Below are 70,965 nucleotides of genomic sequence, written 5' to 3'. Positions count from 1 at the left end.
CGGCAGCGGTGGCGGCAGCAGGACCCCTCCTCCCTCCCTGCATCCCGGGTCCCACTTCCCTCCCTCCCAGGCTCCTCACACACTCCAGGAGCCCCTCTCACCGCCACAGCCTGGGCTCGGCTCCAGGGGACGGTGCTCTGGCTCTCCAGCGGCAGGGCTCTGGCCAGGGCCGGCTCCTGGCTTTTTGCCGACCCAAGCAAAAAAAAGTAAAAAAAAAAATAAAAAGGGGGCCGGAGTGCCGCCCCTTGCAAAATGCCGCCCCAAGCACATGCTTGGAGCGCTGGTGCCTAAAGCTGGCCCTGACCACAGGTCCTGAACCCACTCGGACCTGCTGGGAAAGCACAGTTTACCCACAGTGTGCTGTAGCCCAGGGCCCAGCCTGAGGGTGGGAGGATCATGGGATTCCACCCATGAATGGGAAGACTACAAGGCCCGACATCTGGCACTCAGAGACTAGAGAGGGGGCAGAGATGCCAGGAGCCCCATAACTCTCAGGGGTATCTACAGGCTAGAAGTGCTGGAGCCCTCAGCCAGTCAGGAAATATACCCTATCGGACCTGTTACCACAGAGCAACGCGGCTCTGAATTCCTGCCTTCACAATCGAGCCAGAGAATAAAAGCTTTGAAAATGCATTTGCTGATTAAATTTCCGGGAGCAAATAAACAGGAGGTGATTTGGGAACTATCACTCTAGGGGGACTTCTCTCACTCAACTCCTCACAGGATCGGGCCCAGAGCACACGCCACCTCTAGAAATGCTCCCCCCCCAAAAAAACCTGACTCAGAGCATTGAGTTTTAACCCTCTGAGCTCGCTTTGAATGTCAGATTTCTGTGTTGCTTGCACAGCTCATTGCAGAGCATGGGAAGATGTCGGAGATAGGTTCCTAAGCTGCCTACTGCTGCCTGACCTCCTTCCCCGTCAGTGAGTCACCCCGACAGCCCCTCTGAGTCCTCTGCTGCTGTACAGAACATCTGCAAATGGAAACAGCTTGCAGCCTTTAAACATCACTTTGCATTTTAAAGCTAGTGAGACCTGCCAACGTACCCAATTCCTGCTAGCAGGGGAGCCGCTGACACCAGAGTTCTTCACCCTAAAGGACAAGGTTTCATCAGAGAGGTTGCAGGGCAGCAGGCAGTATCTGTTCAGACAGGGAGGCAACTGTCTTTATGAAGCATGTTTGCACATTTCCTTGGGGGCCACTGGGCCATCAGGGAACCTCAGCTGTTTGGGTTAGTGTGCACCAGCTTTAACCCCACATGGCCAATGGCAAACTGCAGGAGGCCAAATCACAGGGGATGTGTGGTGAACCTACCCAACCGGACTGCAGCGCCAGCCCAGCTGCAGGTTCCATTCCTGGAATCTGGGCTTGTCATCACTGTTTGTATGGTTCCGATTAGTCACATGGCTACGTCCTGGGCAGCCAAGTGGTAACATCGATGCTGTCACAGCTGTGATCTTGCTGAAATAAAATAAAATAAAATAAAATGGAAAAATTGATAATAATATAGGACCAGATTTCTCCCTGGCAGCCCCCTGTCTTGCATTACAAACCCAGGCCAGGGGAAGGGGATTCCACAAGGCTCCCTACACGGAAATTTTCCTCAGATCATTGCAGTAGGGAAGGTATCGTCCCTTCTCCCTGAGGAATGAAAAGGGGGACCTGGATCCCCAAAGTTACACACAGAGCTCAGTGATCCACTGGTAGCTAGTCCCCCAGCCCCAATCTCTGTGCCTCCCCAACTGCTCTAAGACCCTCTCCAGCTCCCTGCTAGCACAGGTTCATCAGAGATGTGGTACCAGGGCCTGTCACAGTAGCCACTGCCCATAGGAGCGTTGCTCAGGGTGGAGGGGGCTACACAGAGATGGGAGGGCTAGAGGGTTAGAGTAGCAGATGGACACAATACCCCAGCCATAGACTGGTCGGGTGGTTTCGACATTTCCATACCCAGAGTGCAGCCATAGACTCCGTCAGTGTGTGACATTTCCATACCCAGAGTGCAATACCCCAGCCATAGACTGGTTGGGTGGTTTCGACATTTCCATACCCAGAGTGCAACCTTCATTTACGTTATGAGGCAGAGGCAGATGAGAAGCCTCAACTTTCTCTTCGGGGTCCTGGCAGCTGAGCTTTCAGAGAAAAATGATCCATTTTCTATGAAAACTCACCCAAAAAAGGATGCAAAGGAAACATTTTAGTTTGGGTGAAAATGTTGTGTATTTTCCAGCCCAGCTCCAGCTCAAACCATGAGCCTCTGTCCCTCATGTTACAGGACCACGCCACTAAGTGGAAGTAGCCCTCCATCAGCCTCCCACACTGAGTAGCCCCTTAGGGAGACTATAATTCCCAAAGAGAAAACAGGAGACCCCCAGATGCTCGCATTAAGCCTCCCACTCCCATGAAATGCTGTTGTCTATTGCTGTAACTCTGTAGGGGCCCCCTCAGGTTTCAGGAGGCTGTTTCCTCCCCCACAGCGCTACCTCATCCCTTGTGGGTGGCTGGCATCTCCACTCACCTCCCCCGAACATTCATCTGCTCTCCATTTCCCCACTTTTTTGACAGAAGTGGGCATTTGTCCTGTTTGTTGTTGCCAACTGATCAAGTCAGCAAGAGCAAACAGGACAAATGCCTCCTTTTGAAAAAAAAAAAGTCTGAGACAGGACTTAAATAAGGAACTGTCCTGGCCAAAAAGTTACGTATTGAAAATATACGTATTGTCACCCTACCATGGATGGTGGCTACACGAGCTCTATAACAGAGGGAGCCCCTGGAAAAGGCTTGTCTGCATCAAACCACCCATCAGAGGAAAAGTTAAGAACATAAGAATGACCGTATGGATTCAAACCAATGGTCCATCTAGCCCGTATCCTGTCTTCTGACAGTGGCTAGTGAAGATGCTTCAGAGGCAATCAACAGAACAGCGCAATTATTGAATGTTTCATCCTCCATCATCTGCTCCCATCCTCAGACAGTCAGTGGTTTACAGACACCCAGAGCATGGGGTTTCATCCCTCACTATCCTGGCTAATAGCCACTGATGAACTTCTCCTCCATGATCTTACCTGGACCCAGTTATACGTTTGGCCTTCACAACATCTCCTAGCAATGAGTTCCACAGGCTGACTGCGCGTTGTGTGAAGAAATACTTCCTTTTGTTTCTTTTAAACCTGCTGCTCATTAACTTCACGGGTGACCCCTGTGAAGGGGTAAATAGTTCTCCCTGATTCATTCCTCTACATCACTCATGATTTTATAGACCTCTATCATATCCCCTCTGAGTCGTCTCTTTTCCAGGCTGAAAATTCCCAGTCTTTTTCTCTCCTCCAATGGAAGCTGTTCCATACCCATAAAGATTTTTGTCACCCTTGTCTGTACATTTTCCAAGTCTAATATATCTTTTTCTGAGATGGGGTGACCAGAACTACACAAAGTATTCAAGGTGTGGGCATACCACAGATTTAGAGATTCATATATTTCTGTCATATTATTTATCCTTTTCCTAATGGGTTTGAAAAGGGGCGGCAGGTGGAGACACCCTTCGGGGAGGCTAGCCCCCCGGCCTCACTTCTTCTGCATGAGGCACACCCCACCCTGCAGCCAGAATGCTGAGCCCCCCCCCACATCCTGGAGATGCCCAGAGCCTCCACCGCCCCCGTGGATGGAGCCCACCCACCCCCCACATACACACACAGCCGCACCACCTCTCTTGAGACCTGAAGCCAACCTGGGGAAAAGTTTGTCTTTTCCCAAAGAACCTGAGCTTGTTATATGTACCATGCAGGTTCCAGGGCAGCTGAAGAGGCGGTTGTGACACTGCCCCCATATTCATCCCAGTAGTATCATTGTGATATGATTATGACATAGTTATAATGTATCTTATACAAAATGTGTCCTGTGACGTGTCTATGGAAAAGTTATGGTTTTCAGAATATGATGATCCTATTTGTGTGCAGGTATCATTTTTATATCTGAATTTATGAACATCTGTATTTCAAATGTAGCTTGACGACCACTAAGTAGAATGCTTCCATTGAAGACAGCTAGTCGTGAAGGGCCGGTTCAGGGTAATGGGCCATTAGAGGAAACAATAGGCCTTAGGAGAAGTTTATCCCCCACCAGGTGAGCCTTCCTGAGAATGTTCCAGACAGCCTATGGGTAACGGCTGCTATGACTCAGTAGGGCATGCCAGGGCATGTGTGCTAAATGAAGGTGAGGGGGTAGCTCCCTTTCGGACTGTGAAATGCACCCGCTATATTCTCAGATTCATGGGCAACCACAGATGCGTCCGAGCGTGGTGTAGGAGCAGTTTTAATGCAGTAAGGACCACATCAACAATTCCATCCTGTCGTGTTTATCAGCAAAAAACTTTCTGAGAGTCAAAGCCACTGGTCAGTCTCAGAAAAAGAATGTTACGCCATTGTGTATGCTCTGAAAAAGCTACAATCATACATTTGGTGACGGCGTTTCAACCTGTAGACTGGTGTTGGGCCTGGAGAGGGTTCAGAGCTTCTGGTAAAGAGGAGGAGCAGGGGTGAGGCTTGGGAGAAGGGATGGGGCAGAGGGGGAAGAAGAGGAGCAGGGGCTGGGTCAATGCGGGGACGTTCCTCCTGCATATCTTCTGCTTTTGCCTTTGGAAAAGGTGGTCTCCCTACACTGAATGGGCTGGGCTGGGACAGGAGATCGCCGTGACGCTATGGGGGAGCTGAGGCCAGTTTCCACCACTTTGAGTTGCTGGGGAAGCAGAAATGGAGCAGACAGAAAGGGAGTCTGGGCCTGAGTCTCTTTCCAGGACTCCTGTGTGTCAGACCCTCACTCACACACGCAGCTCTGCCCTGCCTCAGTAGGTGTGCTGTGTGCCGAGCCATCAATGGGGGAGGGGGGGCTGCCTGAATGGCTTCTCCTGGGACCCTGCGTTAATCATGTTTCTGACAGGACACAGTCAAAATTACCTGGCTGAGGGCCTAGGGGAAGGGTGGGTGTTCGTGCCCCTTGAATAGCCCCATCCACAGCTGGTGCAGTGTTCATGGATCATGCAGCACCCAGAGCGCTCAGGAAGGGTCAGGACTGTGACTGCAGAACAGCTCTGCAGCTTTTTTCATGGCCCGTGGATGTTTAACCAGAGACAGCCCAGTGGCAGGTCAGGTGTAATGGGAACAACATTCACATCCCTTCTCTTTATTGACTGTATTGCCAGATTTTCTGAGGTCAAAGCAGCCACCGATATGGCTATTTAAGGGCCAAGAACTGACTGGTGCCCTGGATCTCCATGAACACGGTCACTATGTGAATGCTGCTGCCTCCCATGGTCTCCTTCTCCAAGTGCCCTGTCCTCACTCACCAGCTGGTGAGGACAGCTCCTATTCCATTGCTCCAAGCCCTAGATCCTGTCAGAAGCTTTCTCTATTGAATGGAGATTAATAGCTCATGTGGTCTTGGATGTAAGGGTCCAGGATGGAATAGGTGGAGCATTTTTTCATCTCCCGTGTCACAGGCACTGGAGCTGGTCGATGGACTGACCCTTCACTTGATGAACAACCTGATTATCCTTGCACGAAGGTGTTTGCTTTTCATGCTGTACACAATTGGGTTCATCAGGGGTGGGACCAGCAGATTGATATAGCCCAGGACAAACTGAAGCAAGTGAGAAGAGCCCTTCCCAAATCTGTGTATCACAGACAAGCTGATCTCTGGTATGTAGAAGAGCAGGACGATGCAGAGGTGGGAAATACAGGTTTTCAGGGCTCTGAGACTCTCCACCTTTGATGCGACACTCAACACTGTTTTGAAGATCATCACATAAGAGAAGAAGATAAGCAGCGAATCCAACCCCAACGTTAAGAGTGAAGCAGACAAGCCATAGATGCTGTTGACTGTGATATCCGAACAAGCCAACTTCATGACCTCCTGGTGCAGGCAGTAGGAATGGGAGAGGACATTGGCTTGACAGTATTGGTACCGTTTCAGGAGAAGGGGGAGTGGAACTATCATGGCCACCCCCCTTAGCACACACACCAGTCCCATCTTGGCTATTCTCGGCAGGGTTAAGATGGAAGCATATCTCAGTGGGTTACAGATTGCGACGAAGCGGTCAAAGGCCATCAACAAGAGCACAGAGGATTCAATTAATTGAAGCAAGTGGATGAAGAACAACTGGGCAAAACAGGCATTGAGGCTGATCTCCCTAGAGTTGAACAAGAATATGCCCAGTATCGTCGGTATGGTGGCTATCGATATGCCAAGGTCTGTGATGGCCAACATGGAAAGGAAAATGTACATGGGCTCATGCAGGCTTGGATCTATTTTTGTAATGAACAGAATGACTGAATTTCCTGCTATCAAAATAATATAAATTAAGCAGAAGAGGATAGAAATCCAGAGATAGGCGTCTTCCTGCCCAGGTATGCCGGTGAGAAGGAACACTGCAGAGTTGAAGTTGGTGTCATTGACAGTTGACATAATGTACTAGGGAGGTCTGAGAAGTTTTGATCTTTCCTTCCTAAAAGGAAAAAGAACATGAGACTAGATGATATTTAGCTAGACATCATTCTGCTCTGAGCTGAAATCTAGAGACTCTCAGGAGTTCAAGGTAGATCAGGAAAAACATAGTCATGGATTTACACCCCCGATAAGAAGATGGGCACTGCCAGACTGGATCAGACCTGTAGTCCATTTAGCTCAGTATCCAGTGGCCAATTCCAGATGCTTCAGAGGAAGGTTCAAGAAGCCCTGCAATAGGCAGCTATGAGATAACTTGCTCCCAGGGAATGTTTCCTCCTGACACCCAGCAGTTAGACATATTTTGTGGTGTAAATCAGGAGGGCTTAGAACCCTTACAAGACTCTTTTAAAAATCCTCATTATTGTAATTGGATTTTCAGGTTAACCATATAAACATCCCGCCCCTCTTTGAATCTTGCTAAGTTTTTGGCCCCATTGATATCTTGTGCCTGGGAGTTCCACAGCCTATTGTGCATTGTGTGATTTTACAGTTCTGACCTTCCCACAGACATCCTTTTCTGGCCCGCCACTTTGGAATATGGCTCATTTTATCATGACATGTATAAACACATGGCAATTGCATGGTTAAAAACGGTACTTGTATTTATATGTCCTGCATTGAAGCTATTTACAAATATGTTTCATTGCCTCATTATATGTATTTTTTTTATTTTCTCCACTCCGGAGGATCCCAGATATGCCAGTGCCTTTTTGCACTACATGGGATAAATTCTTAGGCGTAGGTTCTGGATTCAATAACATTGACTTCAACTGCGTCACTCCAGATATACATGTGTAAATTCGATCAGAACAGGGCTATATTAACTTTCCCTTAAAAATGCTCCCAGTGATACACTCTGACCCCAGAGAACCTGAATCTTGACTGAATCCAGAGAGTTCAATCACCCAACAAGTTTCTCTTCATCGTCACAGGACTTGCATCCTGTCCCCATGCAAGGGTCTGTAGATATTTGCAAAGTTACAAACTAACACAGACAGTTACTTCAGCTGGGCAGGGAAAGGGTTATCCTCACACATGGGTGAATACTGCAAACACTAGGTTTTCACTAGTATCCATTTAAGCGTGAAGTTACTTCAGGTATGTGTGTGTAACCGGTGATGGGCGAAAATTACATACAACCACTATTGCATTCCCCTTTCCTGGATCTCAGCTCTACTGTTTCCTTAAACACAGACCAGCAGTTCTGATCTCTCAGGAGTTTTTGGAAAGTCTCACACAGGTATTGCACTGGGATTTTGTTCATGTCCCTGAATGTAAGTGTTAGAAAGAACTTCTGATCATTTCCCAGTAGACGGTATCATACAACTGTTCACTGAACAAAGAGTTAATAGCACAAATCCATTGCAAACAGTATGTAGAGTACTTCTGACATAGTTTCTAAAACAAAAGCCGTTCCACGGGGATCATTTCTGGGTCTGGTTCTGTTGAATATCTTCATCAATGATTTAGATAATGGCATAGAAAGTGCACTTATAAAGTTTGCAGATGATACCAACCTGGGAGGGGTTGCAAGTGCTTTGGAGGATAGTATTATAATTCAAAACGATCTGAACAAACTGGAGAAATGGTCTGAGGTAAATAGATGAAATTCATTAAAGACAAATGCAAAGTACTCCATTTAGGAAGGAACAATCAGTTGCACACATACAAAATGGGAAATGACTGCCTAGGAATGAGTACTGCGGAAAGGGATCTAAGGGTCATAGTGGACCACAAGCTAAATATGAGTCAACAGTGTAACACTGTTGCAAAAACAGCAACAATCATTCTCAGATGCATTAGGAGGAGTGTTGAATGCATGACACAAGAAGTAATTCTTCCATTCTACTCTGAGCTGATTCGGTCTCAACTGGAATATAGTGTCCAGTTCTGGCCGCTACATTTCAGAAAAGAATTGGCAAATTGGAGAAAGTCCAGAGAAGAGCAACAAAATGATTAGAGGTCTAGAAAACATGACCTATGAGGGATGCTTGAAAAGAACCGGGTTTGTTTAGTCTGGAAAAGAGAAGACTGAGAGGGGACATGATAACAGTTTTCAAGTACCTAATAGGTTGTTACAAGGAGGAGGGAGAAAAATTATTCTCCTTAATATCTGATGATTGGACAAGAAGCAATGGGCTTAAATTGAAACAAGGGAGGTTTAAGTTGGACATTAGGAGAAACTTCCTAACTGTAAGGGTGGTTAAGCACTGGAATAAATTGCCTAGGGAGGTTGTGGAATCTCCATCATTGGGGATTTTTAAGAGCAGGTTAGATAAACACCTGTCAGGGATGGTCTAGATGGTGCTTGGTCCTGCCATGAGTGCAGGGGACTGGACTTCATGGCCTCTCGGGGTCACTTCCGGTTCTATGTTTCTATGATTCTATGATTAAGTAGTAAAGTTACCACTGCTCCTTCCTGTACAGAGATTCCAACAAATTTGCTGCTGGCTTTCAATATACATGCTATGTCATCAGAGTTTGATTTCTAATGTTTGCATTACAATGAAACGTTTTGGCCTAACCTTTACACGTCTGTACTTTAGTACACACATGTGAACCCATTATTTCCCCTCTTGTCTACTTTCAGAGATAATTTCTCATTTTAGAGCTGGACTTAAACTGTAGCCTCTGTCATCTGGATATCTTCAGAACCTGAAAAGATCCCAGCGTTTCAGCCCTCATTCAATCACTTGTCAGCAAACAAAAGTCTAGTATCCTCTCTGCCTGGGGTAATAGCTGACTGGTTCTCCTCAGGTTCTGGTATTGTGACAGACAGAACTGAGCTGGCATAATGAATGTGTATGTTAAACCCAGTTCTTGGGATGTTTGCTGTAGAACTATATTGGGTTAACTATTGGGGTGTTTATGTTACGGCTATATTAGGTTAAACCAGTTTGGCTTCTCTTAGTTTAATAGCAGGCTGTTAGAAAACAAGCAGGAAGGGAAGCAACAGCTCCAGAAAAGCCATCGTTCAGTAAGTACTTCATGGCAGTTGAGATACAACACCAGAGCTACTAGCTGGGAATAGCCTATTTTCGAGCTCCAGCCACATTACACAGCTTGTATCAGCGCTAGGAATCTCTTCAGAGGTGGGCAACTGTTGCTGAGAAGCTCTTCAGACTGACAGCGACCGACAGGAGTAGGGAAGTCTGCCTGTGTCCCCGTCAGAGTGGGAGGGCTTGGGGTAAGAGACATGGACAGACTGTTGTTTGAAAACAATTTAATTCTCCCATGTTACACTTTATTCCTTGTGTTCAGACTAAACAGTATTTTGGTTCAAGGCGGCTGGCTGGTCACTCGTCTCACTGCTAGTCAAACGCTCACAAAGGGAAGAACCACAGGCAGGGCCGGCTCTAGGCTTTTTGCCGCCCCAAGCAAAAAAAATTTTGGCTGCCCCCCACCCTAGCCCTGGGCTCTCCCCCCCCAACCGTACCCTCCCCCACCCGCACCCACTGCCGCCCCAGCCCTGGGCTCCCCCACCCCCAAACGTGACCTCCTCATTCACCACAGCAATCCCCATTTACACTTGCAGTGGGGATCAAACCATTTCTCCTATTTTTATTTCACTTTAGGATAAATCTTGCCCCCCCAATCCCCTGCAACCCCATCTTTAGTGCTACAAATGCACATGGAAGGCATAGGGACTAACCCTCAAACCTTGTACCCGGAAAGGGATGGGGATCTAGTAAATAGCGTTCAGGCAGAGGAGCGGGTGTGGGGGGTTTTGGGGGCTCTACACTGGCAGAAAAGCGGGGTGTGATGTACTCATGGAGGAGGGTGGAGGAGGAGACGGAGTATCAGGAGGATTGCGGGAGAAGAGGTGCAGGGGAAGGGGGAGGTGTGGGAGGAGAAGGATGGGGGAGGGTACGGGGGAGAGGTGCGGGTGAAGGGAGAGTACAAGGGGAAGGGGGTGTGGCGAAGGAGTGATGGGGGGAGGTACAAGTGAAGAGGCTGCGAGCAGGATGGGGGGTGCAAGGGCTGAGAGGGACAGGCGCTGACAGCTGCTTCCACAGCCCCATGCAGGCAGAGCTGAGAGGATGGACATTGACCCCCAGGTGCCCGAGCCGTGGGGGTCTCCCGGCAGGGCAGTATCCCCTGCTGCCCTGCTCGGAGCCGGGCTCTGCCTCTCCCCGCCCCTGGCGCTGTGGGGGCCCGGGGCAAGCAGTGCGGGGCTCAGTCAGGGGATGTGCGTGGTGGGCTGCGTCCGGGGGCAGGAGGGGGCAGCTCCCTGGCAGCTCAGGCTGCCCAGTCACTCGCCCCATCAGCACGCGAGCCAGGATCTGCGCTCCCTGCCCAGCCCGGCAGCGCCCTGCCCAGCCCGTTCGGGCAGGGAAACGCCACGCCACCTTGGGGAGACTCAGAGCAGCAGTGGTGGCGGCAGCGGTGGCGGCAGCAGGACCCCTCCTCCCTCCCTGCATCCCGGGTCCCACTTCCCTCCCTCCCAGGCTCCTCACACACTCCAGGAGCCCCTCTCACCGCCACAGCCTGGGCTCGGCTCCAGGGGACGGTGCTCTGGCTCTCCAGCGGCAGGGCTCTGGCCAGGGCCGGCTCCTGGCTTTTTGCCGACCCAAGCAAAAAAAAGTAAAAAAAAAATAAAAAGGGGGCCGGAGTGCCGCCCCTTGCAAAATGCCGCCCCAAGCACATGCTTGGAGCGCTGGTGCCTAAAGCTGGCCCTGACCACAGGTCCTGAACCCACTCGGACCTGCTGGGAAAGCACAGTTTACCCACAGTGTGCTGTAGCCCAGGGCCCAGCCTGAGGGTGGGAGGATCATGGGATTCCACCCATGAATGGGAAGACTACAAGGCCCGACATCTGGCACTCAGAGACTAGAGAGGGGGCAGAGATGCCAGGAGCCCCATAACTCTCAGGGGTATCTACAGGCTAGAAGTGCTGGAGCCCTCAGCCAGTCAGGAAATATACCCTATCGGACCTGTTACCACAGAGCAACGCGGCTCTGAATTCCTGCCTTCACAATCGAGCCAGAGAATAAAAGCTTTGAAAATGCATTTGCTGATTAAATTTCCGGGAGCAAATAAACAGGAGGTGATTTGGGAACTATCACTCTAGGGGGACTTCTCTCACTCAACTCCTCACAGGATCGGGCCCAGAGCACACGCCACCTCTAGAAATGCTCCCCCCCCCAAAAAACCTGACTCAGAACATTGAGTTTTAACCCTCTGAGCTCGCTTTGAATGTCAGATTTCTGTGTTGCTTGCACAGCTCATTGCAGAGCATGGGAAGATGTCGGAGATAGGTTCCTAAGCTGCCTACTGCTGCCTGACCTCCTTCCCCGTCAGTGAGTCACCCCGACAGCCCCTCTGAGTCCTCTGCTGCTGTACAGAACATCTGCAAATGGAAACAGCTTGCAGCCTTTAAACATCACTTTGCATTTTAAAGCTAGTGAGACCTGCCAACGTACCCAATTCCTGCTAGCAGGGGAGCCGCTGACACCAGAGTTCTTCACCCTAAAGGACAAGGTTTCATCAGAGAGGTTGCAGGGCAGCAGGCAGTATCTGTTCAGACAGGGAGGCAACTGTCTTTATGAAGCATGTTTGCACATTTCCTTGGGGGCCACTGGGCCATCAGGGAACCTCAGCTGTTTGGGTTAGTGTGCACCAGCTTTAACCCCACATGGCCAATGGCAAACTGCAGGAGGCCAAATCACAGGGGATGTGTGGTGAACCTACCCAACCGGACTGCAGCGCCAGCCCAGCTGCAGGTTCCATTCCTGGAATCTGGGCTTGTCATCACTGTTTGTATGGTTCCGATTAGTCACATGGCTACGTCCTGGGCAGCCAAGTGGTAACATCGATGCTGTCACAGCTGTGATCTTGCTGAAATAAAATAAAATAAAATAAAATGGAAAAATTGATAATAATATAGGACCAGATTTCTCCCTGGCAGCCCCCTGTCTTGCATTACAAACCCAGGCCAGGGGAAGGGGATTCCACAAGGCTCCCTACACGGAAATTTTCCTCAGATCATTGCAGTAGGGAAGGTATCGTCCCTTCTCCCTGAGGAATGAAAAGGGGGACCTGGATCCCCAAAGTTACACACAGAGCTCAGTGATCCACTGGTAGCTAGTCCCCCAGCCCCAATCTCTGTGCCTCCCCAACTGCTCTAAGACCCTCTCCAGCTCCCTGCTAGCACAGGTTCATCAGAGATGTGGTACCAGGGCCTGTCACAGTAGCCACTGCCCATAGGAGCGTTGCTCAGGGTGGAGGGGGCTACACAGAGATGGGAGGGCTAGAGGGTTAGAGTAGCAGATGGACACAATACCCCAGCCATAGACTGGTCGGGTGGTTTCGACATTTCCATACCCAGAGTGCAGCCATAGACTCCGTCAGTGTGTGACATTTCCATACCCAGAGTGCAATACCCCAGCCATAGACTGGTTGGGTGGTTTCGACATTTCCATACCCAGAGTGCAACCTTCATTTACGTTATGAGGCAGAGGCAGATGAGAAGCCTCAACTTTCTCTTCGGGGTCCTGGCAGCTGAGCTTTCAGAGAAAAATGATCCATTTTCTATGAAAACTCACCCAAAAAAGGATGCAAAGGAAACATTTTAGTTTGGGTGAAAATGTTGTGTATTTTCCAGCCCAGCTCCAGCTCAAACCATGAGCCTCTGTCCCTCATGTTACAGGACCACGCCACTAAGTGGAAGTAGCCCTCCATCAGCCTCCCACACTGAGTAGCCCCTTAGGGAGACTATAATTCCCAAAGAGAAAACAGGAGACCCCCAGATGCTCGCATTAAGCCTCCCACTCCCATGAAATGCTGTTGTCTATTGCTGTAACTCTGTAGGGGCCCCCTCAGGTTTCAGGAGGCTGTTTCCTCCCCCACAGCGCTACCTCATCCCTTGTGGGTGGCTGGCATCTCCACTCACCTCCCCCGAACATTCATCTGCTCTCCATTTCCCCACTTTTTTGACAGAAGTGGGCATTTGTCCTGTTTGTTGTTGCCAACTGATCAAGTCAGCAAGAGCAAACAGGACAAATGCCTCCTTTTGAAAAAAAAAAAGTCTGAGACAGGACTTAAATAAGGAACTGTCCTGGCCAAAAAGTTACGTATTGAAAATATACGTATTGTCACCCTACCATGGATGGTGGCTACACGAGCTCTATAACAGAGGGAGCCCCTGGAAAAGGCTTGTCTGCATCAAACCACCCATCAGAGGAAAAGTTAAGAACATAAGAATGACCGTATGGATTCAAACCAATGGTCCATCTAGCCCGTATCCTGTCTTCTGACAGTGGCTAGTGAAGATGCTTCAGAGGCAATCAACAGAACAGCGCAATTATTGAATGTTTCATCCTCCATCATCTGCTCCCATCCTCAGACAGTCAGTGGTTTACAGACACCCAGAGCATGGGGTTTCATCCCTCACTATCCTGGCTAATAGCCACTGATGAACTTCTCCTCCATGATCTTACCTGGACCCAGTTATACGTTTGGCCTTCACAACATCTCCTAGCAATGAGTTCCACAGGCTGACTGCGCGTTGTGTGAAGAAATACTTCCTTTTGTTTCTTTTAAACCTGCTGCTCATTAACTTCACGGGTGACCCCTGTGAAGGGGTAAATAGTTCTCCCTGATTCATTCCTCTACATCACTCATGATTTTATAGACCTCTATCATATCCCCTCTGAGTCGTCTCTTTTCCAGGCTGAAAATTCCCAGTCTTTTTCTCTCCTCCAATGGAAGCTGTTCCATACCCATAAAGATTTTTGTCACCCTTGTCTGTACATTTTCCAAGTCTAATATATCTTTTTCTGAGATGGGGTGACCAGAACTACACAAAGTATTCAAGGTGTGGGCATACCACAGATTTAGAGATTCATATATTTCTGTCATATTATTTATCCTTTTCCTAATGGGTTTGAAAAGGGGCGGCAGGTGGAGACACCCTTCGGGGAGGCTAGCCCCCCGGCCTCACTTCTTCTGCATGAGGCACACCCCACCCTGCAGCCAGAATGCTGAGCCCCCCCCCACATCCTGGAGATGCCCAGAGCCTCCACCGCCCCCGTGGATGGAGCCCACCCACCCCCCACATACACACACAGCCGCACCACCTCTCTTGAGACCTGAAGCCAACCTGGGGAAAAGTTTGTCTTTTCCCAAAGAACCTGAGCTTGTTATATGTACCATGCAGGTTCCAGGGCAGCTGAAGAGGCGGTTGTGACACTGCCCCCATATTCATCCCAGTAGTATCATTGTGATATGATTATGACATAGTTATAATGTATCTTATACAAAATGTGTCCTGTGACGTGTCTATGGAAAAGTTATGGTTTTCAGAATATGATGATCCTATTTGTGTGCAGGTATCATTTTTATATCTGAATTTATGAACATCTGTATTTCAAATGTAGCTTGACGACCACTAAGTAGAATGCTTCCATTGAAGACAGCTAGTCGTGAAGGGCCGGTTCAGGGTAATGGGCCATTAGAGGAAACAATAGGCCTTAGGAGAAGTTTATCCCCCACCAGGTGAGCCTTCCTGAGAATGTTCCAGACAGCCTATGGGTAACGGCTGCTATGACTCAGTAGGGCATGCCAGGGCATGTGTGCTAAATGAAGGTGAGGGGGTAGCTCCCTTTCGGACTGTGAAATGCACCCGCTATATTCTCAGATTCATGGGCAACCACAGATGCGTCCGAGCGTGGTGTAGGAGCAGTTTTAATGCAGTAAGGACCACATCAACAATTCCATCCTGTCGTGTTTATCAGCAAAAAACTTTCTGAGAGTCAAAGCCACTGGTCAGTCTCAGAAAAAGAATGTTACGCCATTGTGTATGCTCTGAAAAAGCTACAATCATACATTTGGTGACGGCGTTTCAACCTGTAGACTGGTGTTGGGCCTGGAGAGGGTTCAGAGCTTCTGGTAAAGAGGAGGAGCAGGGGTGAGGCTTGGGAGAAGGGATGGGGCAGAGGGGGAAGAAGAGGAGCAGGGGCTGGGTCAATGCGGGGACGTTCCTCCTGCATATCTTCTGCTTTTGCCTTTGGAAAAGGTGGTCTCCCTACACTGAATGGGCTGGGCTGGGACAGGAGATCGCCGTGACGCTATGGGGGAGCTGAGGCCAGTTTCCACCACTTTGAGTTGCTGGGGAAGCAGAAATGGAGCAGCCAGGGAGGGAGTCTGGGCCTGAGTCTCTTTCCAGGACTCCTGTGTGTCAGACCCTCACTCACACACGCAGCTCTGCCCTGCCTCAGTAGGTGTACTGTGTGCCGAGCCATCAATGGGGGAGGGGGGGCTGCCTGAATGGCTTCTCCTGGGACCCTGCGTTAATCATGTTTCTGACAGGACACAGTCAAAATTACCTGGCTGAGGGCCTAGGGGAAGGGTGGGTGTTCGTGCCCCTTGAATAGCCCCATCCACAGCTGGTGCAGTGTTCATGGATCATGCAGCACCCAGAGCGCTCAGGAAGGGTCAGGACTGTGACTGCAGAACAGCTCTGCAGCTGTTTTCATGGCCCGTGGATGCTTAACCAGAGACAGCCCACTGGCAGGTCAGGTGTAATGGGAACAACATTCACATCCCTTCTCTTTATTGACTGTATTGCCAGATTTTCTGAGGTCAAAGCAGCCACCGATATGGCTATTTAAGGGCCAAGAACTGACTGGTGCCCTGGATCTCCATGAACACGGTCACTATGTGAATGCTGCTGCCTCCCATGGTCTCCTTCTCCAAGTGCCCTGTCCTCACTCACCAGCTGGTGAGGACAGCTCCTATTCCATTGCTCCAAGCCCTAGATCCTGTCAGAAGCTTTCTCTATTGAATGGAGATTAATAGCTCATGTGGTCTTGGATGTAAGGGTCCAGGATGGAATAGGTGGAGCATTTTTTCATCTCCCGTGTCACAGGCACTGGAGCTGGTCGATGGACTGACCCTTCACTTGATGAACAACCTGATTATCCTTGCACGAAGGTGTTTGCTTTTCATGCTGTACACAATTGGGTTCATCAGGGGTGGGACCAGCAGATTGATATAGCCCAGGACAAACTGAAGCAAGTGAGAAGAGCCCTTCCCAAATCTGTGTATCACAGACAAGCTGATCTCTGGTATGTAGAAGAGCAGGACGATGCAGAGGTGGGAAATACAGGTTTTCAGGGCTCTGAGACTCTCCACCTTTGATGCGACACTCAACACTGTTTTGAAGATCATCACATAAGAGAAGAAGATAAGCAGCGAATCCAACCCCAACGTTAAGAGTGAAGCAGACAAGCCATAGATGCTGTTGACTGTGATATCCGAACAAGCCAACTTCATGACCTCCTGGTGCAGGCAGTAGGAATGGGAGAGGACATTGGCTTGACAGTATTGGTACCGTTTCAGGAGAAGGGGGAGTGGAACTATCATGGCCACCCCCCTTAGCACACACACCAGTCCCATCTTGGCTATTCTCGGCAGGGTTAAGATGGAAGCATATCTCAGTGGGTTACAGATTGCGACGAAGCGGTCAAAGGCCATCAACAAGAGCACAGAGGATTCAATTAATTGAAGCAAGTGGATGAAGAACAACTGGGCAAAACAGGCATTGAGGCTGATCTCCCTAGAGTTGAACAAGAATATGCCCAGTATCGTCGGTATGGTGGCTATCGATATGCCAAGGTCTGTGATGGCCAACATGGAAAGGAAAATGTACATGGGCTCATGCAGGCTTGGATCTATTTTTGTAATGAACAGAATGACTGAATTTCCTGCTATCAAAATAACATAAATTAAGCAGAAGAGGATAGAAATCCAGAGATAGGCGTCTTCCTGCCCAGGTATGCCGGTGAGAAGGAACACTGCAGAGTTGAAGTTGGTGTCATTGACAGTTGACATAATGTACTAGGGAGGTCTGAGAAGTTTTGATCTTTCCTTCCTAAAAGGAAAAAGAACATGAGACTAGATGATATTTAGCTAGACATCATTCTGCTCTGAGCTGAAATCTAGAGACTCTCAGGAGTTCAAGGTAGATCAGGAAAAACATAGTCATGGATTTACACCCCCGATAAGAAGATGGGCACTGCCAGACTGGATCAGACCTGTAGTCCATTTAGCTCAGTATCCAGTGGCCAATTCCAGATGCTTCAGAGGAAGGTTCAAGAAGCCCTGCAATAGGCAGCTATGAGATAACTTGCTCCCAGGGAATGTTTCCTCCTGACACCCAGCAGTTAGACATATTTTGTGGTGTAAATCAGGAGGGCTTAGAACCCTTACAAGACTCTTTTAAAAATCCTCATTATTGTAATTGGATTTTCAGGTTAACCATATAAACATCCCGCCCCTCTTTGAATCTTGCTAAGTTTTTGGCCCCATTGATATCTTGTGCCTGGGAGTTCCACAGCCTATTGTGCATTGTGTGATTTTACAGTTCTGACCTTCCCACAGACATCCTTTTCTGGCCCGCCACTTTGGAATATGGCTCATTTTATCATGACATGTATAAACACATGGCAATTGCATGGTTAAAAACGGTACTTGTATTTATATGTCCTGCATTGAAGCTATTTACAAATATGTTTCATTGCCTCATTATATGTATTTTTTTTATTTTCTCCACTCCGGAGGATCCCAGATATGCCAGTGCCTTTTTGCACTACATGGGATAAATTCTTAGGCGTAGGTTCTGGATTCAATAACATTGACTTCAACTGCGTCACTCCAGATATACATGTGTAAATTCGATCAGAACGGGGCTATATTAACTTTCCCTTAAAAATGCTCCCAGTGATACACTCTGACCCCAAGAATCCCTTCAACAGAACCTGAATCTTGACTGAATCCAGAGAGTTCAATCACCCAACAAGTTTCTCTTCATCGTCACAGGACCTGCATCCTGTCCCCATGCAAGGGTCTGTAGATATCTGCAAAGTTACAAACTAACACAGACAGTTACTTCAGCTGGGCAGGGAAAGGGTTATCTTCACACATGGGTGAATACTGCAAACACTAGGTTTTCACTAGTATCCATTTGAGTGTGAAGTTACTTCAGGTATGTGTGTGTAACAGGTGATGGGCGAAAATTACATACAACCACTATTGCATTCCCCTTTCCTGGATCTCAGCTCTACTGTTTCCTTAAACACAGACCAGCAGTTCTGATCTCTCAGGAGATTTTGGAAAGTCTCACAGAGGTATTGCACTGGGATTTTGTTCATGTCCCTGAATGTAAGTGTTAGAAAGAACTTCTGATCATTTCCCAGTAGACAGTATCATACAACTGTTCACTGAACAAAGAGTTAATAGCACAAATCCGTTGCAAACAGTATGTAGAGTACTTCTGACATAGTTTCTAAAACAAAAGCCGTTCCACGGGGATCATTTCTGGGTCTGGTTCTGTTGAATATCTTCATCAATGATTTAGATAATGGCATAGAAAGTGCACTTATAAAGTTTGCAGATGATACCAACCTGGGAGGGGTTGCAAGTGCTTTGGAGGATAGTATTATAATTCAAAACGATCTGAACAAACTGGAGAAATGGTCTAAGGTAAATAGATGAAATTCATTAAAGACAAATGCAAAGTACTCCATTTAGGAAGGAACAATCAGTTGCACACATACAAAATGGGAAATGACTGCCTAGGAATGAGTACTGCGGAAAGGGATCTAAGGGTCATAGTGGACCACAAGCTAAATATGAGTCAACAGTGTAACACTGTTGCAAAAACAGCAACAATCATTCTCAGATGCATTAGGAGGAGTGTTGAATGCATGACACAAGAAGTAATTCTTCCATTCTACTCTGAGCTGATTCGGTCTCAACTGGAATATAGTGTCCAGTTCTGGCCACTACATTTCAGAAAAGAATTGGCAAATTGGAGAAAGTCCAGAGAAGAGCAACAAAATGATTAGAGGTCTAGAAAACATGACCTATGAGGGATGCTTGAAAAGAACCGGGTTTGTTTAGTCTGGAAAAGAGAAGACTGAGAGGGGACATGATAACAGTTTTCAAGTACCTAAAAGGTTGTTACAAGGAGGAGGGAGAAAAATTATTCTCCTTAATATCTGATGATTGGACAAGAAGCAATGGGCTTAAATTGAAACAAGGGAGGTTTAAGTTGGACATTAGGAGAAACTTCCTAACTGTCAGGGTTGTTTAGCACTGGAATAAATTGCCTAGGGAGGTTGTGGAATCTCCATCATTGGGGATTTTTAAGAGCAGGTTAGATAAACACCTGTCAGGGATGGTCTAGATGGTGCTTGGTCCTGCCATGAGTGCAGGGGACTGGACTTCATGGCCTCTCGGGGTCACTTCCGGTTCTATGTTTCTATGAGTCTATGATTAAGTAGTAAAGTTACCACTGCTCCTTCCTGTACAGAGATTCCAACAAATTTGCTGCTGGCTTTCAATATACATGCTATGTCATCAGAGTTTGATTTCTAATGTTTGCATTACAATGAAACGTTTTGGCCTAACCTTTACACGTCTGTACTTTAGTACACACATGTGAACCCATAATTTCCCCTCTTGTCTACTTTCAGAGATAATTTCTCATTTTAGAGCTGGACTTAAACTGTAGCCTCTGTCATCTGGATATCTTCAGAACCTGAAAAGATCCCAGCGTTTCAGCCCTCATTCAATCACTTGTCAGCAAACAAAAGTCTAGTATCCTCTCTGCCTGGGGTAATAGCTGACTGGTTCTCCTCAGGTTCTGGTATTGTGACAGACAGAGCTGAGCTGGCATAATGAATGTGTATGTTAAACCCAGTTCTTGGGATGTTTGCTGTAGAACTATATTGGGTTAACTATTGGGGTGTTTATGTTACGGCTATATTAGGTAAAACCAGTTTGGCTTCTCTTAGTTTAATAGCAGGCTGTTAGAAAACAAGCAGGAAGGGAAGCAACAGCTCCAGAAAAGCCATCGTTCAGTAAGTACTTCATGGCAGTTGAGAGACAACACCAGAGCTACTAGCTGGGAATAGCCTATTTTCGAGCTCCAGCCACATTACACAGCTTGTATCAGCGCTAGGAATCTCTTCAGAGGTGGGCAACTGTTGCTGAGAAGCTCTTCAGACTGACAGGGACCGACAGGAGTAGGGAAGTCTGCCTGTGTCCCCGTCAGAGTCGGAGGGCTTGGGGTAAGAGACATGGACAGACTGTTGTTTGAAAACGCTTTAATTCTCCCATGTTACACTTTATTCCTTGTGTTCAGACTAAACAGTATTTTGGTTCAAGGCGGCTGGCTGGTCACTCGTCTCACTGCTAGTCACATGCTCACAAAGGGAAGAACCACAGGCAGGGCCGGCTCTAGGCTTTCTGCCGCCCCAAGCAAAAAAAATTTTGGCTGCCCCCCACCCTAGCCCTGGGCTCTCCCCCCCCAACCGTACCCTCCCCCACCCACACCCCCTGATGCCCCAGCCCTGGGCTCTCTCTTCCCCCCCCACCCACACCCCCTGCCGCCCCAGCCCTGGGCTCCCCCCCCCAAACGTGACCTCCTCGTTCACCACAGCAATCCCCATTTACACTTGCAGTGGGGATCAAACCATTTCTCCTATTTTTATTTCACTTTAGTATAAATCTTGCCCCCCCCCATCCCCTGCAACCCCATCTTTAGTGCTACAAATGCACATGGAAGGCATAGGGACTAACCCTCAAACCTTGTACCCGGAAAGGGATGGGGATCTAGTAAAGAGCGTTCAGGCAGAGGAGCGGGTGTGGGGGTGTTTGGGGGCTCTACACTGGCAGAGAAGCGGGGTGTGATGTACTCGCGGAGCAGGGTGGAGGAGGAGAGGGGGTATCAGGAGGATTGCGGGAGAAGAGGTGCAGGGGAAGGGGGAGGTGTGGGAGGAGACGGATGGGGGAGGGTATGGCGGGGAGAGGTGCGGGTGAAGGGAGAGTACAAGGGGAAGGGGGTGTGGCGAAGGAGTGATGGGGGGAGGTACAAGTGAAGAGGCTGCGAGCAGGATGGGGGGTGCAAGGGCTGAGAGGGACTGGCGCTGACAGCTGCTTCCACAGCCCCATGCAGGCAGAGCTGAGAGGATGGACACTGACCCCCAGGTGCCCGAGCCGTGGGGGTCTCCTGGCGGGGCAGTATCCCCCGCTGCCCTGCTCGGAGCCGGGCTCTGCCTCTCCCAGCCCCTGGCGCTGTGGGGGCCCGGGGCAAGCAGCGCGGGGCTCAGTCAGGGGAGGAGCGTGGCGGGCTGCGTCCGGGGGCAGGAGGGGGCAGCTCCCTGGCAGCTCGGGCTGCCCAGTCACTCGCCCCATCAGCACGTGAGCCAGGATCTGCGCTCCCTGCCCAGCCCGGCAGCGCCCTGCCCAGCCCGCTCGGGCAGGGAAACGCCGCGCCACCCATGGTAGACTCAGAGCAGCAGCAGTGGCGGCAGCAGGACCCCTCCTCCCTCCCTGCATCCCGGGTCCCACTTCCCTCCCTCCCCGGCTCCTCACACACTCCAGGAGCCCCTCTCACCGCCACAGCCTGGGCTCGGCTCCAGGGGACGGTGCTCTGGCTCTCCAGCGGCAGGGCTCTGGCCAGGGCCGGCTCCTGGCTTTTTGCCGACCCAAGCAAAAAAAAGTAAAAAAAAAATAAAAAGGGGGCCGGAGTGCCGCCCCTTGAAAGGTGCCGCCCCAAGCACATGCTTGGAGCACTGGTGCCTAAAGCCGGCCCTGACCACAGGTGCTGAACCCACTCGGACCTGCTGGGCAAGCACAGTTTACCCACAGTGTGCTGTAGCCCAGGGCCCAGCCTGAGCGTGGGAGGATCGTGGGATTGCACCCATGAATGGGAAGACTACAAGGCCTGACATCTGGCACTCAGAGACTAGAGAGGGGGCAGAGATGCCAGGAGCCCCATAACTCTCAGGGGTATCTACAGGCTAGAAGTGCTGGAGCCCTCAGCCAGTCAGGAAATATGCCCTATCGGACCTGTTACCACAGAGCAACGCAGCTCTGAATTCCTGCCTTCACAATCGAGCCAGAGAATAAAAGCTTTGAAAATGCATCTGCTGATTAAATTTCCGGGAGCAAATAAACAGGAGGTGATTTGGGAACTATCACTCTAGGGGGACTTCTCTCACTCAACTCCTCACAGGATCGGGCCCAGAGCACACGCCACCTCTAGAAATGCTCCCCCACAAAAACCTGACTCAGAGCATTGAGTTTTAACCCTCCGAGCTCGCTTTGAATGTCAGATTTCTGTGTTGCTTGCACAGCTCACTGCAGAGCCTGGGAAGATGTCGGGGAGAGGTTCCTAAGCTGCCTACTGCTGCCTGACCTCCTTCCCCGTCACTGAGTCACCCCGACAGCCCCTCTGAGTCCTCTGCTGCTGTACAGAACATCTGCAAATGGAAACAGCTTGCAGCCTTTAAACATCACTTTGCATTTTAAAGCTAGTGAGACCTGCCAACGTACCCAATTCCTGCTAGCAGGGGAGCCGCTGACACCAGAGGTCTTCACCCTAAAGGACAAGGTTTCATCAGAGAGGTTGCAGGGCAGCAGGCAGTATCTGTTCAGATCTGGAGGCAACTGTCTTTATGAAGCATGTTTGCACATTTCCTTGGGGGCCACTGGGCCATCAGGGAACCTCAGCTGCTTGGGTTAGTGTGCACCAGCTTTAACCCCACATGGCCAATGGCAAACTGCAGGAGGCCAAATCACAGGGGATGTGTGGTGAACCTACCCAACCGGACGGCAGCGCCAGCCCAGCTGCAGGTTCCATTCCTGGAATCTGGGCTTGTCATCACTGTTTGTATGGTTCCGATTAGTTACATGGCTACGTCCTGGGCAGCCAAGTGGTAACATCGATGCTGTCACAGCTGTGATCTTGCTGAAATAAAATAAAATAAAATAAAATAAAATGGAAAAATTGATAATAATAAAAGACCAGATTTCTCCCTGGCAGCCCCCTGTCTTGCATTACAAACCCAGGCCAGGGGAAGGAGATTCCACAAGGGTCCCTACACGGAAATTTTCCTCAGATCATTGCAGTAGGGAAGGTATCGTCCCTTCTCCCTGAGGAATGAAAAGGGGGACCTGGATCCCCAAAGTTAGACACAGATCTCAGTGATCCACTGGTAGCTAGTCCCCCAGCCCCAATCTCTGTGCCTCCACAACTGCTCTAAGACCCTCTCCAGCTCCCTGCTAGCACAGGTTCATCAGAGATGTGGTACCAGGGCCTGTCACAGTAGCCACTGCCCATAGGGGCATTGCTCAGGGTGGAGGGGGCTACACAGAGATGGGAGGGCTAGAGGGTTAGAGTAGCAGATGGGCACAATACCCCAGCCATAGACTGGTCGGGTGGTTTCGACATTTCCATACCCAGAGTGCAGCCATAGACTCCGTCAGTGTGTGACATTTCCATACCCAGAGTGCAACCTTCATTTACGTTATGAGGCAGAGGCAGATGAAAAGCCTCAACTTTCTCTTTGGGATCCTGGGAGCTGAGCTTTCAGAGAAAAATGATCCATTTTCTATGAAAACTCACCCAAAAAATTTTAGTTTGGGTGAAAATGTTGTGTATTTTCCAGCCCAGCTCCAGCTCAAACCATGAGCCTCTGTCCCTCATGCTTCAGGACCACGCCACTAAGTGGAAGTAGGCCTCCATCAGCCTCCCACACTGAGTAGCCCCTTAGGGAGACTATAATTCCCAAAGAGAAAACAGGAGACCCCCAGATGCTCCCATTAAGCCTCCCACTCCCATGAAATGCTGTTGCCTATTGCTGTAACTCTGTAGGGGCCCCCTCAGGTTTCAGGAGGCTGTTTCCTCCCCCACAGCTCTACCTCATCCCTTGTGGGTGGCTGGCATCTCCACTCACCTCCCCCGAACATTCCTCTGCTCTCCATTTCCCCACTTTTTTGACAGAAGTGGGCATTTGTCCTGTTTGCTGTTGCCAACTGATCAAGTCAGCAAGAGCAAACAGGACAAATGCCTCCTTTTGAAAAAAAAGAAGTCTGAGACAGGACTTAAAAAAGGAACTGTCCTGGCCAAAAAGTTACGTATTGAAAATATACGTATTGTCACCCTACCATGGATGGTGGCTACACGAGCTCTATAACAGAGGGAGCCCCTGGAAAAGGCTTGTCTGAATCAAACCACCCATCAGAGGAAAAGTTAAGAACATAAGAATGACCGTATGGATTCAAACCAATGGTCCATCTAGCCCGTATCCTGTCTTCTGACAGTGGCTAGTGAAGATGCTTCAGAGGCAATCAACAGAACAGCGCAATTATTGAATGTTTCATCCTCCATCATCTGCTCCTATCCTCAGACAGTCAGTGGTTTACAGACACCCAGAGCATGGGGTTTCATCCCTCACTATCCTGGCTAATAGCCACTGATGAACTTCTCCTCGATGATCTTACCTGGACCCAGTTATACCTTTGGCCTTCACAACATCACCTAGCAATGAGCTCCACAGGCTGACTGCGCGTTGTGTGAAGAAATACTTCCCTTTGTTTCTTTTAAACCTGCTGCTCATTAACTTCACGGGTGACCCCTGTGAAGGGGTAAATAGTTCTTCCTGATTCATTCCTCTACATCACTCATGATTTTATAGACCTCTATCATATCCCCTCTGAGTTGTCTCTTTTCCAGGCTGAAAATTCCCAGTCTTTTTCTCTTCTCCAATGGAAGCTGTTCCATACCCCTAAAGATTTTTGTCACCCTTGTCTGTACATTTTCCAAGTCTAATATATCTTTTTCTGAGATGGGGTGACCAGAACTACACAAAGTATTCAAGGTGTGGGCATACCACAGATTTAGAAATTCATATATTTCTGTCATATTATTTATCCTTTTCCTAATGGGTTTGAAAAGGGGCGGCAGGTGGAGACACCCTTCGGGGAGGCTAGCCCCCCGGCCTCACTCCTTCTGCATGAGGCAAACCCCACCCTGCAGCCAGAAAGCTGATCCCCCCCCCACATCCTGGAGATGCCCAGAGCCTCCACAGCCCCCATGGATGGAGCCCCCCACACAGACACATACAGCCGCACCACCTCTCTTGAGACCTGAAGCCAACCTGGGGAAAAGTTTGTCTTTTCCCAAAGAACCTGAGCTTGTTATATGCACCATGCAGGTTCCAGGGCAGCTGAGGAGGCGGTTGTGACACTTCCCCCATATTCATCCCAGTAGTATCATTGTGATATGATTATGACATAGTTATAACGTATCTTGTACAAAATGTGTCCTGTGACGTGTCTATGGAAAAGTTATGGTTTTCAGAATATGATGATCCTATTTGTGTGCATGTATCATTTTTATATCTGAACTTATGAACATCTGTATTTCAAATGTAGCTTGACGACCACTAAGTAGAATGCTTCCATTGAAGACAGCTAGTTGTGAAGGGCCGGTTCAGGGTAATGGGCCATTAGAGGAAACAATAGGCCTTAGGAGAAGTTTATCCCCCACCAGGTGAGCCTTCCTGAGAATGTTCCAGACAGCCTATGGGTAATGGGTGCTATGACTCAGTAGGGCATGCCAGGGCATGTGTGCTGAATGAAGGTGTGGAGGTAGCTCCCTTTCGGACTGCGAAATGCACCCGCTATATTCTCAGATTCATGGGCAACCACAGATGCATCCGAGCGTGGTGTAGGAGCAGTTTTAATGCAGTAAGGACCACATCAACAATTCCATCCTGTCGTGTTTATCAGCAAAAAACTTTCTGAGAGTCAAAGCCACTGGTCAGTCTCAGAAAAAGAATGTTACGCCATTGTGTATGCTCTGAAAAAGCTACGCCCATACATTTGGTGACGGCGTTTCCACCTGTAGACTGACCATGCTGCACTGAAGTGGCTTCACACAGTCAAAGAGACTAACAAAAAACATCTTCCGTGCAGTTTAGCTCTTCAATACTTTGATTTTGAGATACAACATATTTCAGGAGCCTCTAACAAAGTGGCTGATGCACTCTCCTGGGAAGGTTTCCCAGAATCAGCCTGGTAAAAATGTCGCTGCATTCTAAGTCATTGTAGTCCTTCAAATGTAAAAAGTTCTGTTTAGTTCTTCATGTAATTATTAGTAAAATTAGCATTGCATGTAACTTATTAACTCTGTTTCCTAAACCTCCAGGAAGAAATCCCAGCCAGTGTGGACCCGACCTGAACCAGGATAGCCAGCACCATCTGTGATTTGGGGGGGCGTGTGATAAATAAAGTGGGGAGTGGGGGTAGCTCCCTTTTATGAACATCCATCCAGCCAGTTAGCTGTAAAATCCCTCTTGGTGTCTGTTCTCTGCTTCCTTTACCTGTAAAGGGTTAACAAGCCCACAGGTAAAAGAAAAGGGAGTGGGCACCTGACCAAAAATGCCAATGGGAAGGCTAAAACTTTTTAAAATTGGGAAAGAAACTTTCCCTTTGTCTGTTGTTCTCCGGAGAAGGAGACATGAAGCAGCAATGCTATAAGCAGGAATGCTGTGTAAGGCTTGAACCAGGTTTAAAAATTCATCTTCCATACCTAGAAGAAATCATTGGACAGGGCATGTTTAAATAGATGCAATTAGGTTTATTTCTTTGTTTAGGCTTGTGGATCTCCTCTATGCTAACCCCAGATGCTTTTGTTTGCTTGTAACCTTTACGCTGAACTCCCAAGAAAGCTATTTTGGGTGCTTAATTTTTGGAATTGGTCTTTTAAAATCTAGCAAAAGCCCAAGTTTCAGATGTATTTTCTTTCTTTTTGTTTTTAATAAAATTTACCTTTTTTAAGAACAGGATTCAATTTTTGGTATCCTAAGAGGTTTGTGCATATGCTGTTTGATTAGCTGGTGGCAACAACTAATTTCCTTTGTTTTCTTTCTCAGTGTGTGTGTGTGTGTGTGTGTGTGTGTGTGTGTGTGTGTGTGTGTGTGTGTGTGTGTGTGTGTGTGTGTGTGTAAGGAGTTGAGGGTACCCCACAGGGAGTAATTCCCAAGTGCACCTTCCTGGGTCCAAGGGGTTTTTTGCATTTGGGTGATGGCAGCATTTACCAAGCCAAGGTCAGAGAAAAGCTGTAACCTTGGGAGCGTAATACCAGCCTGGAGTGGCAAGTATTAATTTTTAGAATCCTTGCGGGCCCCCACCTTCTGCACTCGGAGTGACAGAGTGGGGATTCAGCCTTGAAAGTATGTGACCAGACCACATGACACTGAAATCTATTGTGGGTACTTGTAATTTTCTACTATATAACATGGGGAATAACACCATCTCTTGGCCTCACTCCCCACACAAGGGAACTCCTGAAAACACCCGAGGAACAAAGACTGAACAGGGGGAAGTGCTAGTTCCAGGCTAAAGGGATGTCTAGCCTGTTTATGAAAACTTGGTGGTCTGCTTGTATCATCAGTCAGCGTGAACAATTCCTAATTCAAGTCCTATCTATCTAGTATGTTAGTCTTCATTTGCAAACTTCTTTATTTGCTAGGTAATCTACTTTGATCTGTTTGATAACGCATAACCATTTAAACTCTATCTTTTGGTGGTTAATAAACTTGTTTTATGTTTGATCAAACCCAGTGTGTTTTGAGTGAAGTGTCTGGGGAAATCTCAGCTCTGTGTACAAAGGCTGTTGAATATCATTTCCACATCAATGGGAAAGCGGCCTATATTAATGAGTTTGCATTGTACAGCTCCCTTTACAGTGCAAGATGGTATAATTCTGAGTTTGTACTCCAGGAAGTGTGTAAAGCTGAGGAGTTGGGAAATTGGCCGTTGTTTCCTATTTGCCATTGAGTGGCTTAGCTAAAGCATTCAGGTAGCTCAGTTCGGTTTGTGGCACCAAACCAGTTAAAAGACAGGAAATAAAGGGTAGGAATAAATGGTCAGTTTTCAGAATGGAAAGAGTTAACTAGTGGTGTCCCACAGGGATCTGTATGGGGCCTAGTGCTGTTCCACATTGTGACAGGTTGGATCACAGAAGCCCCCTTGGGAGCTGCCAACTGATGTGCCAAGACTACTTCTGCCCCTGCTTTCCCTGCCAGCTCGGGACTCCAGCACCCTGTCTTGCTGAGCCAGACACACCCGTCTGCTCCAACACAGACCCAGGGTCTGAACCACGTGCCCCAAAGCTGCAGACTTAACTGAAAGCAGCTAACAGAAGTGTTCCTGTCTTTAACACTCAGATGCCCAACTCCCAATGGGGTCTAAAACCCAAATAAATCCGTTTGACCCTGTATAAGGCTTATAAAGGGTAAACTCATAAATTGTTCACTCTCTATAACACTGATAGAGAGATATGTACAGCTGTTTGCACCCCCCCCCCCCAGGTATTAATACATACTCTGGGGTAATTAATAAGTAAAAAGTGATTTTATTAAATAGAGAAAGTAGGATTTACATGGTTCCAAATAGTAACAGTCAGAACAAAGTGAATTACCAAGCAAAATAAAATAGAACACGCAAGTCTATGTCTAAGAAAACTGAATACAGATAAAACCTCACCAGTTCCAGTAAGCTTCCTTTTACAGACTAGTCTCCTGCTAGTCTGGGTCCAGCAATCACTCACACCCCTGTAGTTACTGTCCTTTGTTCCAGTTTCTGTCAGGTATCCTTGGGGGTGGAGAGGCTATCTCTTTAGCCAGCTGAAGACCAAGATGGAGGAGTCTCCCATAGGTTTAAGTAGACTTTCTCTTCCAGGTGGAGACCCCTCCTCTCTCCTATGCAAAGTCCAGCTCCAAGATGGAGTTTTGGAATCACATGGGCAAGTCACATGTCCATGCATGACTCAGTTTTTACAGGCAGTAGCCATTGCTTACCTTCTACCTTGAACATCCTCATGTAGAATTCTTATGTGGATTGGAGCCTTCCAAGATTCATTGTCCCTTAAGTGCTTCTTGATTGGGCACTTAATTTGCACATTCCTTTCTCAAAAAGCTGACCAAATGCTTTACAAAAGGCTACTTAAAAATCAGGCCAGTATACTGCCAATATTCATAACTTCGAATACAAAAATGACACATGCATACAAATAGGAGAATAGATTCAGTAGATCATAACCTTTACAGAGGTAGGTTACATGGCATATGTAGCATAAAACATATTCTAGTTATGTCATATATACATTCATAAGCATATTTCTATAAGCCTTGTGGGGTGCACCGTCACACAAATATTCAGAAATGATCTGGAAAAAGGGGTAAGCAGTGAGGTGGCAAAATTTACAGATGAGATAAAATTATTCAATATATTTAAGTCCAAAGCAGACTGTGAAGAGTTACAAAGGGATCTCACAACACTCGGAGATTGGACAACAAAATGGCAGATGAAATACAGTGTTGACAAATGCAAAATAACACACATTGGAAAAACATAATCCAAACTGTACAGAGAAAATGATGGTGCCAAATTAGCTGTTACCACTCAAGAATGAAATCTTGGAGTCATTGTGGATAGTTCTCTGAAAACATCCGCTCAGTGTGCAGCGTCAGTCAGAAAAGCAAACAGAATGTTGGGAACCAGAGGTGGTGGATATAGGCCTGGACAGGAGAAGCCCCCCCCACCCCCACCCCACTCCGGTGCTGCTGTGGCCACTCGCTGCCAGTTGCAGGGTTTGCACAGGGAACTTTTTATTATTATGTGCCATGCAGGTTCCCGGGTAGCTGAGGAGGCGTTATGGGCTACTCAGCTTCTTCAGTAATCTCGCTGCACTCCATGGAGATTACTGATGGAACCAGGAAGCTGAGAAACACATACCACTGTGACAGGTTGTAACCCCCAGGGAGTCTGGGAGCCGTGGGAACCACTGTGCCCCTTAACCCTCCAGTTGGGCTGGCCAATCTTACACTGCTTTGTTGGTGACAAAGACAGCCTCTTCAATCCCTGTTTTCACCCAACACAGCAGTAGGTGGCGCCACACACCCAGCTAAGCTACCTGGATGCTTAAGGCTTGGTCTACACTAACCCCCCAAATCGAACTAAGGTACGCAACTTCAGCTACGTGAATAACGTAGCTGAAGTTTGAAGTACCTTAGTTCGATCTTACCTCGGTCCACACGCGGCAGGCAGGCTCCCCCGTCGACTCCGCGGTACTCCTCTCATCTAGCTGGAGTACCGCAGTCGACGGCGAGCACTTCTGGGTTCGACTTATCGCGTCCAGACAAGACGCGATAAGTCGAACCCAGAAGTTCGATTGCCAGCTGCCGAACTAGTGGCTGGGTATAGACGTACCCTTAGTTAAGCCACTCAAGGGCAGGCTGGAGACAATAGACAATTTCCCAGCTCCCCAACCTTTGCTCCCTTACTGGAATATAAACCCAAGCTCATTAATATAGGCTGCTTTGCCCTTGATGTGGGAAGGATATACAACAGCCTTTGTACACAGAGCTGAGATTTCCCCCAGACACGTTACTCAAAGCACGCTGGTAAAAATAAAGCATAAGATAGTTTTATTAACTACAAAAAGATGGATTTTATGTGATTAAAGTTGATAGAAATCCGATCAAAGCAGATTACCTAGCAAATAAACAAAAAATGCAAACTAAGCCTAACACGCTAGATAGATTGGATATGAAATAACAATTTTTCACCCTGGGTGATGGTACAAGCAGTCCACCAAATTTTCAAATGCAGGCTAGAAATCCTTTGAGCATGGGATCAACAGTTCCCCCTGTTCAGACATTGTTCCTCAGGTGTTTCCAGGAATTCTCTTGTGTGGGGAGTGAGGCCAAGAGATGGTGTCACCCCCCATGTTATATAGTAGAAAAATACAGGTACCAAAATGGAGTTAACTGTCCTGTGGTCTGGTCCCAGGCCTTTGCATGCCCTGCTGCGTCATAGCAACCATTATCCATAGGCTGTCCCGAGCGTTCTGGGAAGGCTGACCAGATGGAGTATAACATTCTCCTGTTGTTTCCCCTAATGTCCCAGTACCCGGAATAGGCCCTTCACAACCAGCTGTCCTGACTGGAAGCATTTTGCCTAGTGGGTGTCACCCACGTGTAACTACATTTGAAATACAGATACATAGTCAATATTCATAACCTCCCTCAGATGCAAAAATGATACAAGCACACAAATAGGATCATCATATTCTGCAAATCATAATTTTTCCATACTAAACTCCCAAGACATTTTTTATACAAGACACAAATAACTATATCATAATCGTATCACAAGGATAGCACTAAGATCAATATCGGGGGCAATTTCACAACCACCTCCTCAGCTGCCCTGGAACATGCATTGGGGATATAAAAAGCTCAGGTTCTTTGGGAAGAGACAGGCTTGTCCCAAGGGGTGGCTTGGGGTCTCAGGAGAGTGGGCTCGGCATGGCAGGGGGCGCTCCAGCCAGCCTGGGGCTCCTCCAACATTGGGGGTGGAGGGATCATTGGTTCAGCCATGGGTCTGTGGAAGCTCTGGGTTGCTCTGGGAGCAGGGGGCTCAGCACTCTGGCTATGGTGATTGTGCTGAAATGCTCGGCATCCCTGTGACACGCCATCACTCCCCTCAGAAATCCAATACCCACCCCTCACTGTCACTCCTGAGCACCCCCACATCTGCCACACACACACCAAGGTGCTGGAGTCACAGGGCTTCCCACAAGCCAGCTGTCACAGGAGGCTGTAATAAGAGGCCTTTGAAAGACAAAGGTCAGAGGTGTTGCTCTGTGGAACCCTGACATAGCCCTGATCTTAGGGTATCAGTGCATCTGAGCACCTTGAATGTATTTATCCTCCTGCCACCACTGTGAGGCAGGGCAGGGCTATTATCCACCTGTGCAGAGGCTCAGAGACAGCCAATGGCTTACCCATGGTCACACACAGCAAGGGACTCAAACCCAGCAGTCCTGCCCAGACCACCGGACCAGTCTTCCAGCCATCTGAACGCTGACAGGCCCGGCTGGATTCTCTGCTCTGCCAGAAGAGCTCCCCCTGTGCTACAGAGAGCAGGGATGACAAGGAGCCAATTACAGAAGTTTGATTCGCTGGCCTGTTCTCTCCCTGCCTCAGCAGAGTTTAGAGCAGCCTGGGGGCTGGGCTGATCTACGTCTGGTGATAATGCCTTGCAAGGACACAGCACACTCTGGCCAAGGCCCTGTGAACTGTAGCCACCCCAGACTGCCCCCTTCGGCTCTGAGGTGGCCCTGCAGGTGTCCTGCCCTTCCCTCTAAGGTACTTGCAATGACTTACTCTCAGTCTGGGATACTTTAAAAAGGAGCCTCCTTTGAGGGGTCGCATTAATTCAGTCTTTTCCAAAACACAGGCTCTCCTACACTCCAGCCCCATCCTCCTTCTTTACTCAGAAGTCCCCCCACCCTGCTTGCTGGGGTCTGCATTGCTGCAACCTTACTGGCTTCTCCCCAGCTGGTACCCAGGATATCTCAGTCCCTTTCCCGTGGGCTGAGCGAGGGCAGCTGCCTGTCCCCTGCTCGTGTTGCCCATGTTGCGAGAGAGGATTCAGCCTGTGTCCCACCTAAGGCGCCTCCTGTTTGGCATGGAGTGAGGGATTTCCCAAAGCAGTAACTATTCCCTGCGACCATCTTCGTCTCTCCCACTAGCTGCCTCTTCTAGGCCTCTGTCAACTCCAAAAGTCACAGGAACTGTAAAGGGCCCCACTCTGGATCAGGGGTTGACTGACCCCCCCTTATCTCTCCTAACCCTAAAGGGGACAGTTCCCAACACACCACCTCTAATGGCCACTGAATTAGGGTGGACCAACCCATCCCCAATCGGGCAGGAGAGTCCCGAAATGCAGAGTTCGAGTCCTGCTCTGGGCTGAATGACTTCAGAACAGCATTTGTCCTGAATTACCTGCCGTGCCAATCCACGCCTGCCCAAGGCTCATGGGCAGCGCCATCCTTTTCACAGTTAGGGGGCTGAGGAGATCCTTAGCCTGCCCTTGCTATGAGGCCACACCCCCTGACTGGGGCAGGTGGAGGATCTGGGGTTCCCCAGAGCAGCACTTGCTCCCTGGGTGCCTCTTACCATGGCCTGTCTGTGACATCCAACCTAGTCAGTGGGTGAGGCTTGGAGAAGCAGGGGGTGGGAGTTCGGGAGGAAGAAGAGGGCCGGGGTGAGGCCATGTAGGGGGCAGGGCTCCTGCATGTGGCTTTTGAAAAGGTGTTCACCCTATTCTGAATGGGATGGGCTGGGCTGGGACAGGAGATGACCGTGACTCTGTTGGGGAGGTGAGGCCTGTTTCTACCCCTTTGTATTACTGGGAGAGCACAAACAGAGGGGAGGAGTAGGACGGAATATGCGTCTGTGTGCTGAGCCATCAATAAGGGGTGGGGGATATTACCTGAATGGCTTCTCCTGGGGATCCTGTGTTAATCAGGTCTCTGACACGACTCAGTCACAAGCACCTGGCTGAGGGCGTAGGGGAAGAGTGGGTGACTGTGTCCCTTGAATAGCCCCTGTCCACAGCTCGTGCAGCCCAATGGATTATGTAGCTCCCAGAGTGATCATTAAGGGCCAGAACTGTGACCACAGAACAGCTCTGCAGCTTTTTTCATGACCTGTGGATGTTTAAATAGAGACGGGACGGTGTGACAGGTCAGGTGTAATGAGAAACAACATTCACATCCCTTCTCTTTATTGACTGTATCAACAGGAATTCTGAGGTCGGAGTAGCCACCGATATGGCTCTTTACGGGCCAACATTCCACCGGTCCCTGGGCTCTCCACGAACACAGTCACTTTGTAAATGCTGCTGCCTCCCCTGGTCTCCTTCCCCCAGTGCCCTGACCTCCCTTAACAGCGCGTGGGAACAGCCCCACTTCCATTGCTCCAGGTCTTACACCCCATCTGAACTTCTCTCTAAAGAGTGGAAATCAGTAGCTCTTGTAGTCTTAGACATAAGGGTCCAGGATGGAATAGGTGGCCATGGCCTGTTTTTCTTAACCCCTGTATCACCAACCTTGCAGCTGGATGATGAACTGACTATTCATTTAAAAAACACCTTGATTATCCTCGCACGAAGATGTTTGCTTTTCACGCTGTACACAATTGGATTAATCAACGGCGGGCCCAGCAAGTAGATGTAGCCCAGGAGAATTTGAAGCGAGGGAGAAGAACCCTTCCAGAATCTGTGTATGACAGTCAGGCTGAACTCTGGCATGTAGAAGACCAGGACGGCGCAGAGGTGGGAGACGCAGGTGTTCAAGGCCCTGAGGCACTCTGTGTGGGATGTGATGCTCAGCACTGTTTTGAGGATCATCACATAAGAGAGGAAGATGAGCAGTGAGTCCAACCACACCGTTATGAGTGTAATAAACAAGCCATAGATGTTATTGACTGTGATGTCCGCACATGCCAACTTCATGATGTCCTGGTGCAGGCAGTAGGAATGGGAGAGGACATTGGCTCGACAGTATTGGAAGCGTTTCAGGAGAAAGGGGAATGGTAATGCTACAGCCACCCCTCTTAGCACAAACACCAACCCCATCTTGGCTATTCTCGGCAGGGTTAAGATGGAAGCATATCTCAGTGGGTTACAGATCGCAATGAAGCGGTCAAAGGCCATCATCAAGAGCATGGAGGATTCAATTTTTGCAAGAAAGTGGATACAGAACAGTTGGGTAAAACAAGCATTGAGGCTGATCTCCCTAGAATTAAACAAGTATATGCCCAGTATTGTCGGTATGGTGGATATTGATATGCCAAGGTCTGTGATGGCCAACATGGAAAGGAAAATGTACATGGGCTCATGGAGGCTTGGATCTGTTTTTATAATGAATAGAATGATTGAATTTCCTACTATTGAAATAACATACACTAAGCAGAAGGGGATAGAGATCCAGAGATGGACGTCTTCCTTCCCAGGTATCCCGGTGAGAAGGAAAACGTCAGGGTTGAATTTGGTTTCATTGACAGCTGACATAATGGACTGAGAAGGTCCGATGAGTTTTGAACTTTCCTTCCTGAAAGGAAAAAGAACAAGAGACTAGATGATATTTATCGAGACATCATTCTGCTCTGAGTGCAATTCTAGAGACTCCCCAGAGCTCAAGGAAGATCAGCAAAAACATAGTTTTGGATTTACAGGATCAATAGGAAGATAGGCACTGCCAGACGGGATAAGATCTGTAGTCCTTCTAGCCCAGTAGCCTGTAGCCAGTTCCACAAACTTCAGAGGAAGGTGGAAGAATCATAGAACTGGAAGGAACCTTGAGAGGTCATGAAGTCTAGTCCCCTGCACTCATGGCAGGACCAGCACCATCTAGTCTTGCCATAGGCAGCTATGAGATAACCTGTTCCCAGGAAATTTTTCCCCTGACACCCACCAGTTAGACATATTTTGTGGTGTAAATCAGGAAGGTTTAGAGTCCTTCCAAGAGTTTTTCAATAAATCCTCACTACTTCAATTGGATTTTCTGGTAAGCCATATAAACACCCTGTGCCTCTTTGAATTCTTCTAAGCAACTGGCCCCATTGATATCTTGTGGCTCAGAATTCCTCAGCCTATTTGAGCACTGTGTGCTTTTGCAATTGTGACCTTCCCGCAGACACCCTTTTTGGCCCTCCATTTCTGAGTGTGGCCCATTGTATCATAACATGTGTGTAAACACATGGCAAGTGCATGGTGAAAACGGTCATAGTATTTATCTATCCTGCATTGAAGCTATTTACGTGTTTCATTGCCTCATTATATATATTTTATTTACTTTATCCAATCCGGAGAGTCCAAATTATGCCCCTATCTCTTTGGAGCACATGAGATAATTTTTTAGTGCCATGTTCTGAATTTACTGTAATGGCATCATTCCAGATTTACATGTGTAAATTCAATTAGAACAGGACTCTATTACCTTTCCCTTGCCAAATGCTCCCAGTGATACACTCTGATCCCCAAGAATCCCTCCAAGAGAAGCTGAAGTGCTTTTCCAGGCCAATGTTGACTGAATCCAGAGAGTTTGATGATCCTACAGACTTCTCTTCATCCTCACAGAATCTGCATCCTGTATTAGGCAAATTAGAAGTGTGACAGATAACTCAGAGGGTTATTTCAGCTGGGCGGGGAGGGGTTGGCGTCACAAACACTACATTTGCACTAATATCCAGTTGAATGTGCAAGTTACTTCAGCCATGCTCATGTAACAGGCAATGCGTGTAAATTAGACTAAAACCACTATTATGCTCCCCTTTCCTGCACCTCGGCTCTACTCTTTGCTGAAACACAGACCAGCGGTTCTGTTCTCCAGGACTTTTTGGAAAGTCTTGCACAGGTATTACAAAGTTGTTGAGTGCACGACCCTGAATTCCTGCCTTCACAATCAAGCCAGAGAATAAAATTGTTGAAAATGCATTTGCTGATTAAATTTCCAGGAGAAAATAAACCTGGCGCGATTGGGGAACTAGTAACCGCTAATCTCTGGGGTGTCCTCTTGCTCAGCCTGGAGCATTATAGGGCCCAGAGCACACTGCATCTATAGAAATGGGAGCCCTTGAGAAATCCTGACATGGGGCATTGGGGTTTTAACACTCTGAGATCGCTTTGAATGTCAGATTTCTGTGTAGCTGAAATTATTCACTGTGCAGCATGGGCAGATATAGGGGAGGGGTTCCCAAATGACCTAGCGCTGCCTGCCCTCCAGCCCCATCACCGAGTCCTCTGCTGCTTCAGACAATATGTGCAAATGTGAAAGCTAGCAAAACCTGCCAACGTACCCAATTCCTGCTAGAAGCGGAGCCGCTGACACCAGAGGTCTTCACCCTAAAGGACAAGGAGTCATCAGAGAGGTAGCATGGGCAGCAGGCAGTATCTGTTCGGACAGGGAGGCAACTGTCTTTATGAAGCATGCCTGCACATTCCCTTGGGGGCTACTTGGCTATCAGGGAACCTCAGCTTCTTGGCTTCATGTGCACCAGCTTTAATCTCCGTGACAGCCAATGGCAAACTGCAGGAGGCCAAATCACAGGGGACGTGGGGTGATGCTACCCCAATGGACTGCAGCACCAGCCCTTCTGCAGGGTCTATTCCTGGAATCCAGGCTTGTTGTCACTGTTTGTATGGTTCCAATTAGTCACAGGGCTACCTCAGGGGCGGCCAAGTGGTAACAATGTCACAGCTTCATGTGCTGAAATAAAATTAATAAATAAGTAAATTAATCATAAAAATATTATTAATATAGGACCAGATTTCTCCTCAGTAGCCCCCTGTCCTGTATTACAAACTCAGGGTGCAGGCCAGGGAAGGGAGATTCCACAAGGCTCCGTACATGGAAATTTCCCTCGGATCATTCCAGGAGGAGAGGTCCCTTCCCTTCTTCCTGAGGAATGAAAAGGGGGAGCCAAGATCCAGGGATCCCCAAAGTTATGCACAGATTTCATTGACCCACTGGTAGCTAGGCCCATCTGTAGTAAGATGAAGCCCTGAAACAGAGGCTTGGTGTGAGGCCTGAGGCCTGAACCAAAGTAGCCACCACTTTGCTAATATAAAGCAACGTTAAGCTGTGAGCAAGATGCAGGCCCTGCTCACAGAATCTGGGAAGAACAGGGCTGATGTTGCAGAAACCCACATACTTAAGAGGTACTAGGCACAAGTCTGTAAATACATTCCAGGGTGGTACAAGAACACCCCGATACCAGCACTCTCCCCATAGATAACAGGAATATGCTGACCCATCCTAAAGACAGGGTCAGGATGACATGATGGATAGGGATGTTTTGATTGAACCAACATGCACAATGTAATGGGTGGCACCTTGATATGTAGAAGGGTCGCACCTCGATATGTCAGGAGTGATGTGTAACTCGTTTGTATCTGTGTATAAAGATGTATCTCAGAGGGGCTGTCTTTGTCCAGCCTAGGGGGCAGTGGAAAGTCCCGCCACTGACTGAGCTGAGTCCATTGTCAGGGGGCACATATGTACTAGCAGAACCGTAGACATCTGATCCAGGGAGCTAGAGACCGTGTTTCATTTGGCAATAAACCTGGCCGGGTGCCTTCGTACCTTATCTGAGTCTGTGGTCATTGAGAGTTCCACTGGCCACTGTCAGAAGACAGGACACTGAGCTAGATGGACCGAATCCATATGGCCATTCTTATGTTCTTAAATTGTTCCAGTGATGGATGGGCTGCTGCAGTCAAGCCTTTTCCAGGGGCTATCTCTGTTACAGAGCTGGTGTAGCCACCCTACATTTTGGCCAGGTCAGTCCCTTTTTTAAGCCCTGTCCCAGCCGTCCAGAATTTTTTTTCAAAAGGAGGCATTTCTATCGTTTGCTCTTGCTGACTTGATCAGTTGGCAAGAGCAAATGGGACAAATGCCCACTTCTGTCAAAAAATGGGGAAATGGGAGCGAAGGAACATTTGGGGGAGCCTAGTGCAGATGACAGCCCCCCGCAGGGGATGAGGCAGAGCTGAGGAGGCAGCAATCCAGCCACAGGTGACAGTCTCCTGACACCTTAGGGGGCCCCTACAGTATTCCAGCGACAGCGACTCCCGTTTTCTCTTTGGGAAATATTGCCATCTTAAGGGGCTGCTCAGTGTGGGAGGCTGATTGGCGGGCTAGCACTGCCACCTAGGGGTGTGATCCTGTAGCAGAAGAGACAGAGGCTCATGGTTTGAGCTAGAGCTTGGCTTGAAAACAGGTTTTTTTCCCCCCACAAACTGAAATGTTTCCTTTTCATCCATTTTTTGGGGTGAATTTTCATAGAAAATGGATCATTTTTCTCTGAAAGCTCAGCTGCCATTATCATAGAATCATAGACTATCAGGATTGGAAAGGACCTCAGGAGGTCATCTATTCCAACCCCCTGCTCAAAGCAGGACCAATCCCCAACTAAATCATCCCAACCTTAAAAACCTCTAAGGAAGGAGGTTCCACCACATCCCTAGGTAACCCATTCCAGTGCTTGACCACCCTCCTAGTGAAAACGTTTTTCCTAATATCCAACCTAAACCTCCCCACTGCAACTTGAGACCATTACTCCTTGTTCTGTCATCTGCCACCACTGAGAACAGTCTAGATCCATCCTCTTTGGAACCCCCTTTCAAGTAGTTGAAAGCAGCGCTGCCCAGAGGATTCAGGGGGCCTGGGGCAAAGCAATTTTGGGGGCCCCTTACATAAAAAAAATTTGCAATATTATATTCTTGTGGGGGGCCCTGTGGGGCCTGGGGCAAATTGCCCCACTTGTCCCCCCTCCCCCCGGGCGGCCCTGGGGAAAATAAACATTTAAAAACCTTCTGCATCTCGGCACAAACCCAGTTTTGAGAAAACTTTTTTTCAAGTCACCTTTACAAGGTATCACTGGTTCTCAGCATCAGCTAGTGCTAAAAGGCACCAGAGCTCATTAAAAGGGTTGGACAAATATTTTCCGTCAAAACGTTTTTTGGATCAAAAACTAGGGGTTTTCAAAAAGCAGAAAAAATCACGGACAATGTCTGCTTTCCTTCAAAATTTGTTGTGGTTTTTTTAATCGAAAAGCTGAAATTAGTCTGCCAAAACCTGAACATGGTTTGGGGGTTCAGAAGTGTGTGGCCAAATATTTGCTGCTTGCTGTGTTTGATTGTTTAAAGAAAGAATAAAAAAAATTCTGCTTAAAAAAAAAAATCCAAAACTTTTGAACCACCTCAGCTTGTGACCAAACGCCTGAGCCCGTCCAGTCAGAGACTTCTCCAGGTTTCTGATCCTCTGCTGGCTTCCTTGGTTCATATCTGTCTCCATAACTTCGGGTTCATTTAGGTTAGAACATAAGAACATAAGAATGGCCAGACTGGGTCAGACCAAAGGTCCATCCAGCCCAGTATCCTGTCTACCGACAGAGGCCAATGCCAGGTGCCCCAGAGGGAGTGAACCTAACAGGTAATGATCAAGTGATCTCTCTCCTGCCATCCATCTCCACCCTCTGACAAACAGAGGCTAGGGACACCATTCGTTACCCGTCCTGGCTAATAGCCATTAATGGACATAACCTCCATGAATTTATCTGTTTCCTAGAGACTGGCTCCATGGGGTCCCTCACAAACTGGAAACGGTTACTGTGGGTTTGTCTTTAGTATAGACTAGGTACATACTCCACGAACTGAGCATTTGAGCTTGTTCCAGAATCTGGGATGAGCCTATGTTGTGAAAACTGAAATCTCAAAATAGCACATGCATGTGAATGGAGACAGGGTGCTAAAATTAAATTAACCCAAGGGTTCTCAAACTGGGGGTCAGGACCCCTCAGGGGGTCACGAGGTTATTACTGGGGGTCACGAGCTGTCAGCCTCCACCTCAAATCCCACTTTGCCTCCAGCATTTATAATAGTGTTAAAAATATTAAAAAGAGTTTTTAATTTATAAAGGGGGGGGGTCACACTCAGAGGTTTGCTATGTGAAAGGAGTCACCAGTACAAAAGTTTGAGAACCACTGAATTAACCCCTCTGGAGCCTCAGGGAATGCAGGGAAGGGGGGGGTCTCCCTTGGTAGGGTTGGGAAGGAGGTAGGTGGTGTATGATATTGCTCTTCTCATGTGATCCCTCCCCCATGGCTCTCTTGGCGCTATCACTGTTAATGTAAAGTGGCTAATTTTAAATGAAGCTACCCTCCCCTGACATGAATCTCCCTATGGCACTGAAATTCAATGTAGACTATAATTTGGCATTTGATAAGTGAAAGGGATGGTAGCCCTAAGGGAAAAGATAACAGCTTGGCTCATTGGGTTAAATAGCTGTCTGCAAGCAGGTCCGGCACAACCCATTAGGCGACCTAGGCGGTTGCCTAGGGCGCTAACATTTGGGGGGTGGTGACTGCAGCGGCCAGATCTTCGGCCGCTCCGGTCGTCGTCGGTATTTCGGGGGTGGGACCTTCCGCCACCTCTGTTGGGGGCGGCATTTCGGGGGAGGGACCTTTCGCCGCTTAGGGCGGCAAAAAAGTTCGCGGCGCTCGTGTCTGCAAGCCTCAAACTGCTGAATGAGCTTTAGGGTAGGGAAGGCTGTGCCTCCCCAAACCGCCTAGCCCTGCCCCCTATCCGACCCCAACCCACTTCCTGCCCCCGACTGCCCCCCTCAGAATCCCTGACCCATTCTGCTCCTTGTCCCCTCACCGCCCCCGCAACCACCTCCCTGGGACCCCCCACAACCCACCCTGCTCCCTGTCCCCTGACTGCCCCGACCCCTATCCACCCATCCCCCCTCTGAGTCCTGACAGACCCCAGGAACGCCCACGATCCAACTGACCGCCCCCCCCCAGCAGCGCTGGCCAGGGCCACTCCTGGGTTACCGTCGCCTCTCCCCTCTCTCGGAGCCTCAGAGCACTGCATCCAGGAGCTTCCCTGGCCCCTGGACAGTGCTGCAGCGGCGTGGTTCGGCAGGACCAGAGCTTGCAGCCCCGCCCCCTTACCACACAGCTCTGACTCAGTGGGAGGAGCTCAGGCCCGCAGCGCTCTCCAGGGATGCTCCTGACGTGACGCGCGGAGGCACCGGGGGATGAGGGAAGGCGCAGGTGGGGCCGGGGGCCCCTGCGGGGCCCGGGGCCTTGGGCAAATTGCCCCATTTGCCCCCCCCCCTCTGGACAGCCCTGGTTGAAAGAAGCTATCAAATCTCCCCTCATTCTTCTCTTCTGGAGACTAAACAATCCCAGTTCCCTCAGCCTCTCCTCATAAGTCATGTGCTCCAGCCCCCTAATCATTTTTGTTGCCCTCCGCTGGACTCTTTCCAATTTTTCCACATCCTTCTTGTAGTGTGGGGCCCAAAACTGGACACAGTACTCCAGATGAGGCCTCACCAATGTCAATAGAGAGGAATGATTCACTGCTCTACAGCCAAAATGCTTCTGAAATAAATATAGTCAAACTTTACTAATTCTGGGTCACTGAGAACGAAAATGATGCTTAAAATTGTTGATTGGCTGTAGTTTTCAAGATATGCTATTGGGTCAGTATATACGACCCTTGACTTGGGAATGGCGGAGGATAAGTGAGTTATAAAGGGAAGGGATCTCAATTTAAACCAGAAATGACTAAAATACATCTTTGACTGGATCTATGAATAAATCTATGACTGGGTTTGGACAGTACTTGCTTTTTAGGCAAAACAATGAATGATGCAATCTGAAGCTGGTATTGCGTCATACATGATATGAATTGCATCCTGTTATTCCTAGAAGTCATGGATGATGCAATCATAACGAAGCTTACATCACTCTGCTGAACAAATTGCCCTATATCAGCTCTAGAAATCATACAGTGTCATGCTCTCTTATTTGTCAGTGTTTTATTTTGCAAAGGGACACATTTCTGTTTAGCCAAAGTGAGCAGAGATGCCTCGTACTTGTGTGAACAGTGCAGATAACTTCTGCTATGTTTGTGGTGAAGTGACTTTTGCATCACAAAAGCGCAGTATAACCACTATGGTTAAGAAAGCCTATCACCTTTATTTTGGCTGCAAAATTGGAGATCAGGACAAGAGGTGGGCCCCACACATATGCTGCAACACTTGTGCAACAAATCTTCGCCAGTGGTTGAACAGGAAAAGGAAATCTATGCCTTTTGCAGTGCCAATGATTTGGAGAGAGCCAACAGATCATACCAGCAATTGTTACTTCTGCATGGTGCCTCCAGTTGGGAAAGCTGTGTTAAAGAAGAAAAAGTGGACTGTGCATTATCCAAACATTCCATCAGCTATACGCCCAGTACCCCACGGAGAAGGACTGCCAGTTCCTGATGCACCAGATTCATTCTCACTTGAGTCAGACGAGGAAGAGGATGAAACTTCTGGTCCTGAACCATCAATGTCACAGGACCCACATTTTCTCCCATCCTCCTCCTCTGAACCACACCTCATAACACAAGGTGAACTGAATGACCTTGTCAGGGATTTGGAACTACCCAAGAGTAAGGCAGAGCTGTTGGGCTCCAGACTACAGCAGTGGAATCTCCTGGCAGGTGATGTTAGGGTTTCCATGTTCCGTGACCGTCAAAAGGATCTTGTCCCATTCTTCTTCATGGAAGGTGATCTTGTAGCCTGCAACAACATCGATGGTGTGATGGCAGCCCTCAACATCGTTCACGATCCAGATGAGTGGAGACTGTTCATTGATTCATCAAAGACGAGTCTTAAAGCTGTTTTACTGCATAATGGCAATGTTTTGCCATCAATTCCAGTTGGTCATGCAGTCCATATGAAGGAAACCTATGACAACATGAAACAACTTTTGAGGTGCATAAACTATGACCAACATCAGTGGCAGCTTTGTGGCGATTTGAAGGTTGTTGCTCTCTTGCTTGGTCTGCAGACTGGATACACAAAGTACTGCTGTTTTCTCTGCGAATGGGATAGTCGTGCAAGAGATTCCCACTACATCAAGAAAGATTGGCCACTCCGACAGTCATTGGAGCCTGGGAGGAAAAGTGTTCAGCATCCACCACTTGTTGAATCAAGGAAGATTTTGTTACCACCCTTACACATCAAGCTGGGTCTGATGAAGAACTTTGTCAAGGCCATTGACAAAACACAAGCAGCTTTCAAGTACCTCCGTGGAAAATTTCCAAGGTTAAGTGAAGCTAAGATAAAGGAAGGTGTCTTTGTTGGTCCTCAGATTCGTGAACTTCTTCAAGATGATGCATTTGACCATGCACTGCGTGGCAAGGAAAAGACGGCATGGAAACCTTCCAGTTAGTGGCAATAAATTTTCTTGGAAACAACAAGGCAGACAACTACAGGTTGTTGGTGGAAAACCTCCTCAAGGCATACAAAAGCCTTGGTTGCAACATGTCACTAAAGATACATTTTTTGCACTCTCATCTAGATTTTTTCCCACTGAACTGCGGAGCAGTGAGTGACGAGCACGGCGAGCAATTTCACCAGGACATTGCAACAATGGAGAAACGCTATCAGGGCAAATGGAGCCCATCAATGCTTGCAGACTATTGCTGGACAGTGACAAGAGATGCTCCATTTAATGAATACAAGAGACAAGCCAAGAAGCGCCGAGTAGACACTGAATAGGACTAAACTATGTACAGAATTGGTTTTTGCCTTTTGTTTCATAATACATTTTATTTATATAACCCTTTTGCTGATTTTTAAAGTGTTACATAAACAGGACAGGTGAAATATTATCATGTAAAGCAACCATAAACACATGAAAAGACCTAGGTTTACAATTGATGATTAAAACTCTACTATCTACACAATATACATAGACATAAAATGTAAAAACTTAAATATCTTAGAAACAGTAGCCAATCAGTTGTTTTAATTGTCATATTTGAATTCAGCACATCAAACTACATAATAAATAGCACATTTTATCTCTGAAGCAGACGACTTCTCAAAAATTGTAGACCAGTGTTACATATCTTGATCTGCTGGCAATGCTCCTACTTATACAGCCCAAAATGCCGTTAGCCTTCTTGGCAACAAGAGCACACTGTCGACTCATATCCAGCTCCTGCCATATGATACTCTCCAGCTGCAGCTGCCTGGATCCCCAAAAGAAATTGGAGGCTTTTCATCTGCATCTCCCTCGTAACATAATACAAGGTTGCACTGACGGAGTCTATGGCTGCACTCTGGGCATGGAAAGGTTGAAACCTCCTGACCAGTCTATGGCTGGGGTATTGTGCCCCTCAGCTACTCTAACCAGCCCTCCCATCTCCGTGGGCTATTGTAACAGGCCTTGGTAGCACATCTCTGATGAGCTGGAGAGGGTCCTTAAGCAGTTGGGGAGGCCCAGAGATTGTGGGTGGGTGGGCCTAGCTCCCAATGGATCACTGAGATCTGTGCATAACTTTGGGGATCCCTGGATCCTGTGTCCCCATTTTCATTCCTCAGGGAGAAGGGAATGGACCTCCCGTCCTGGAACAATCCGTGGGAAATTTCCATGTAGGGAGCTTTGTGGACTCTCCCTTCCCTCGCCTGCACCCTGGGTTTGTAATGCAGGAAAGGGGGTTGCCGGGGAGAAATGTGGTCCTATATTATTATTGTGATTCTATTTTATTTTATATCAGCAAGATCAAAGTGTGACAGCATCATCGTTACCATTTGGTCACCCCCTAGGTTGCTAATCAGAACCATACGAACAGTGATGACAAGCCCGGATTCCAGGAATAGAGCCTGCAGCAGGGCTGGCGCTGCCGTCCAGTTAGGTAGGATCACCACACGTCCCCTGTGATTTGGCCTTCTGCTGTTTGCCATTAGTAGCGACAGTTGTTAAAGTTGGTGCACACTGAGCCAAGCAGCTGAGGTTCCCTGATGGCCAAGTGGCCCCCAAGGAAATATGCAAACATGCTTTATAAAGACAGCTGCCTCCCTATCTAAACAGATTTTGCCTGTGCAACCTCCCAAATGACTCTTCATCCTTGAGGGTGAAGACCTCTGGTGTCAGCAGCTCCCCTTCTAGCAGGAATTGGGTACGTTGGCAGGTTTCACTATCTTTAAAATGCAAAGTGAAGGGGAAAGGCTGAGAGCTGTTTACATTTGCAGATGTTCTGTGCAGCGGCAGAAGACTCAGCTGGGCTGTCGGGGTGACTCGGTGAGGGGGCTGGGGGGAGGCAGGGCTAGGTCGCTTGGGAACCCCTCCCCTACATCTGCCCATGCTCCACAGTGGGCTACTCAATGTACACAGAAATCTGACATTCAAACCGAGCTCCAAGTGTTAAAACCCTAATGCCCCGAGTCAGGATTTCTCAAGGGGTCCCATTTCTAGAGGTGCCATGTGCTCTGGGCCCGATCCTGCCAGGGACTGAGCTAGAGGAAACCCTCATGGAATATCAGTGACTTGTTCCCAAATTACCTCAGGTTTATTTCTTCCTAGAAATTTAATCAGTAAATGTATTTTCATTTGAAAAAGTTTTATTCTCTGGCTCGATTGTGAAGGCAGGAATTCAGAGTTTTGTTGCTCTGTGGTAACAGTTCCGATAGGGCGTATGTCTGTTTCCTGACTGGCTGAGGGCTCTAGACTCTCTGCCTTGTAGAGACCCCTCAGAGTAACAGGGCAACCAGCATCCCTGCCCCCTCTCTGGTCTCTGAGTGCCAGATGACCACCTTGTAGCCTTCCCTCTCCTAGGGTGCAATCCAGCGATCTTCCCACCCTCAGACGGGGCCCTGGGCTACTGCACACTGCTTGACGACTGTGCTTGCTGAGCAAGTCTGAGTCAGTTCGGGTCCTGTGGTTCTTCCCTTTGGGAGCCTGTGAGTAGTTGTGAGACAAGTGACCAGCCAGCCTTCTAGACCCAAATACTGTTTAATCTGAAGAGTAGGAACAAAGCGTAACATAGGAGAATAAACAGGGTTTAAATAGGGCTGTCAAGTATTTAAAAAAATATCCCGATTAATTGCATGATTAAAAAAATTAATTGCAATTAATCACGCTGTTAAACAATTATATAATACCATTCTTTTAAATATATTTGGATATTTTCTACTTTTTTAAATATAGTGATTTCAATAACAACACAGAATGCACAGTGTACAGTGCTCACTTTATATTAATTTTTGCTTGTGGATATGTGCACTGTAAAAAAGAAACAAAAGAAACAGTAGTTTTCAATTCACTTAATTTTACAATTCACCTAATATAGAATTAAATAGAAAAAATAACTGCACTCAAAAATAAAACAGTGTAAAACTTTAGAGTTTTACACAGGGCCGGCTCCAGGCACCAGGCAACCAAGCTGGTGCTTGGGGCGGCACCTGGAGGGGGGCGGCGCGGCGCTCCGGCCGCCGGGGAGAGCGGGGCCACAGCCGGGCTCGCCGCCCTCCCCCCGGCGCCCCCGGCGCTCTGGCCGCGGGGGGGAGAGCCGAGCCCCCGCCGGGGCTCGCTGCCCTGCCCCCGCCGGGGCTCGCCGCCCTGCCCTCGGCGCTCTGGCCGCGGGGGGGGGGGGGGTGAGAGCCGAGCCCCCGCCGGGGCTCGCCGCCCTCCTCCCAGGGCTCCGGCCGCCCTCCCCTCCGGCGCCCTCCCCCCCGCGCCCTGCCCCCGGCCGCCGGGGGGAGAGCGGAGCCCCCGCCGGGGATCGCCACCCTCGCCCCGGGGCTCCAGCCGCCCCCCCCGGGCTCCGCCCCCCCCCCCCGCGCCCTGCCCCCGGCCGCCGGGGGGAGAGCGGAGCCCCCATCGGGGCTCGCCACCCTCGCCCCGGGGCTCCAGCCACCCTCCCCCCGCCGCTCTCCCCCCCCGCGCCCTGCCCCCGGCCGCCGGGGGGGGAGCGGAGCCCCCGTCGGGGCTCGCCACCCTCGCCCCGGGGCTCCAGCCGCCCCCCTCGGGCTCCGCCCCCCCCCCCCCCCCCGCGCCCTGCCCCCGGCCGCCGGGGGGAGAGCGGAGCCCCCATCGGGGCTCGCCACCCTCGCCCCGGGGCTCCAGCCGCCCCCCCCCCCGGCTCCGCCCCCCCCCCCCGCGGGGGGGGGGGGGGCGGCCGGAGGCTTTTTTGCCTGGGGCGGCAAAAAAGCCAGAGCCGGCCCTGGTTTTACAAGTCCACTCAGCCCTACTTGTTGTTCAGCCAATAGCTCGAACAAGTTTGTTTACGTTTGCAGGAGATAATGCTGCCTGCTTCGTGTTTACAATGTCTCCTAAAAGTGAGATCAGGTGTTCACATGGCAGTTTTGTAGCCGGCATCACAAGATATTTTCGTGCCATATGCGCTAAAGATTCTTATGTCCCTTGATGCTTCAACCACCATTTCAGGGGACATGTATCCATGCTGATGACGGGTTCTGCTTAATAACGATCCAGAGCAGTGTGGACTGATGCACGTTCATTTTCATCATCTGAGTCAGACACCACCAGCAGAAGGTTGATTTTCTTTTTTTGATTGTTCTGGTTCTGTAGTTTACGCAGCAGAGTGTTGCTCTTTTAAGACTTCTGACAGCATGCTCCACATTTCATCTCTCTCAGATTTCGGAAGGCACTTCAGATTCTTAAATCTTGGGTCGAGTGCTGTAGCTATCTTTAGAAATCTCACATTGATACCTTCTTTGTGTTTTGTCAAATCTTCAGTGAAAGTGTTCTTAAAATGAACAACATGTGCTGGGTCATCATCTCAGACTGCCATAACACAAAATATATGGCAGAATGCATGTTAAACAGAGCAGGAGACATACCATTTTTCCCCCAGGAGTTCAGTCACAAATCTAATTAACACATTGTTTTTTTAACAAGCCTCATCATCATGGAAGCATGTCCTCTGGAATGGTTCCAAAGCATACAAATATTTAGCATACCTGGCAAGTAAATATCTTGCAATGCCGGCTACAGCAATGCCATGCAAACACTTGTTCTCACTTTCAGGTGACATTGTAAATAAGAAGCGGGAGCATTATTTCCTATAAATGTAAACAAACTTCTTTCTCTTAGCGATTGTCTGAACAAGAAGTAGGACTGAGTGGACTTGTAGGTTCTAAAGTTTTACATTGTTTTGTTTTTGGGTGCAGTTATGTAACAAATATAATCTACAGTTGTAAGGTGCACATCCATGATAAAGAGATTGCTCTACCGTACTTGTAGGAGGTGAATTGAAAAATATTATTTATTTTTTTGTCTTTTTTACAGTGTGAATATTTGTAATAAATATAATAATGTAAAGTGAGCACTGTACACTTTGTATTCTGGGTTGTAATTGAAAATGTAGAAAAACATCCTAAATATTTAATAAATTTCACTTGATATTCTATTATTGTTTAAGAGTGTGACTAAAACTGTGATTAACCGAGATTAATTTTTTTGGCTTAATCGCATGAATTAACTGCGATGAATAAACAGCCCTAGTTTTCAAACAACTGTGTGTACACATCTCTGACCCCAAAACCTCTCTCTCTGACGGGGACCCAAGCAGGCCAAGGGCCTTCAGACTGCCCCAGTGTTGTCTGAAGAGCTCCTTAGCAACAGCTGCCCCACCTCTGGACAGACTCCCAGTGCTGGCAAAACAAGCTGTGTAACGAGGCTGGAGCCCAGCTACTGGGTCCGGTGTTGTCTCGCAACCTCCCTGAAGTGCTGACTCAGCGACGGCTTTTCTTGATCTGTTGCTTCTCTTCCTGCTTGTTTTCCAGCAGCCTGCTGTTAAACTAAGATGAGCCGTACTTTCTGTGGCACCCAAAAAAAACCCCTCCCCTCCTGCATTGGTTAAGCTGAGACTGCTGAATAGGCTGCTTTTAACAATAAGCCATACTGGTTTCAGGCATTTTACTGGTTTGCCAAAATCTCCCCGTACACCACAACCTTTTTAATTTTTTCTTTTAAGTGTCAGGAATTTGGTTCCATTTTTGGTTTAGGCGGAGCCCATCCTTCCTGTATAGGCTGCCCCTTTGCCAAAAGTTTCCCCAGTTCTTAATAAATATAAATCCCTCCTCTCCACACCATTGTCTCATCCTCGCATTGCGACCCTGCAGTTCTGCCTGTCCACCTGGTCCTGCAGGAGGAATGGGAACCATTTCTGAGAATGAAATCCAGGACCTCCATGGTAGCAATCTCTAATCTCGCACTCAATCCCTCTGCAATCCCTGTGGAAGACTTTCCAAAATGTCATGAGACAACAGAACCGCTGGTCTGTGTTTCATCAAAGTGTAGAGCTGAGGTGCAGGAAAGGGGAGTGTAATAGGGGTTGTATGTAACTTACGCACAGCAACTCTTACACGGGTGTGGTTGAAGTAACTAGGACACTCAGCTGGATATTAGTGCAAACCTAGTGTTTGCACTATTCACCCATTTGTGATGCCTCCCCCGTCCAGCTGAAGTAACTGTCTGTGTTAGCTTGTAACTTGCCAGATATCTACAGACCCTTGCATGGGGAGAGGATGCAGATTCTGTGAGGATGAAGAGAAGTCTGTAGGATCAACAAACTCTCTGGATTCAGTCAACATTGGCCAGGAAAAGCACTTCAGCTTCTCTTGGAGGGATTCTTGGGGGTCAGAGTGTATCACCGGGAGCATTTGGTAAGGGAAAGTTAATAGAGCCTGGTTCTGATCGAATTTACACATGTAAATCTGGAGTGACGCAGTTGAAGTCACTGTTATTAAAATCAGAACCTGACCCTGAGAATTTATCCAATGTGCTGCAGAGAGGCAGTGGCATAATTTGGACTCTCAGGAGTGGAGAAAATAAAAAAATATATAATGAGGCAATTAACCATTTTTATAAATAGCTTCAATGCAGGGCAGATAAGTACAATGACAGATTTCACCATGCACTTTTCATTGCATGATACAATGAGCTACTCAGAAGTGGAGGGCCAGAAAAGGTGTCTGCGGAAAGGTCACAATTGTAAAATCATATGGGGGTAAAGGAGACTGTGGAACTCCCAGCCACAAGTTATCAATGCGGCCAAGAGTTTAGTAGGATTTGAAGAGGAACCGTATGTTTATGTAGGTAACCAGAAAATCCAATTACATTAGTGAGGACTGTTTTAAAAAGTTTTGGAAAGACTATAAACCTTCCTGATTAACACAACAAAATATGTGTAATTAGTTTGTGTCAGGGGAAAACATTCCCTGGGAGCAGGTTATCTCATAGCTTTCTATTGCAGGACTTCATCTGGCTTCCTCTGAAGCATCTGGAACTGGCCAGTGGATACTGGGCTAGATGGACTGCAGGTCTGATCCAGTCTGGGAATATCTATCTTCTTATATGTGGTGTAAATCCAAGATTAAGTTTTTGCTGATCTTCCTTGAGCTCCTGGGACTCTCTGGAGTTGCACTGAGAGCAGAAAAATGTCTTGTTAAATATCATCTAGTCTCGTCTTGTTTTTCCTTTCAGGAGTAAAGGTTCAAAACTACTCGGACTTCCCAGTACATTATGTCAGCTGTCAACGACACTAAATTCACCTCTGCAGTGTTCCTTCTCACTGGGATACATGGGCAGGAAGACTTCTATCTCTGGATCTCTATCCCCTTCTTTTTAATGTATGTTATTTCTATAGTAGGAAATTCAGTCATTCTGTTCATTATAAAAACAGATCCAAGCCTCCATGAGCCCATGTACATTTTCCTTTCCATGTTGGCCACCACAGAACTTGGCTTATCGATAGCCACCATGCCAACAACACTGGGGATATTCCTGTTTAACTCTAGGGAGATCAGTCTTCATGCTTGTTTTGCCCAGCTCTTCTTCATCCACTCACTTACATTCATTGAATCCTCGGTGCTCTTGTTGATGGCCTTTGACCGCTTCATCGCGATCTCTAACCCACTGAGATATGCTTCCATCTTAACCCCATCGAGAATAGCCAAGATGGGACTGGTGTGTGTGCTAAGAGGGGTGGTCGTAGTATTCCCACTGCCCTTTCTCCTGAAACGGTTCCAATATTGTCAAGCCAATGTCCTCTCCCATTCCTACTGCCTGCACCAAGAGGTCATGAAGATGGCTTGTTCGGATATCAGAGTCAACAGCATCTATGGCTTGTTTGTCACAATCTCCACAGTATTGTTGGACTCGCTGCTCATCCTCCTCTCTTATGTGATGATTCTGAAAACAGTGCTGAGCATTGCTTCCCATGCGGAGTGCGTCAGGGCACTGAGCACCTGTGTTTCCCACCTCTGTGCTGTCCTCCTCTTCTACATACCAGGGATTGGCTTGTCTGTAGTACAGAGATTCGGGAATAACTCTTCTCCCTTGCTTCAGATTCTCATGGGCTATATCTATTTGCTGGTCCCGCTCATGATGAACCCGATTGTGTACAGCTTGAAAAGCAAACACCTTCGTACGAGGATAATCAAGGCATTCAAAAAGTGAAAGGTCAGTTCATCAACTGGCTCCAGCGCTGGTGAAAGAAGAGAAGTTCGGACAGGGTCTAAGGCCTGGAGCAATGGGAGAGGGGCTGGTGAGGGAGGACAGTGCACTGGGTGAAAGAGACCAAGGAAGCAGCAGAATTTACAAAGTGACTGTGTTTGTGGAGAGCCAGGGGGCTGGTTGCATGTTGGCCCATAAACATCTGAATCGGGGGCTGCTCTGACCTCAGAATTCCTGTCGATACATTCAATAAAGCGAAGGGACGTGGATGTTGTTTCCCATTACACCTGACCTGTCACTGTCCCGTTGTCTTTAGTTAAATATCCAATGGCCATGAAAAAAGCTGCAGAGCTATTCTGTAGTCACAGTCCTGGTGATTCCCAAACCCTCTTGGTGTGGCGTGATCCATGAGCACTACACCAGCTGTGGACAGGGGCTATTGAAAGGGCATGGTCACCCATCCTTCCCCTACCTCCTCATCCAGGTGCTAGTGATTGAGTCGTGTCAGATGCATGATTAATGGAGGAGACCCAGGAGAAGCTATTCAGGCACCTTCCCCCCTTCCCCCGGCCCCATTGATGGCTCTGCATACCCCACATGTGCTGAGCCCCCTCCTCACTGAGGCAGAGCAGAGCTGTGTGTGTGAGTGAGGGTCTGACACACAGGAGTCCTGGAAAGAGACTCAGGCCCAGATTCCCTTTTCCCGCCATCCATTTGTGCTGCACTGAAAATGGTTGGAAATGGTCCTCAACTCCCCCACAGAGGCACGTCTAGCTCCAATCCCAGCCCAGCCCATTCTGTGTAGAGTGACCATCTTTTGAAAAGGCAAAAGCGAGACACATGCAGGAGCACCGTCCCCACTGCCTCTCTACTCTTCCTCTTCCCACGAGGACCCCTCCCCCTGCCCCATCTCTTCCCCCAAGACCCCACCTCCTGGTCCTCCTCACTGGTGAAGGCTCCGCACCCTCTCCAGACCAGAAGCCAGAGCTGGGCCATGGTGAGAGTTGCCCAGGGATCCAGAGGCACTCTGAGGAGCCCCAAACCCTCCACCTGCCCTGGGCAGTTCACTGGGGGACTGAAGGAAAGACCCCAGCCTGTGTCCCCACACCCCAGAACTTAAAATCCAGGAAAGGTGGAGAGTCCGGGGCTCCCCACAGGGGCCTGGCTCCCTGAGCAGCTCTTACCACAGTCTAGCTCTGATGTGGCTTGGGCCTGGAGCCTCAGGGGAAGAGGAGGAACAAGGGGAAGGGCCTTCTGATAAGAGATGGGGTAGGGCCTCAGGAAAAGAGATGGGGTAGTGGGTGTGGCAAGCCTGAACCAACGCTGACCCCAGCAAGCAGGGTGGGTGTGGGAGGGCTCCTGAGTAAAGGAGGAGGATGGGGCTGTAGGGTAGGAGAGCCTGTGTTTTGGAGGAGACTGAATTAATGTGACCCCACAAAGGGGGCTTTCAAGTATTCCAGACTGAGAGTAAGTCATTGCAAGGGCTTTAGAGGGAAGGGCAGGGAATGTGCAGGGCCACCTCAGGCCCCAAGGGGGCACTCCCATCTGCTGGGATGTGGCCAGAATGTGCTGTGCTCTTGAGCAGAGGTCAGCCCAGCCCCCAGGCTGCTCTATACTCCTCTGATGCAGGGGGGAGAACAGGACAGTGAATCAATCACTGTAACTGTCTCCTTGCCATCCCCACTCTCTGTAGCACAGTGGGGAGCTCTTCTGGCACAGAAGAGAATCCAGCTGGGACTGTCACCACTCAGATGGCTGGAAGGCTGGACCTGTGGTCCGGGCACTGCTCTGTGACTCAGGACATCTCGTTTTGAATCCCTTTCCATGTATGACCGTGGGTAAGCCATTGGCTATCTCTGAGCCCCTGCACAGGTGGGTAATAGCCCTGGCCTGTCTCACAGAGGTAGCAGGAGGATAAATACATTCAAGGTACTCAAATACTCTCAGGGCCATGTCAGGGTTCCACAGAGCAACACCTCTGACATTTGTCTATAAAAGGCCCCTTACCACAGCCACCTGTGACAGCTGCTTCTGGGAAGCCCTGTGGCTCCAGCACATTGGTGTGTGTGGCAGATGTAGGGGTGCTCGGTGGTGACAGTGAGGGTTAAATAGTGGATTTCTGAGGAGAGTGTAGGATCATCACTGGGATGCCGGGGTTTCAGCACAGTCACCCGCTTCGGCTCAGAAGGGGTTAAAGCCTGCCCTGGACGAGGGCTGGGGCTGCGAGCCAAAGGCTGGGCTGATTGGGGAAGCAGCCTAGCTGGGCCACGCCCCATTGAGGCCGCAGCTGGCCCTATAAAGGGGCTGCTAGGCTGAATCTCAAAGAGTCTCTCTCTAGCTGTTGAGAGGGATGGGCCTGGCTGCTGGGAGCTGAGCAGGGTACCTAAAGTGGAGCAGGGCTGGGGAAAGGCCAGAGGAGCTGGAGAGCTCCAGCCTGGAAACCCCTCAGGCTGCAGGCCTTGTTAAAGGCCGGAAAGGGTACTGGGGTTGCAGAGGGGCAGCCCAAGGGTAGGCAGAGGCAGCAGGTCCAAACCCTCCTTGCCAATGATGAGTGGCAATTATACTGCAGTCTGCCCCAGTGAGCGGGGACTAGATGGTGACTGGCAGTAGCCCAAGACTGAGGCAAGGTGGGGATAGGGGGTTGGGGGTTCCCTGGGGAGGGGAGACCCAGTGAGGGGTACTGTGGGGTACTGCAAGGGGCAGAACCCTGAGAGAAGGAGCACCAGGGTCTGGGAGGGACACAGGGGCCAGCAGCAAGCGAGACATTGGCCTGCAGAGGGCGTGCCAGAGGCTGGCGAGCTAATTCCATGGATGACCAGCAGGAGGCGCCGTGCTGGTGAGTCGCCGCACCGGTACAAAGCCATTGAGGCTGAATGGGTGTAACTATCAAAAAATTTGGCAACGGCCATGGGGCCCTCATCTGAGATGTTGTGGCTGGTAGAAAGCAGTTTGAGGGTGAAGATCAACTTCACACCTTGGCCCTGGAACACGGACACAGCTGACCACTGTGGTGACTGGGCCCAGGCTCACACAGGGAGGCTTTGAGAAAAGGCTGCTTCACAAGAAAGGGGCTGTAGGCTGCTTTGCTGTCCCTCCTTGTCAGTCTCCTCTCTCTCACATACCTGTAAAGGTGAGCTCAAAACGTGGGGAATAACCTACACCTTGTGTTCCAGTCCTTCGGCCAAGCAAAACAGCATGGCAGCCAACAGGTGGTAGGCTATGACCTGCAAGCCGGACAGAGCAATCGAGAAGTCTTTGAGCCCCAGGCCCTCAGCCAGAGTTGGGCAGGAACCAATGACTCCATCCTGCAATCAGGGCAGAGCGGCTAAGCAGTCCATGAGCCCCAGGCCCAGTAAGGGCAAGACAGGAAACCAATGGGTGGCCAGCAATCAAGGCAGCTAGGGTAAGCAGACTAGTGGCCCAGGTAAGGGTGAGCACCAATAAAGTATAGGGGCTAGAGACTGTGGAAATGGGTTGGCAGGGGGTATGTGGACCTGTACGGGGAGACTTTTGCAAACCAGTAAAGTGCCTAAAACCACTATGGCTTATTGTTAAAAAGCCTAGTCAGCAAGCTGTAAATTGGCCATTCAGCAAACTCAGCTTGACCAAGGCAGGAGGGGAGGGGGTTTTGGGGTGCCACGGAAGGGGCAGCTTGACCCCGCGTCCTTCCTGATAAAACTTGTGTTGAAGTTGCTGATGCATGCATTTTAAAAGAGCAGGAATGTCTATTGGGGTCTCAGCTGCAGACTCTGGAAAAACCCACACCTGGTTAATCAATGATCAGAAGGAACCTCTTGCTTGAAACTGCTTACTTAACAAGGTTTCTTTAAGGGACATGTCATTCTATTACTAGTGTATAAATAAGGGGGAAAAGCTTAAGATAGTTGGACTCGTTTGGACTCTCCCTCTGGATACATCTTGCAGTCCCCACCAGCAGATGGAAGATTTGGCCACCGGAAGCCTGCCGCTGTGTCACTCGAAAGCCACACTCAGCTTTGGTAATTATCAAGGGTTGGGGGTGTTTTACTAACCTGTTCCGGACGTGTGTAAGTGCTTGAGATTAAGTAAAGTTTAGCTTTAAGTGAAAGCACTCTTGTGTTGTCCTGTTTGTGTCAGCCATCTATCGGTCCAACAGCCGTATCTCCCCTGATTTATTTCCTGACACCTCCTCGCACAGAGTAAAAGTTACCAAGAGCTTTGGGTTGAAAGAGCCCCGGGTAACAATAGCTGTCAGGCGAGAACTCATTCAGACCCTGCTTACAAAGGCTTATGCAGCAAACAGTATGCTGGGGTCGCATGACATAGAAGGGGACTGGGCTCATTGACCCAGGTGTTATCATCTGAAAAAGGAATTGGTTTTGGGCTCCCTTTTTGAAATGTCAAGGAGTTTAGTTCCCTGGGTTTCTGGTAATCTCAGCATGCTGAACTGCCAGCTGCCCCCTCTCCAGCCACTAACCCTAGGGAGGGAGGATGGTTCAGGGCTTAAAGTGCTAAACTGGAACTCAGAAGATCTGACTTCAGTTCCAGGCTCTTCCACAGACTTCTTCTGTGACCCTGGGCAACTCACTTAGTCCCTCTGTGCCTCAACAATACTTGTTTTAATACGGCTCAATGTAAAGGTGTACATCTAGAAACAAGGGATGCAGCCCATCCTTACCAGATGGGGGACCCAATGTTGGGAAGCAGTGACTCTGAAAAAGACTAGGGGATCATAGTGGATAATCAGCTGAACATGAGCTCTTAGTGGTGTGCTATGGCTGAAGAAGCCAGTACAATCCAGGAAGTACAAACAGAGGAGTTGTGAGTAGGAGCAGAGAGGATATCTTACCTTGGTGTTTAGCACATGTGGGAGCACTTCTGAGATATTGTGCCCAGTATTGGCATCTGCAGTTGAAGAAGGATGTTGATAAATTGGAGAGGGTTCAGAGAAGAGCCACAAGAATGATTAAAGGATTAGAAAACCTGCCTTAGAGTGATAGACTGATGAAGCTCAATCTATTTAGCTTAACGAAGAGAAGGTTAAGAGGTGACTTGATCACAGGCTGTAAGTACTTACATGAGGAATAAACATTTAACAATGGGCTCTTCAGTCTAGCAGAGAAAGTTATAACAGGATCCAAGGGCTGGAAGATGAATCTAGACACATTCAGATGGGAACTAAGGTGTAAATTTTTTTTTTTTTTTTAAGAATAAGGGTAATTAACCATGGGAACAATTTACCAAAGGCTGTGGTTGATTCTCCATCACTGACAATTGTTAAATCAAGGCAGGATGTTGTTCTAACAACTGTCCTCTAGGAGTTATTTCAGGGGAGGTCTGGCCTGTGCTATACACATCACAATGGTGCCTTCTGGCCTTGGGAACTGCCCAGTGGTGTTCATAACATTGCCCTACCTCACGGGGTGTTGTAGTGATAAATATATTACAGATTGAGAGATACTCAGATGCTACAGTAATTTGGGCCATAGCTAAGTGCCTCTCCTACCCTCCAGCCCCATCGTCCTCCTTTACTCAGGAGTTCCCCACGACCTCCTTGTTGGGGTCTGCATTGGTTCAGGCTTGCCACATCCCCTGCTCATTTTCCCCTTAGATCCAGCCACCCCCTGTTCCTCCCCTTCTCCTGAGGCCCTTCCCCCTTTTCCTCCTCTATACCTCAGGCCTCAGGTCACTGTGGGGAGCCGCGGAATCGCCACCTTCAATGTATGGCGTGTCCTGGTGGGTGGGAACACAGACTAGGGGATGCTCTCATGTCCCCTCGCCCTCCTGCCCAGGGAAGTGAAACATCAGGACTCTCTGGATATCTCTTGCCACGGCAAGGCTCCAGCTTCCAGCCTGGGTAGGGTCGGGGCCATGGAGGAAGAGAAGGAGCAGGGGGTGGGGCCTCAGGTGGAAGAAGAGAGGCAGGGTGGTGCCACTGAGGGGGGACAGGGCTCCTCCATGTGTCCCATTTTGACTTTTGAAAAGGTGGTCATCCTACTCCGAATGGGCTGAGCTGGCATAGGAATGAGCCGGGCCTCGATGGAGGAGTTGAGGTCATTTTCAAACCTTTGGATAACTGGGGCAGTACAAAGGGAGGAGAGGGGGAGAGAATCTGGGCCTGAGTCTCTTTCCAGGACTCCTGTGCACTCACACACACAGCTCTGGGCTTACCAGGTGTGCGGTGTGCTCAACCATCAATGTAGGGGCAGGGGGCTGCCTGAACGGCCACTCATGGGACTCCTGCATTAGTCATGTCTCTGACACGACTCAGTCACAAGCACACTGCTGAGGGTGTAGGGGAAGGGTGGGTGTCTGTCCATGGCTGCTGCAGCACTGATGGATCACGCAGCACCCAGAGCGCTCAGGAAGAGCCAGGACTGCAACTGCAGAAAAGCTGTGCAACTTTTTTCACAGCCCGTAGATTTGTTAACCAGAGATGGGACAGGGACAGGCCACGTGCAAGGGAAACAACATCCACATCCCTTCTCTTTATTAATTGTATCAACGGGAATTCTGAAGTCTAAGCAGCCAGCAATATGGCTCTTTATGGGCCAGCATCCCACTGGCTCTTCACAAACACAATCACTTTGTAAATGCCACTGCCTGCCTAGCTCTCCTTCCTCCATGGTGTTTACAATGAAATGTGCACACAGCACCATAGCAAATGGATCCACGTACAGACAGCAACAACTTCTTATCATGTTGTGCAAGCTTAACAGAAATCCATCAAAATGCACAGCGCCATTTAGAGTCAAATCCACAGCACCATCTGAGGACCGGATCAATCTGGAGGAATCAGCTTGGCTAGTTATTCATTGCTGTGGGTAAAATGTGCACAGAAAGATTTTTCCCTAAAGCTTCTAACTCCCCTCCCCTCAATACTTCCACACACATCCCAGCATAGCCCACAGCCCCGTTTGACAACATCTGAACCAGATGATCTAATGGCTCCTTCTGGCCTTAAACTCTATGACTCTATGAATCATTGTCTTGAGTGGACGTTATCTTGGATACAACTTGAACAAGTTGCTCCTCTGAATGCTGATAGGCACTCAACAAGGGTAGACACTGGCCAAGAAGAATCAGGATTGTTACAGGATCTTCCAATCTGTTTGCTCCTTTTATGTGGAAGCAGCCTTTGCTGAAACGTGTGTGAGCCTGGGCCCAGTCACCATAGTGCTCAGCCATCTCCACGTTACTGAGCCAAGGTGTGGAGATGACCTTTTCCCTCAGAATGCTTTCTCCCAGCAGGATGTCTAAGATGATACCCCCATGGCTGTTGTTCCTTTGTTTGGCAGTTAGACCCAACATCCCCTCAGAAATCCTTTCCTTCATTGCTTGTCAGTTAGACCTATTCCACCTCAATGGCTTGGAAACACCAGTCCGGTGACTGTGCTAAAACTCCCAGCATCCCAATGATGCTCCAACGCTTCCCTCATAAAACCACTACCTACCCCTTATTGTCACTCCCCCACATCCCCCACAGACACCAAGGTGCTGGAGTCACAGGGCTTCCCAGAAGGCAGCTGTCATGGGAGGCTGTGGTAAGAGGCCTTTCATACACAAATGTCAGGGACATTGCTCTGTGGAACACTGACATAGCCTTAATGTTAGGATCTCAGAGCACTTTGAATTTATTTATCCTCCCGCCACTGCTGTGAGGCAGGGAAGGGCTATTATTCACCTGTGCAGAAGCTCAGAGACAGCCAATGGCTTTCCCATGGTCACACAGGAGAAGGAAATCAAACCCAGCTCTCTTGAGTCACAGAGCCATGCCCAGACCACAGGGCCAGGCTCCCAGCTAGCTGAGTGGTGACAGGCCTGTCTGGATTCTCTGCTGTGTCAGCAAAGCTCGCCCCTGAGCTGCAGAGAGCAGGGATGCAAGGAGCCAGTTACAGAGGTTTGATTCTCTGGCCTGTTCTCCCCCTGCCTCAGCGGGGTTTAGAGCACCCTGCAGGCTGGGCTGATCTCCACCTGGTGGTAATGGCTTCCAAGAATAGAGCACACTTTGGCCAAGTCTCTGCAGACAACAGCTTACCCCAAAAGCCCCGTTGGGACCTGAGGTAGCCCTATAGGTGCCCTGCCCTTCCATCTAAGGTCCCTGAAATAACTTACTCTCAGCTTGGGATACTTAAAACAAGAACCCCCTGTCATAACTATAAAGGGAAGGGTGACAGCTCTCCTGCGTACAGTGCTATGGAATCCCTCCTAGCCAGAGACTCCAAATCCTTTTACCTGTAAAGGGTTAAGAAGCTCGGGTAACCTGGCTGACACCTGACCCCAAGGACCAATAAGGGGACAAGATACTTTCAAATCTTGGGGGGGGAAAGGCTTTTGTGTGTGTCCTTTGTTTAAGGGGTTGTTCGCTCTTGGGACTGAGAGGGACCAGACATCAATCCAGGTTCTCCCCATCTTTCTAAACAAGTCTCTCTTATTTCAAAATTGTAAGTAAAAGCCAGGCAAGGCGTCTTAGATTTACTTTATTTTCTCAACTTGTAAATGTACCTTTTACCAGAGTGTTTATTTTTGTTTGCTGTACTTTGAACCTAAGACAGAAGAGGGGGGTCCTCTGAGCTCTTTAAGTTTGATTACCCTGTAAAGTTATTTTCCATACTGATTTTACAAAGATGATTTTTACCTTTTTCTTTAATTAAAAGCCTTCTTTTTAAGAACCTGATTGATTTCTCCTTGTTTTAAGATCCAAAGGGGGTTTGGATCTGTATTCACCAGGAGTTGGCGAAAGGAAAGAGGGGGGAAGGGTCAATTTCTCCTTGTTTTAAGATCTAAAAGGGGTTTGGATCTGTATTCACCAGGAGTTGGTGAAAGGAAAGAGGGGGGAAGGGTCAATTTCTCCTTATTTAAGATCCAAGGAGTTTGGATCTGTATTCACCAGGGAATTGGTGAAGGTCTCTCAAGGCTACCCAGGAAAGGGAATTAGCTTTGGGATGGTGGCAGCGGACCAGAACTAAGCTGGTAGTTAAGCTTAGAAGTCTTCATGCAGGCCCCTACATTTGTACCCTAAAGTTCAAAGTAGGGATACAGCCTTGACACCCCCTTTGTGGGGTCACATTTATTCAGTCTTCTCCAAAACACAGACTCTCCTACCCACTGGGCCCATCCTCCTCCTTTACTCAAGAACCCACCACCACCCTGCTTCCTAGGGTCAGCATGGTTCAGACTTGCCGCACCCCCTGCTCCTCCTTTTCTCATGAGGCCCTGCGACCTCCCCATCTCTTCCCACTAGGCCCTTCCCCCTGCTCCTCTACTTCCACCGAGCCAGGCCATAGTAAGAGCTGCCCTGCAGCCCAAGCCGCTTTGGGGAGTTGCAATTCTCCATCTTCTCTGGGATGCATCCTGTGGGGGTGGGGAAACAGGCTGAGGGCTTCTCTTGGGCCTCCCAGCCCCCTGCCCAGGGCAGGTGGAGAGTCTGGGGCTCCTCACAGCGGCTCCGGCTCCCTAGGCCGCTGTTGCCATGGTCCAGCTCTACCTTCTAGCCTGGAGTGGGGCTGCAGCCTTGGATAAGGAAGAGGAGCACAGGGTGTAGTTGTGACATTGCAGGATGTGATGTTGCACTCCATATGTTTTATGAAAATATGCTTATGAATATGAATATGATGTAACTGGAATATGCTTTATGCAAAAGGTCTCTTGTATAGTGTCATTTGAAAGCTTGCAATCTACTAAGTGTGTTCATCCCATTTGTTTCCATGTATTAGTTCTATGTCTGGAGTTAGGAGAATGAGATATAAACCTGTATCACTGATGTAAACATATTACGTGGAAGCCATTAAGGGTGCTTCAGAAATCAATGAACTGTGAATGGCTCTGTATACTTGCAAGCCTTCCTGTGTACATGAGGACCAGCCCAGGAGGAATCGAGACTAGAGGTCTCAGAGACATGTGACCATGTCACATGATACTGGAATCCATCTTAATCCTTGTACTTTTCCATGGAGGAGGCAGGGGTGGGGACAAGCACAGACAAAAGCTTCCTGCCTTGTGCCAAAGATATAAAAGGGGGTGGAGCAGGACAAAGGAGGCTTCCAGTCATGAGAAAACCCCTGTTTATCACCTGAGATGTGTGCTGGAACTAAGAAAGACTGTACTGGGGAAATGATTGGGCCCAAAGTAGGAAAGAGTCCAGTCTGTAAAGTAAGCTTATTGGAAAATATTTGAGGGTGAGATATTACCTGTAATCAGTATTAGGCTTAGACTTGCGAATTTGTTTTATATTAGGCTTAGACTTGCGAATTTGTTTTATTTTGCTTTTGTGACTTACTTTGTTCTGTCTGTTATTACTCTAAACCACTTAAATCCTACTTTTTATACTTAATAAAATCACTTTTGTTTATTAATAAACCCTGTGTAAGTGATTAATACCTGGGGGAGCAAACAGCTGTGCATATCTCTCTATCAGTGTTTTAGGGGGTGGACAATTTATGAATTTACCCTGTATAAGCATTATACAGAGTAAAACAGATTTATTTGGGGTTTGAATCCCATTGGGAACTGGGTGTCTGGGTGGTGGAGACAGGTAACCTGCTAAGCAGTTTTCAGGTAAAACCTGCAGCTTTGGGAGCATGGCCCAGACCCTGGGTCTGTGTTGCAGCAGGATAGCATGTCTGGCTCAACAAGGCAGGGTTCTGGAGGTCCCAAGCTGGCAGGGAAAACTGGCTCAGAGGTAATTTCAGCACATCAGGTGACAGTCCCAAGTGGATCTCTGTGACTGAACCTGTCACACTAGTCTTGAGGGAAGAGATGGGGCAGAGGGAGGAGCCTCAGGGGAAGAGGAGAAGCAGAGTGTAGGGTCTCAAGGGGAAGAAAAAGGGATGGGGCAGGATCACAGAGGGGAAGTGGCTTCTGCATGTATCCAGCTTTTGTCTCTTGAATAGGTGGTCACCCTACACTGAACAGGCTGCGCTGGGATAGGAGCTAACTGTGCCTCTGTGAAGGGGCTGAGGACCATTTCCACCCCTCTATAAGCAGTTGAGGCAGCACAAACTGAGGGGAGAAGAAGGAAATATGGACCTGAGTCTCTTCCTAGGATTCCTCTGGTTCAGACCCTCAATTACACACTGCCCTGCCTTGGTGGGGAGTGAGCTCAGCAGGTGTGCTGTGGGCAGAGCTGTCAACGGGGGGAGGGGGTGTTGCCTGAATGGCTTTTCCTGGATCCCCTGTGTTAATCATATCTCTGAAACAACTCAGTCACAAGCAACTGGCTAAGAGTATAGGGAAATGGTGGGTGACTGTGCTCCTTGAATAGCCCCTATCCACCACTGGTGCAGCCCCCATGGATCACGCAGCACCCAAAGCACTAAGGAAGGGCCTGGACTGCGACTGCAGAACAGATCTGCAGGTTTTTTTCCTGGCCCATGGATGTTTAACCAGAGACAGAACAGTGACAGGCCAGGTGTAATGGGAAACAACATCCACATCCCTTCTCTTTATTGATTGTATCAACAGAAATTCTGAGGTCGGAGCAGCCACTGACAAGGCTCTTTATGGGCCAACATCCCACCGGTACCCTGGCTCTCCGTGAAAACAGTCACCTTGTAAATGCTGCTGCCTGCCTTGGTCTCCTTCCCCCAGTGCCCTGCCCTCCCTCACCAGCTAGTGGGGACAGCCACTCTCCCATTGTTCCAAGCCTTAGATCCCATCTGAACCTCTCTCTATAGAGTGGTAATCAGTATGTCATGTTGTCTCAGTTGGAAGGGTCCAGGATGGAAAAGGTGGCAGTAGCTGGAGATGGGTAATGAACTGATTCTTCACTTGACAAACACCCGGATTATCCTAACACGAAGGTGTTTGCTTTTCACGCTATATACGATTGGGTTCATCAGGGGCGGAACAAGCAGAGAGACATAGCCCAGGAGAATCGGAGGCAAGTGAGAAGAGCTCTTCCCGAATCTGTGTATCACAGACAAGCCAATCTCTGGTGTGTAGAAGATCAGGACGGCACAGAGGTGAGAGACGCAGGTGTTCAGGGCCCTGAGGCACTCTGCGTGGGATGCAACACTTAGCGCTGTTTTGAGGATCATCACATAAGATAGGAGGATGAGCAGTGAGTCCAAACCCACTGTTATGAGTGTAATAAACAAGCCATAGATGCTGTTGACTGTTATATCCGAACAAGCCATCTTCATGACCTCCTGGTGCAGGCAGTAGGAATGGGAGAGGACATTGGCTCGACAGTATTGGAACCGTTTCAGGAGAAAGGGGAGTGGAAACATTGCAGCCATACCTCTTAGCACACACACCAGTCCCATCTTGACTGCTCTCGGCAGGGTTAAGATGGAGGCATATCTCAGTGGGTCACAGATTGCGATGAAACGGTCAAAGGCCATCAACAAGAGCACGGAGGATTCAATGCATTGAAGCGAGTGGATGAAGAACAGCTGAGCAAAACAGGCATTGAGGCTGATCTCCCTAGAGTTAAACAAGTACGTGCCCAGTATTGTCGGTATGGTGGCTATCGATATGCCAAGGTCTGTGACGCCCAACATGGAAAGGAAAATGTACATGGGCTCATGGAGGCTTGAATCTATTTTTATAATGAACAGAATGACTGAATTTCCTACTATCGAAATAACATACATTAAGCAGAAGGGGACAGATATCCAAAGATAAACGTTTTCCTGCCCAGGTATCCCGGTGAGAAGTAACACTGCATGTGTGAATTGGGTGTCATTGACAGCTGACATAATGTACTGGGAAGGGCCAATGAATTTTGACCTTTCCTTCCTGTAAGGAAAAAGAACAGGAGATTAGATGATATTTAATGAGACATCTTTCTGCTCTCAGTACAAGTCTAAACCCTTCCAGGAGGTCAAAGAAGATCAGCAAAAATATAGTCCTGGATTTACACCACTGGTAGGAAGATAGGCATTGCCAGACTGGATCAGACCTATTGTCCATCTAACCCAGTATCCAGTGGCCAGTTCCAGACGCTGCAGAGGAAGGAGCTCTGAAATAGGCAGCTATAACCTGATCCCAGGGAAAGTTTCCTCCTGAGACTACTAGTTAGACATATTTTGTGGTATAAATCAGGAAGGTTTAGAGACTTTCCAAGACTTTAAAAAAATCCTCACTACTGTAATTGGATTTTCTGGTTACCCATAAAAACATCCAGTCCATCTTTGAATCCTGCTAAGCTTTTGGCCCATTTATATCTTGTGGCTGGGAGTTCCGCAGCCTGCTTGAGTGCTGTGTGATTTTATAGTTGTGACCTTCCCACAGACACCCTTTCTGGCCCTCCACTTCTCAGTGTGGCCCATTGTATCATGATTTGTTAAAACACATGGGAAGTGCATAGTGAAAATGTCCATTGAAGCTATTTATAGACGTGTATCATTGTCTCATTACATATGTTGGTTTAGTTTCTCCACTACTGAGAGTCCAAATTATATCACTCCCGCTTTGCAGTAGATGAGATAAGTTCTAAGGGCCAGGTTCTTAATTCAATAACAGTGACTTCAACTACGTCACTGTCACTTCCGATTTACATGTGTAAATTCAATCAGAACTGGGCTCTATTACTTTCCCTTACCAAAAGCTCCCGATGATGCACTTTGACCCCCCAGAGTCCCTCCAAGAGAAGCCGAAGTGCCTGGTCAATATTGACTGAATCCAGAGAGTTCTATCATCCTACAGGCTTCTCACCATCCTCACAGGACCTGCATCATCTCCCCTTGGAAGGGTCTCTAGGTATCTGGCAAGCTAGAAGTGAACACTGACAGTTACTTCAGCTGGGCAGGGGAGGGGATGATGTCGCAAATGGGTGAATAGTGAAAAAACCCTACGTTTGCTCTAATATCCACTTGAGTGTGCAAATAACTCAGCCATGCTTGTGTAAGAGGTGATTGACGTAAATTATATACAACCACTATTACACTCCCCTTTCCCGGACCTCAGCTCTACACTTTGCTGAAACACACACAAGTGGTTCTGTTCTCCCACAATGTTTTGGAAAGTCTTGCACAGGTATTGCAGAGGGATTGTGTTCATGCCCCTCAATGTAAGTGTCACAAACAGCTTCTGGTCAGTTACTAGGAGACAGAATCATACAGCTGTTCACTGAACAAAGAGTTAACAGCACAAACCCATTGCAAACAGTATTTGGAGTACCTCTGGAATATTTTCTAAAACAAAAGCCATTAAGCAGTAAAGTTTCCACTGCTCCTTCCTGTAGAGATTCCAACAACTCTGCCACTGGCTTTCAATATACCTGCATGTCACGAAAGTTTGTTTGGAATATTTTTATGATAAAGTAAAGTTTTGGCATAACATTTACACATCATCTGTACTCTAGCACACACGTCAACCCATTCTTTCCCCTCTGATCTTCTTTCTGAGATCTTTTCTCTGGCACTTAAAATGTAGTGTCTGTCATCTGGATTTCTTCAGAATCTGAAAAGACCTCAATCTGAGCCCTCATTCAGTTGCTTGTCAGCAAACAAAAGTCTAGTAGCTCCTCTGTCCCTGGGTAAATAGCTGACTTGTTCTTCTCAGGTTCTGTTCTGTCAGTCTGTAGCCTGTACCCAGGGTGGTAACAGCCATTGGGATCAGTATATGAAATATTAATTCCCTGAGCTCTCACTCTTTTGTACATAGTAACCCCAGAACCTCTTATTTCCACCAGGATGAGGGTTTACAAGACTTGGATTTCAAAGTCAAAAGCATGAGTATTCATGAAAATGGAACTTCATTTCCCACATGAGAGCAGTCTATTGCTCTCCCTCTCTCTCTCTTGCTGCTTATGTCCTATATTAATAAAATGCATAGCACCCGGGAATGGAATAGTGTCAGACATGGACCTGATCTGCAATAATGAATGTGTCTGTTAAACCAATTTCTGGGGATGTTTGCTGTAGAGCTATATTGGGTTAACTATTGGGATGTTTATGTCACGGCTATATTGGGAGAAACCAGTACGGCTCATCTTAGTTTAATAGCAGCCTGCTGGAAAACAAGCAGGAAGGGAAGCAACAGGTCAAAATAAGCCATCACTCAGTCAGCACTTACGAGAGATTGAGAGACTTTACCGGAGCTACAAGCTGGGAAGAGCCTATTTCTGGGCTCCAGCCACGTTACACAGCTTGTTTTGCCAGTTCCATGAGTCTGTGCAGAGCTGGGGCAGCTGTTGCTGAGAAGGTCTTCAGACTGACAGGCACAGACACCACTGGGGAAGTCTGAATGCCCTCAGCCTGCCTGGGTCCCCGTCAGAGTGCGAAGGCTTGGGGTCAGAGATTTGTACAGACTGTTATTTGAAAACCCTCTTATTCTCCCATGTTACACTTTATTCCTACTGTTTGATTAAACAGTATTTTGGTTCTAGAAGGCTGACTGGTCACTTGTCTCACCACTACTCATAGCCTTCCCGAGGGAAGAGCGACAGGTGCCAAACGCACTTGGACCTGCTGGGCAAGCACAGTTGACCAACACTGTTCTGTAGCCAGAGCCCAGTATGAGGTGGGAGAATCGCGGGATTCCACCCCAGGAGAGGGCAGGGTACAACACCTCACATCTGGAACTCGGAGAGCATAGAGGGGGCAGACGTGCAGGTAGTCCTGTAACTCTGAGTGGAATCTACAGGTTAGAAAACTGGAGCCCTCAGCCAGTCAGAAACATTAATAGGCCCTATCAGACCTGTTACCAACAGCAACACAGCTCTGAATTGAGGAGCAATTGAGGAGCAAATAAACCTGGGGCGATTTGGGAACTAGTCACTGATATTCCGTGGGGTTTCGTCTCGCTCAGCTCCTGGCAGAATCGGGCCCAGAGCACACAGCACCTCTAGAAACAGGACCCTTGAGAAATCCTGACTTGGGGCATCGGGGTTTTAACTCCAAGCTCACTTTGGATCTCAGATTTCTGTGTAGCTTGAACAATCCACCGTGGAGCATGGGCAGCTGTAGGGCAGGGGTTCCTAAGCTACCTAGCGCTGCCTGCCCTCCAGCCCCGTCACTGAGTCACCCCGACAGCCCAGCTGAGTCCTCTGCCGCTGCACAAAACATCTCCAAATGGAAACAGCTCACAGCCTTTCCCCTTCACTTCACATTTTAAAGATAGTGAAACCTGCCAACGTACCCAATTCCTGCTAGACGTGGAGCCACTGATACCAGAGTTCTTCACCCTAAAGGACAAGGAGTTATCAGAGAGGTTGCAGGGCAGCAGGCAGTATCTGTTCAGTTAGGGAGGCAAGTGTCTTTATGAAGCATGTTTGCACATTCCCTTGGGGGCCACTTAGCCATCAGGGAACCTCAGCTGCCTGTCTTAGTGTGCACCAGCTTTACCCGCATCACGGCCAATGGCAAACTGCAGGAAGCCAAATCACAGGGGATAAGAGGTGATTCTACCCAAGTGCATTGCAGCGCCAGCCTTGCTGCAGGCTCTATTCCTGGAATCTGGGCTTGTCATCACTGTTCATATGATTCTGATTAGTCAATCAGAGGTCTGATTAGTCAAAGATGGACTGGATGGAATCTGGATGTTTTTATGGGTAAGTTTTTATGGGTTTTTATGGGTAAAAAGTCAATCAGAGGTCACTCAGTCTGCTTGCCTCCGGGCTTGCCATGTCATCCCGCTGTCATGACGGCAGGTCCCAAGGTATAGGCTGTCTCTTTATTGGGGCTTGTCTGGCCACGGCAAGTATCCCAGGAACCGCCTAGGGCAGGGGTGGCCAACCTGTGGCTCCGGAGCCACATGCGGCTCTTCAGAATTAATATGCGGCTCCTTGTACAGGCACCGACTCCAGGGCTGAAGCTACAGGCGCCAACTTTCCAATGTGCCGGGCGGGGGCTCACTGCTTAACCCCTGCCTCTGCCACAGGCTCTGCCCCCTCCCCTGAGCCTGCCGTGCCCTCGCTCCTCCCCCCCAGAGCCTCCTGCATATCATGAAACAGCTGATCAGGAGGTGTGGGGAGGGAGGGGGAGGCGCTTATCAGCGAAGCTGCCAGTGGGTGGGAGGCGCTGGAAGCGGGGCTGGGGGGCTGCTGACATATTTTTGTGGCTCTTTGGCAATGTACATTGGTAAATTCTGGCTCCTTCTCAGGCTCAGGTTGGCCACCCCTGGCCTAGGGTCTTTGTCTCCGCCCCGAGGCCAGTCAAGACCCTGTGTGTCTTCTAGTTCCCAGCCCCACAGTAGGGCTGGGTGACAAACAGTCTCATACAGGCTCTGGCCTGGGCTTGAGCAGGCTCAGTCTGCCAGCAACAAACAGTCTCAGGACTGTCTTTAGCCTGGGCGGGGCTCAGGCAGCCAGCAAAGCAGCAGTCTATGAGTGGACTGGTAAGGGAGGTTCCTTCTCCAGAGCAGGAGCTTCCCGGTGAAGTGTAAGAAGTCGGCCACCCCTGGGCGGGGTGGCAGGGGGATGCGGCCCACCCTACTCCACTGCGTTCCAGCCCAGGGCCCTGGCAATGGCAGGATTGGCTACTCCTGTGTCGGCGGGGATCCAGCCGCAACACGGCGACTGAGCCACACCTAGCTCTGCAGCCGGCTGCTCTGTGGCTGCCCCGAGCTATTTCCTGCCTCCCCAGGGCTTGGTACCCCTGGCCTCCAGGCCTCCTCCGGCTCCTCCGGGTACACAGCGGCAGGTAGTCCCGGCCAGTCCTCTTCGGCGTCATCCGCTTCTGGGGATCGGGGACACTCAGGCGCAGATTCCCCTCCGGGGTGCTGCAGGACTGGCGGGGCATCCTTCTCCTCTGCAGGTTCCGCCCCCACAGAACTGCAGGGCCTTCTTCTTATACTTCTGGCCCCGCCCCTGTACTTCCGGCGAGGGGGGCGTGGCAGGCTAGGTTACGCCCATCAAGGGGAGTGTAGTGGACCCTCGCTCTCCCTTGAGGAGGGAGGCCACTCGGCCTCACTACAGACACATTTGGTCCAACACACCTTTATAAACTATTCAAGTAAAAACATTGACATTTAAATATTAATAAGCATTTGATTATTCCTTATAATGATTGTTCATTACTATGGCAGTGTTGATAGCTAGTTCCATTTGTTTCTCAACCTGGTGTTGTAATTTGGCTTTCTTGGTTTGACGTTGCATGTAGCAAGACATTCCCATCAGTGCAATTACTGATATGGTGTTTATTCCCATCAGTATTACACTAAGTGTTCTGACTATTGGGTGGAGAGTAACATCTTTTGGGATTTCCCACCTCTCCTTGCACACTTTCTACTTCTTCTATTTGTTGTTGGATAAGGTAAGCTATGGATATTAAGGCTTCCTTGGTTCTTGCCATCAAATCATGTATGTCCAATTGTAGTTTAGAATGGGGGAAGCAATTCAACTAATAAATCTTGCAGGTTTCCAGGAGGAGCAATAACTTCAGTGGCAGTGCTAACACTACTTGTTGGCCAAAAGGCCTGGGTTCCTATTTGAACTGTGCTGTTGACTTGCACACAAAATCCTGTATCAATTCCAGGACAGATGGTTCCATGTGTAGAAAAATTAGAATATCGCAGTGCACATACCACATCTTGTATTCGTACCACCTCATTGACTAATACTTTTTGTACCGATCGGGCCCAGCCTCTTTTTGTGTTGTTGGTATCAATTGTAGCATAACATTGACACAGACATCATCCATTATGTTTTGTGCAACAAGCCTGATTAATTTCCAAGCCAGTTTCAGTTACTAAGCACACAATGGGGTAATGCTGTGCGTATTATTTACCAAAATTCCCACACTTGACTGGGTCGTGCATTCACCTTGCGATGGCTATCATGATTTGAAGGCTTTCACTGTTGTCATGATCTAAGCTTGAAACCTTATCAAATTTAGCAAACTGTAGGAACATAGGAGAAATACTGTTTTACTATTTGCTCTTGTGTTTGTTTTAAAATAGCTGTGTGGTCTAGTACTCGTGGCCAATTTTGTAACTGTAAGTGTAATAATAAACGTTGTTTGATCATTTCAATTACCCGATCACCATCCCAAACAGGCAACTGCCAGTGAAACGTCATTCTTTTCCATGCTGTTAATAATTGACAAAATAGTAGAATTTA

At 48.6% G+C, this 70,965-nt stretch overlaps 5 protein-coding genes across 5 annotated transcripts; 1 reads left to right on the top strand and 4 right to left on the bottom strand.

Annotated features, from left to right (window-relative positions):
• Positions 1–5,520: 5,520 nt before the first annotated feature.
• On the bottom strand, positions 5,521–6,456 carry LOC135873003 (olfactory receptor 51G2-like). The gene has a single exon (XM_065397458.1). The coding sequence runs from the start codon at positions 6,454–6,456 to the stop codon at positions 5,521–5,523; it is 936 nt and encodes a 311-aa protein (XP_065253530.1).
• A 9,939-nt stretch (positions 6,457–16,395) lies between these two features.
• Positions 16,396–17,331, bottom strand: LOC135895725 (olfactory receptor 51G2-like). Its single transcript, XM_065423871.1, has one exon. It carries the CDS (start codon positions 17,329–17,331, stop codon positions 16,396–16,398), a length of 936 nt encoding a protein of 311 aa, XP_065279943.1.
• A 16,953-nt stretch (positions 17,332–34,284) lies between these two features.
• On the bottom strand, positions 34,285–35,220 carry LOC135895186 (olfactory receptor 51G2-like). Its single transcript, XM_065423258.1, has one exon. It carries the CDS (start codon positions 35,218–35,220, stop codon positions 34,285–34,287), a length of 936 nt encoding a protein of 311 aa, XP_065279330.1.
• A 15,827-nt stretch (positions 35,221–51,047) lies between these two features.
• LOC135895202 (olfactory receptor 51G2-like) lies at positions 51,048–51,983 on the top strand. Its single transcript, XM_065423278.1, has one exon. It carries the CDS (start codon positions 51,048–51,050, stop codon positions 51,981–51,983), a length of 936 nt encoding a protein of 311 aa, XP_065279350.1.
• An 11,741-nt stretch (positions 51,984–63,724) lies between these two features.
• On the bottom strand, positions 63,725–64,660 carry LOC135888184 (olfactory receptor 51G2-like). The gene has a single exon (XM_065416001.1). The coding sequence runs from the start codon at positions 64,658–64,660 to the stop codon at positions 63,725–63,727; it is 936 nt and encodes a 311-aa protein (XP_065272073.1).
• Between the last annotated feature and the right edge of the window lie 6,305 nt (positions 64,661–70,965).

This window comes from Emys orbicularis, chromosome 1 (assembly GCF_028017835.1).
Source record: "Emys orbicularis isolate rEmyOrb1 chromosome 1, rEmyOrb1.hap1, whole genome shotgun sequence".
In the NCBI taxonomy this organism is placed as follows: Eukaryota; Metazoa; Chordata; order Testudines; family Emydidae; genus Emys; species Emys orbicularis.
The sequence above is the reverse complement of the archived record's forward strand: the minus strand, read 5'-3'. Positions and strand labels throughout refer to the sequence as shown.

Bases quoted from the DNA above. Each gene is read 5' to 3' on its own strand.
- LOC135895202 (XM_065423278.1), top strand. From the start codon at position 51,048: ATGTCAGCTGTCAACGACACTAAATTCACCTCTGCAGTGTTCCTTCTC.
- LOC135873003 (XM_065397458.1), bottom strand. From the start codon at position 6,456: ATGTCAACTGTCAATGACACCAACTTCAACTCTGCAGTGTTCCTTCTC.
- LOC135895186 (XM_065423258.1), bottom strand. From the start codon at position 35,220: ATGTCAGCTGTCAATGAAACCAAATTCAACCCTGACGTTTTCCTTCTC.
- LOC135888184 (XM_065416001.1), bottom strand. From the start codon at position 64,660: ATGTCAGCTGTCAATGACACCCAATTCACACATGCAGTGTTACTTCTC.
- LOC135895725 (XM_065423871.1), bottom strand. From the start codon at position 17,331: ATGTCAACTGTCAATGACACCAACTTCAACTCTGCAGTGTTCCTTCTC.